The sequence below is a fragment of the Gigantopelta aegis genome, chromosome 6 (genome assembly GCF_016097555.1).
Source record: "Gigantopelta aegis isolate Gae_Host chromosome 6, Gae_host_genome, whole genome shotgun sequence".
Classification (NCBI taxonomy): domain Eukaryota; kingdom Metazoa; phylum Mollusca; class Gastropoda; order Neomphalida; family Peltospiridae; genus Gigantopelta; species Gigantopelta aegis.
The window spans coordinates 1,281,672-1,332,209 of NC_054704.1; the positions used below are offsets into that span (position 1 = coordinate 1,281,672).

General features: G+C 35.8%; 1 protein-coding gene across 1 annotated transcript; it reads left to right on the top strand.

Moving 5' to 3' along the window:
- The first annotated feature begins 5,417 nt into the window (after nucleotides 1-5,417).
- LOC121376436 lies at nucleotides 5,418-26,084 on the top strand. Its single transcript, XM_041504302.1, has 5 exons — nucleotides 5,418-5,525; nucleotides 16,215-16,692; nucleotides 22,779-22,879; nucleotides 23,460-23,626; nucleotides 25,865-26,084. The coding sequence occupies exons 1-5, from the start codon at nucleotides 5,451-5,453 to the stop codon at nucleotides 26,082-26,084; spliced, it is 1,041 nt and encodes a 346-aa protein (XP_041360236.1). The 5' UTR covers nucleotides 5,418-5,450.
- Nucleotides 26,085-50,538: the final 24,454 nt, after the last annotated feature.

Sequence of the window (50,538 nt, forward strand, 5' to 3'; positions counted from 1 at the left end):
AAAATAAACCTCGGGACACATGAACACAAAATCAGCGAGTTTGAGCTTCTAACCTTCGTACCCTTTAACACTCACCCATTTCTGTGTGAAGATACACGTTTACTATTGTATGAATACGAGTCGGTCAGTCCCAGTGTTTGATTGAATGCACACACACGTGTATGCAGCTGTGGTCACCCGGAGCGTGGTAAGTCCTGAAGTTGACCTCAGTTGTTGCTATCCATTGTCAAACGTGATGGATGTGCGCGTGTCTTGCTGGCCCGCGTAAACACGGCACACCTGCGTGGGGGTTTCAGTGAGGGACCTAACACACAAATCAAATGAGGCGTGTCGTGTGTTCCACTCATAGGCCAGAGCAGCCTTAACGTTTACCATTGTAAAATGAACATTTCTAAATTAAAAGTTTGATTAATGACACCACTAGAGCACATTGGTTTATTAACCATCAGCTATTGGATGTCAAACATTTGGTAATTTGGCATATTGTATTTGAGAGGAAACCCGCTACATGTTTTCATTAAACATTAAACGACAGTATAGAGCCCTTTGTGTACGTGCAAACATGTTGTTGCGGCGATTTGCAAAATGTTCAGAATCTGTTAAAACACAATTATTTGTGAGTTATTGTAGTAATTTGTACGCGGGTGCATTATGGGTGAAATTTACACAGGATACCATGAAGGATCTTAACATATGTTATAATAATGCATACCGATGGATGATCGGACAACGACGACCATACAGTGCGAGCAAGATGTTTGTCAGTCATCGAGTAAAAAGCTTTGGCGCTTTACTTCGCTCAACAGCATATTCGCTGAAGAGCAGAATCGAAACAACTTCAAACGACCTACTTGCCCACCTGCGGTGCACAGCTGTGTACGTCAAATCTGTATGTGTAAATCGCTGGCACAAGCTGCTGTATATTATGTAATCAGTTATGTATGTGATGTTTATATATGTTCTATGGATCTCTGATCTGAAATAACAAATCTATTATTATTAGTAGTAGTAGCAAGGGATCTTTTATATGCACCATCTCACAGACAGGATAGCACATACCACGGCCTTTGATGTACTAGTCGTGGTGCACTGGTTGGAACGAGAAATAGCCCCCTGGTCCACCGACGGGTATCGATCCTAGACCGACCGCGCACCAGACGAGCGCTTTATCAATTGGTTACGATTTCTAAATTAACTGGGTGTAGTGTAATGAAAACATATTATTGTAAAAAAGTATTATTATTAACAGGGTGTATTATTTAAATATTTTATGTGTACATCTGATTTTACTCATTCATCGGTCCTCGGTTAAGGGGCCCTCACATAGCCGGCGTCCGCGCGATTTTTCTAATCGCACGAGTCGCCGGGGGATTTAGTATGCGACGTGTGCCCTCACATATTAAACGGGGCCTGGGCGGTGCCCTTTGAACATTGGATCGCAGTGGAGACAGTACGGCCGCCAGGGCGTCGGCCTGACTCCGCTAGATAATCTGGCGGGCGCCGGCTGATCAAAGAACAGGTCGGTAGGCGTCCTGGCCGGGCGACTGGCGATTGATGTCGGGCTTCCCCTCGGTGTCCGCGCCTCGAGTATATATAGATGCGTTGTATAAAGTTGTGGGGGCCGTTTAGAAGCCGGGGGTGGGGGGGGGGGGGGGGGGGGCTTTCGGGACCAGCTGGGCGCCCGGCCGATGTTGTACAAATCGCCCGGGATCCGTGAGGGGGGCCGTGAGGCTATCGTAGGGTGGCTGTGAGGGGCCCGTGAAAATCCCACGGTGCCCGGCGGATTTTTTTGGCCAATAATTTTCGTCAAACTCTTCAGGCGGCCGCCAGATCACCGATCGGTTTCCGGCAGACCGCCGGGCGGGGCCCTGGCGATGTATCTACGGGATTACCACGACCTAAAATCGCGCTTGGAAAATCGCAGATTTGGGAGTCAGGTTTTCACGCCCGCGGGGTTCGGGCGACCCCTAAAAATCGCATCGGAGCCCGTAGAAATCGGACAGGGTCCGGCCGGACGCCTCGCAAAAATGCCCTTTTTGGCCTATTTTACGAGTCGCGCGGACGCCGCGGCCAATATGTGAGGGCCGCTTTAGGTTCTAATAGACCCAATCAATTCCTATTGCCGATAATGTTGACGTTTACTAATAAAACTGATATAAGCAGCGTTTCAACACACCCAGGAAGTACAGCAATAGAAAGTGTGGCACCTCACATCTAATCTACCTGCACGAAAATGGGGGCTCACGTATCATTTAAGAGATTTAATTAATGCTTTTAATAGCAACCGTCATTTTTGCTGAAAATTGCAGTTCCATTTTTGGGGATACCCCGCATTAGTTTTAACCTCTGGTATATACTGCATAACAATTGTATAACAAATAAAAATTTATTTATTTATTGTCAATGGATAATAGTATTTGCACAAATAATCAGTGTCACATATTACTACCAATCACACCCACAGCTGCTTTTACTCCGTAAATATCTGACGGTGCACGTCGAACTTTGACACGGAACTCTCTTCTATGGTACTATACCCAAAAAAATATATTATTCAAAAAGTGTCCAGTTGGGTGTTTTCATGACTATCAGGATCTTTTGTGTTCTGATATGATGTGACAACATAATTGAAAGTGTTGTTCCTATAGTGCAACCTGATTTAATGTACACCTCAGGAAGTATCAGTGTTATGCAAAGTTGTATACAAATGCAATGTATCATATTTAAAACAAATAATAAATAAAAATACTACTCTTGAAGATACATACTATGGGTTGGTTGTGTATGCTTAGTTGAATATGTAGTGTGTGCATGCATAATCAGAGTCTCTCATTTCCAATAAATAATTACCGTAAAACTCATTTATTGCAGTGACCCTGTGTTTTGAAAGACTTTAATGGGCATATGATAAGAACTTCATTAGAAAATAAGCATATTACATGTTGCATCTGAAATGAACACCACTGCATCCACAAATAGTAGTAAATTAATGTGGTACACATCATGGTGGGGAAAACACTCAAGGTATGGAATATGCTTGGATGTCAAGTCACTGAATGCAATATTTTCAAACCCATTAGCCTAGTTGGTTTTTATATATGCATTATTAAATCCACTGACAGCTACCAATATATCTTTTGATATTTTATTAATAATCTCCAGTGATTGGTGTTTACAGACATGTATCATATCTAGAGTTATCTTTAGGGTTTTACATTTTTATTTTTTATTTGTCACAAGAAAAACACATTCAATGCATCAAAAGTGTGCGAAAGTCATTTTCCTTTAATTATTTTCTGTTTTAACTGAATATAATATTTATATTGTATGCATTACTACAATCTGTAATGTAACAAATCATTTACATAGTAATATTGGAAAATATAGCTTTACAAGTGTGGTAATAATGGAAGATAATACTAACACACTCCTAGGTAGATTAGCAAATGTGTCAAAATTGCTCTTGTACTTGGTATATACTTCAAATACCCTTTACTATAGAAAAGAATAAAGAAGAGAATGCAAATGGTTATACAGAACCCACTTCTGTAGATTTTAATTTGTTTGCCAAACTCACAAAAACAATTGTAAAAACTCCCATATTTGCCTAAAACATAATTCACCAACCTAAAATGTTTGTTAAAATTACAGCAGAGATCAGGTTATTTAAATATAGTCATTCCAGAGCCAATTGCATTCAAATACACATTGTTAATGGAGATCTAAGAGATTATCCTAATATCAGCTAACATTATTTTTTTAACTAAAATGAATTATTACTAATAGCTTATTTCATCTTGCCTAGACTTATTATCTTAAATAGGATTAGTGTTATATGACATGCCCATCACCTTGGATAAGTAAGCTTTAAAATATTTTAAGTAAAAAATATGGGCCAAAATCTCCAATTCGTCAGCACAGACTTTTTCAAACTCTATTCTCAGCAGTGCACAGTAAATTAAGTTACATAGATGAGTTACAAGATGCTAAGACTAAGCCTGCCGAATCGAAACACTGCAATAGGCCGCCTCCAGTTAAGTGAATCGCAGTCAGCAGTCGCACGCCACATGAACGTCCATCAGAGCACCATTTCACGTCTCTGGGACAGGTACCAGCAGTTTCAATCAGCTGAAGACCGGCCCAGAAGTGGAAGACCTCGCATAACAACTGCAGCACAAGATCGCTACACTTGCGTCACCGAACTGCCATAGCAACGAACACTGCTGGACGCATACCTGGTTTGAGATACCTGGTCTGCACAAACCATTCGGAACCGACTTCGAGAAGCTGGTTTATGGGCTAGGAGACCATATGTTGGCCCCGTTCTGCGACGTCAACATCGACATTTACGTGTTGGCTGGTGCACGAATGTACAGGGGTGGAACTTGGGAAACTGGCGGCGAGTATGGTTCAGCGACGAGTCACGTTTCCTTCTATAGCGACGTGATGGACGACAACGTGTTTCCAGACGCCGCATTGAACGTTTTGCCAACAACTGCGTCGGCCAAGTTGACAGATTCGGTGGAGGGAGTGTCATGATGTGGGGAGCCATGTCATACACCGGTAGAAGTGAACTTGTGTTCGTACAAGGCAACCTGACAGCTGTACGCTACCGGGATGAAATTCTTCGCCGTCATATGCTTCCCATTTTGGATCGACAGAGAGTACTCTTTCAGCGGGACAATGCCAGGCAACATACGGCACGTGTAACAATGGATTCCCTACAGAATGAGAACATTAATGTGCTGCCATGGCCATCAAGATCGCCAGATCTCAACCCCATTGAACATCTATGGGACGAACTGGACAGACGTGTACGCCAGCGTGACCCGGAGCCTCAGACGCTTCCGCAACTGTCTCATGCACTTCAGGAAGAATGGGCTAGGATTCCACATTCCCGGATTCCGAGACTCATCCAGTCTATGCCAAGGAGATTGCTGCTGCTGGTGGCCACACAAGGTACTGATTCCAGCGCCCTCGTGCGACGCTGTTTGGTGACGAAAACGCCTCCACTGACGTCAGTCCATAGCAAGAACAATGTCACATATTCATGTCAAATTTGACTGTGATACGATCATAAATAACGAAATTATGCTACTTTGTAGTAAAGAGATAATTCCATGAATATTTCGCCTATGCGTTTCATTTTTTACAGAGTATATTTTACTGAATGATAAATTACGTTTTACGTACGCTTTTTTATCAGTAAAGTTTATCAAAGCGCTTTTCCTTCCGAGGTCGGTTTGTCTGTAAAACTAATTTACAATACGACTTTGACCATTTCATGACTTCATCGGGGAATTAGATTGAATTTTGTCAAATACAATGATAATTTGTAAAGTTACAACAGTGTACCAACTTATCGATCTTGACTTTCGAGGGCTGCTGTGTTATTAATTAGGTCGATTCCGTATTAGCTTGTAACGTTACATTTACAATGAATATAATACATGCATATAGTATGTGACCTATATTATTTGTGTCCGCATGCGTGTGTGCGTGCGTGCGCGCACGAGCCTGCGTGTGTAAGTATTTTAGATTTATTGTTAATAATATTGGTGTATTTATTTATTGATTTACTAGTTTGGTGGATTGAGGTCATATGGTTGAAAACGTGACTATTCAGCGTACTATAAATAGAGCATGAAATACGTGTATATGCTAACTGCAATATTTAACATCCATGGGATAAATAAATCCTTCGTTGTAGGTATTAAACTTGTTAGCTTAGTTCGATCCAGCCAGTGCACCACGACTGGTACATCAAAGGCCGTGGTATGCACTACAATGTCAGTGGGATGCTGCATATATATATATATATATATATATATATATATATATATATATATATATATATATATATATATATATATATATATATATATATATGTGTGGTCCTTAACCATGTCTGACGCCACATAACCGTAAATACAATTGTTTCTTTCTTTGTTAGGTTAGTAGGATGTTTTCCGTACATTTCGAACCTCCATATTTTTTAATTTTGATTCCGTAGGGTGGGTTTGAACCACAAAACCTTCCCAATGCACATGCGCCTCAAAACATGCACAGTCGTTGCTTAATACAGGTTAGTTAATACTATGCTAAATGATTTCAGATAATGGAATGGTGACCCCCTAAAGCACAGTGCAATAGTTTGTAACATGTTGTGCAGTATCACATTTTCAGCTCGTACTCCAGTGGACACATACCTCACAATCAGGGTAAAGCCATTTCAGTTAGTTTAACACTTGAAACGTTTCAATCAGCGTAAATCCATTTTAATTATTTTAACACTTGAAACGTTTCAATCAGGGTAAAGCCATTTCAATTACTTTAACACTTGAAACATTTCAGGTTTCCATCGACTGCTTTTTCTCAGTTTAGTTTGGGTGTTGACCAAGTCAAATCGATGGTATCTATAACGATGTTTCAATCTCAAATCGATGGTATCTATAACCTGTAACGATATTTCAATCTCAAATCGATGATATCTATAACGATATTTCAATCTCAAATCGATGATATCTATAACGATATTTCAATCTCAAATCGATGGTATCTATAACGATATTTCAATCTCAAATCGCTGATATCTATAACGATATTTCAATCTCAAATCGATGGTATCTATAACGATATTTCAATCTCAAATCGCTGATATCTATAACGATATTTCAATCTCAAATCGATGGTATCTATAACGATATTTCAATCTCAAATCGATGGTATCTATAACGATATATTAATCTCAAATCGATGATATCTGTAACGATATTTCAATCTCAAATCGATGGTATCTATAACAATATATCAATCTCAAATCAATGGTATCTATGACGATATTTCAATCTCAAATCGATGTATCTATGACAATTTTTCAATCTAAAATCGATGTATCTGTGACAATATTTCAATCTGAAATCGATGGTATCTATCACGATATATCAACCTAATCGATGTTATCTATAACGATATTTCAATCTCAAATCGATGGTATCTATAACGATATATTAATCTCAAATCGATGATATCTGTAACGATATTTCAATCTGAAATCGATGGTATCTATAACGATATATCAATCTCAAATCAATGGTATCTATGACGATATTTCAATCTCAAATCGATGTATCTATGACAATTTTTCAATCTCAAATCGATGTATCTGTGACAATATTTCAATCTGAAATCGATGGTATCTATCACGATATATCAACCTAATCGATGTTATCTATAACGATATTTCAATCTCAAATCGATGGTATCTATAACGATATATTAATCTCAAATCGATGATATCTGTAACGATATTTCAATCTGAAATCGATGGTATCTATAACGATATATCAATCTCAAATCAATGGTATCTATGACGATATTTCAATCTCAAATCGATGTATCTATGACAATATTTCAATCTCAAATCGATGTATCTGTGACAATATTTCAATCTGAAATCGATGGTATCTATAACGATATATCAATCTCAAATCGATGATATCTATAACGATATTTCAATCTCAAATCGATGATATCTATAACGATATTTCAATCTCAAATCGATGATATCTATAATGATATTTCAATCTGTAATCGATGTATCTATGACGATATTTCAATCTCAAATCGATGTATCTATGACAATATTTCAATCTCAAATCGATGTATCTGTGACAATATTTCAATCTGAAATCGATGGTATCTATAACGATATATCAATCTCAAATCGATGATATCTATAACGATATTTCAATCTCAAATAGATGATATCTATAACGATATTTCAATCTCAAATCGATGGTATCTATAACGATATTTCAATCTCAAATCGATGATATCTATAACGATATTTCAATCTCAAATCGATGATATCTATAATGATATTTCAATCTGTAATCGATGTATCTATGACAATATTTCAATCTCAAATCGATGTATCTATGACAATATTTCATTCTCAAATCGATGGTATCTATAACGATATATCAATCTCAAATCTATGATATCTATAACAATATTTCAATCTCAAATCGATGATATCTAAAACAATATTTCAACCTCAAATCGATGGTATCTATAACGATATTTCAATCTCAAATCGATGATATCTATAACGATATTTCAATCTCAAATCGATGGTATCTATAACGATATTTCAATCTCAAATCGATGATATCTATAACGATATTTCAATCTGAAATCGATGGTATCTATAACGATATATCAATCTGAAATCCATGGTATCTATGACGATATTTCAATCTCAAATCGATGTATCTATGACAATATTTCAATCTCAAATCGATGTATCTGTGACAATATTTCAATCTGAAATCGATGGTATCTATAACGATATATCAATCTCAAATCGATGATATCTATAACGATATATCAATCTCAAATCGATGATATCTATAACGATATTTCAATCTCAAATAGATGATATCTATAACGATATTTCAATCTCAAATCGATGGTATCTATAACGATATTTCAATCTCAAATCGATGATATCTATAACGATATTTCAATCTCAAATCGATGTATCTATGACAATATTTCAATCTCAAATCGATGGTATCTATAACGATATATCAATCTCAAATCTATGACATCTATAACAATATTTCAATCTCAAATTGATGATATCTAAAACAATATTTCAACCTCAAATCGATGGTATCTATAACGATATTTCAATCTCAAATCGATGATATCTATAACGATATTTCAATCTCAAATCGATGGTATCTATAACGATATATCAATCTGAAATCAATGGTATCTATGACGATATTTTAATCTCAAATCGATGTATCTATGACAATATTTCAATCTCAAATCGATGTATCTATGACAATATTTCAATCTCAAATCGATGATATCTATAACGATATATCAATCTCAAATCGATGGTATCTATAACGATATATCAATCTCAAATCTATGATATCTATAACAATATTTTAATCTCAAATCGATGATATCTATAACCATATTTCAACCTCAAATCGATGGTATCTATGACGATATTTCAATCTCAAATCGATGGTATCTATAACGATATTTCAATCTCAAATCGATGATATCTATAACGATATTTCAATCTCAAATCGATGATATGTATAACGATATATCAATCTGAAATCAATGGTATCTATGACGATATTTTAATCTCAAATCGATGTATCTATGGCAATATTTCAATCTCAAATCGATGTATCTATGACAATATTTCAATCTCAAATCGATGATATCTATAACGATATATTAATCTCAAATCGATGGTATCTATAACGATATTTCAATCTCAAATCGATGATATCTATAACGATATTTCAATCCCAAATCGATGGTATCTATAACGATATTTCAATCTCAAATCGATGGTATCTATAACGATATATTAATCTCAAATCCATAATATCTGTAACGATATTTCAATCTGAAATCGATGGTATCTATAACGATATATCAATCTCAAATCAATGGTATCTATGACGATATTTCAATCTCAAATCGATGTATCTATGACAATATTTCAATCTCAAATCGATGTATCTGTGACAATATTTCAATCTCAAATCGATGGTATCTATAACGATATATCAATCTCAAATCGATGATATCTATAACGATATTTCAATCTCAAATCGATGATATTTATAACGATATTTCAATCTCAAATCGATGGTATCTATAACGATATTTCAATCTGAAATCGATGATATCTATAACGATATTTCAATCTGTAATCGATCGTATCTATAACGATATATCCATCTCAAATCAATGGTATCTATGACGATATTTCAATCTCAAATCGATGTATCTATGACAATATTTCAATCTCAAATCGATGTATCTATGACAATATTTCAATCTCAAATCGATGGTATCTATAACGATATATCAATCTCAAATCGATGATATCTACAACGATATTTCAATCTCAAATCGATGATATCTATAACGATATTTCAATCTCAAATCGATGGTATCTATGACGATATTTCAATCTCAAATAGATGTTATGTATATCGATATTTCAATCTCAAATCGATGGTATCTATGACGATATTTCAATCTCAAATCGATGATATCTATAACGATATTTCAATCTCAAATCGATGGTATCTACGACGTCATTTCAGTCAGCCTTGTAAAGTGTCGTATAAATGTGAACGACAAAACCGTTATCCGTGACCAAGGCCGTATCTCTGCATAATGAGTGAAAGGGAAATTTGACAAAATAGTGCTTGATTCCATGTATCTATAGATAATGCCGCCTCGTCTACAGTGTGTATACTATCAAACCAAATCCCGTAGACGACAATAGTAACATATGTGGCTAAAACGGATATAAATACTACCACCCCTCAACCTTAAAATGAATCAGAAAAAAGGGGGGTCAAGCTGCTCATTTCCGAGATAACGGGTAGCGTCTATGACTACCCTAGTTCCGAACAAAATTCGAGTACTTTTTTCTACAGGTACCTCACACATGTTTCAAGCACAAGGCTACTTGACACAGTGGCACTAGATGAAATAAAATTGCATAAATGTTTCGCCCAGATGAATGGGTTTTTTTACAACCAACACACTCACATTTATCACCAATCACAGGACTTGTGATGTTCACTTCTCTATCAAAAGTTGGGTGCACCTCGAACTTTGACCCAGCCGGAAGTTATTTGGTTTAGTACTACCTACATGAGGACAGCCACTCTCGTGGAGATCCTTTTATCGCCTCAAATAGGACCATCACGACTAGACTCGTTTTCACAATGTTAAAATTAGCACACGGCAGATCGCTGACAGGAAGGATGGAAATTTTAGGGAACTACCCAGTCTTGCCTGATGCGATTTCAGTTCACCGTGACTGGTATATCAAAAGCTGCGGTTTGTGCTATCCTGTCAGTGGGATGGTGCATATAAAAGATCCCTTGCTACAAATGGAAAAATGTAGCGTGTTTTCTCTCTAAGACTGTATGTCAAAATCACAGATGTTTGACATCCAATTAGTGGAGCAGAGAAGCCTCAAATATAGAGGGTTTTGTGCATTTTTTGGTACAAGCATGACATTTGGCACAATGATTATGTATACCATGACGGTGATTGTAAGATCGGAACCAATCTTGAAGGTCACGTATCTTGACCTTTACGGCCATTTTCAATATTGTCATATGGGAAAACCATTTTGCTCTGTTGTAGGTGCTATATAGCCTCCTTTCAGATGAATCAATGCAGTTTAAGTTAGTAAACTTATTTTAATATGTTTTACAAATGTATACATGAACTGTCAACGTCAACAAACTTCAAGAAACTTGGAAACTTATGTCAATTTGATATAAGTTATATTCAATGTAAATATCATCATTAATAACGTCAAATATAGTAAAATCAATTCAAAATGACAAACTGAAGATTATAGAATGTATGGTGAACGCTATGCAGTCAGTTTGAAGAGCTGCTTAATCATGTGCCTACACCTAGCAATCTCCAGAACTGACAGAGTGGGGTGTCTTTTAACATCGCTTTTGAACATTTGCAGAGCTCACGACATCCATTCACAATAAATTAGTTTACATATAACTGGTGTTTTTGGGATGGTAGTTCAGAGAGGCTGCCTCACCCCCAGTCAAAAGGAATTGGCAACTGTTAATCTGGAGACAGTCACTTATTCCGGCAGCCGCAATGGTAACGGCCATGCCTTTTGTGATGTTCCAATGCAAACAGAGTTTGTAAAATGTTTTTCAGAATACGACACTTTTGGACAGTTGTTTTCTGGAATCATGGACTCTACCAAGTTCACTTGTTTTGCAATATGTCAGGACAACAAAGCACGTTTATTATTTCCATCGACTTGTCACTAATAGCATTTGTCATATGCATTAGCACTTCAAATGAATCCGTGACCACAGAGTATACATTCCGGGTTAAGCATGCAGTCTTCTTCCCTATAACTGCAAATAAAGACGCTATCACAGCGTGTAAGACGGGGAACATTGGAAGAGTCGCAGATTTCCTTGGGCCAAGTGCAGCAACTATTTGCTATGAACCTTAAATATTCTGAAGTACCAAACACAATCCACAATTTATAAAGCGTTATGTTGTTTGTTATTGTCACCACCACATCATTATCAACTGTATGTACAAATGTATGCCACAAGCAAAAACAGACAGGTGTTGACTCCCTCGCGCGAGCATGGCATCAGCCCTGCCAAGTTAGTTAGACCATATTTCGCAACCTGTGATCGGCGGTCACCTGTCTTCAGCGGCCACTTTTATCTACTCTCTTGTGTGACCGCTTAAGACAGGTTTGACTTATAAGATAGGTTGATACATTATTACTGTTAGGTTGTATGTCCATGAATAATATATAATATATATTATTTACTAATGCAATGGCAAGTGTTCATCTGAAGGCCACGTTTCCTTTTAGTGAGGGGGAGGGGGAGGGGATGAGGTCTTAATTTCGTGATGTTCGTTGCGACATATTGTACACACACGTGGCCAGAATATTGTATGCTCGCGATTGGTGGAGGCGTGGCCCTCTGCGCAACCCCACAGCCACCTCTGGCTTCGTATGTAGGTGTATTGTATATGGTTTTATATTGACTGTCCGTGTTTTGTAATACACGTTTATATTTGTTCAATTGATAGGTTGTTTGATAGTGACTGATGCCATGGGAATAAATTGTTTTCAGTGTTAAAGAGTTAATAAATGCATTGAACGTTATATGCTTGGTGGGTAGGGAGAAGCAAGTTAATCACTCGACGAACCCATTTCTTCATCACTGTCTTCGCTAAGGGAGACTATCACAGGTGGTATTTTATTTCTTATAAAACTATTTTGCTTTCTGAAATCTTGTTCAATCTTTATTTTAACGTCGTCAGAAACGTTTGTAGGTGTGACAGACTTCAAACCATGTGCCAGTTCTTTCCTTACCATGATCATTTTACCATCATTATGACCAGCTGTGTGCCCTTTTATTTGACTCCAAGTCAGTTCTATTGGATTCAGTTCCGAATGTCTTGGCAGCAGTCTTAGGCATACGTGTCCATGGCGTTCGGCAATATCATCAGTAACAAACAGCGGTGCACATTTGTTACTTTTCAAAAGATCATAAAGAACTGGTTTTGCCATGTTATTCTCAGAGGGTATCTTCTTGGTTCATAACCACGACTGTATGTCGTCCTCCTTGGCGTTAAGTGTAGGACATCGTGTTATCCCAGTTATTTTGTTGTGGTATCTAGCATTATCCATGACGATGACAGAAGACTCTGGTAAAGAAGGCATAAGTTGTTCTTTAAATCATTTAATAAAATTGTCATGATTCATCTCACCATGGTAGTCTCCGTCTGATTGTTTTTTAGCTTCAAATACTAAGTCGCAACCATCTATCAGTCCATATTTATCACAGCCAGCATGCCAGATAGTAAGTCGTTTTCCCTTCCCAGTCATCGAACAGAGTTTAGGAACTCGATGAGTAGCGTCTAATTTAGGCAGGTGATTGGCGGTGTCTGTATGGTTAACGTTCACCCACGTCTCTTCTTGATGTACTATTAAATATCCCTGTTCTCGTAAACTGGATACTTCATGGAGATAGGAGAGTCTCCTGTCTGATATATTGGTGTCCTTTTCTAGTTGTAGAAATATGTTGTTATTTAAAATCGAGGTCGTGACGTGTTCTACGTAATGTTGATATCGATATGTTGATTCTGCATTCCTCCCTCAAAGCCAAATTAATCTTATGTAATGTAGGTAATTCGCCCTCTTTATAAAATCGGTACACTCGTCGTCTAATAACATCTTTATCAAACAAATCGACGAGTTTTCGGTCAGGTTCTTTAGGGTGTATACTACCAAATCAAATCCCATAGACGACAATAGTAACATATGTGGCTAAAACTCCTACCTGCAACGTATCAACCGACATAAACGCCACGGATATAAATACTACCACCCCTTACACTTAAAGTGAATCAGAAAAAAATGGGGGTCAAGCTGCTCGTTTCTGAGATAACGGGTAGCGTCTATGACTACCCTAGTTTCGCACAAAATTCGAGTACTTTTTTTTACAGGTACCCCATACATGTTTCAAGCACAAGGCTACTTGACACATTGGTACTAGATGAAATAAAATTGCAATTTGTTTTTACCCAGATGAAACTATTATTTTTTACAACCAACACACTCACATTTATAACCAATCACAGGACTTGTGTTGTTCACTTCTCTATCAAAAGTTCGGTGCACCTCGCACTTTGACCCAGCCGGAAGTTATTTGGTTTAGTACTACCTATACTGATAACATACATTTTTCAAAAAGTGTCCAGCTATGTGTCTTTATGACAACCAGGATCTGGTGTATTCTGACATAAACTGACAACCTCACTGAAACTGTTGTTTCTACGGTGCAACCTAATATAATGTACACCTCAAAAAGCATATATATTGCATATAGTTTTGTACAAATGCAATATGTCATATTAAACAACAAAATGTTTTAAAATAAAACTCCTGAAGATATTTACTTTCAGTTGGGTGTGTGTACTCAGGTAAAAATCAACTTCTTTACAAATTTGAGTTTTCAGAATTTCATACATAAAAAATTAACAATGTTAATGGAAACTAAAGACATTAACCCACTATTGGCACATGCTATTTTTAATGTAAAAATAAATTGCTATTAAAATCTTAGTTCAGGTTGCTTATATATAATACCATATTTAAGAGCAGTTGTATATGGCAAGTCGTAATAAAATTGCACATTTATTTTACCCAGATGAAACTATTATTTTTTACAACCAACACACTCACATTTATAACCAATCACAGGACTTGTGGTGTTCACTTCTCTATCAAAAGTTGGGTGCACCTCGAACTTTGACCCAGCCGGAAGTTATTTGGTATAGTACTACCTCTACATCACATACACTCCCACACCAGACACCGTCTGTCTCCTACCTTATTTACATCAACTACACTCCCACACCCGACACCGTCTGACTTCTATCTCTGCGTACGGCTAAGACGTTTTTATCCATGGTATTTTAATGGACCTCTTTCCAAATCCCTAGCTCTTACAGCCGGCGCCAATGCATAGATGGCGCCACCCGTTCTTCACATTACAAGGAAAGAGTCACACGCACACACACACACACACACACACACACACACACACACACACACGTGACAGTTACTAAACTGTTTTCAAAATCTATTATTTGACTTCAAAAATGTTCAAAGAATTATGAAATACAGATATTTTCCAGTAAAATCTGTCAAAAATACTTAAACGTCCACATCGTAATTTACTCGTACTGAAAATCAATTTAATTTTATAGCAGCAACATTACACGGACACCGACGACGCTTACATTGACCGGAAATAGCTATACACTGGTGTCCATCCCTGTTACGTAACGTTAAACTGGTCCTAATCACCTGCTGTCATTACTTGACCGATCTGCGTGTGAGGTGATTTATGCTGGGTGCACTGCCACCTATATAAACGTTGCTCTTGTAAAACTCAACATCAATCTGTTACTGTAGAACAGGTAAGAACGGTGCTCGTCAGTCTTTTAATGCGTTTATTAACACTTAACAGTCAACTTGCCTTCTACATTTAATCAATTATAATAATTATAATAATTATAATAATAATTCAATACATTTTTTGACAGACAATGTTTGACGAATATAATGAGGACATATATAAATATATGTATTGTTAGTATAAGCAATTGTTATATTTTCGAAATGAAAGATTCATATTTCTCTACATTTTAAAGAATAATATCGATAAGCATAACTAGTTCAAATGTGATTTCACAGTCAGGAGTAGTGATAGACTGGAATCTTCGTGGGAATCCATTCAAATGCTCTGTGTTGAATGCTAGGTTCTTAAGAAAATTAAAATGTTTCATCTATAAAAGGCAACGTTTTATGTGTATTATGTTTGTCAGTTATGTTGAATATAATTCATCATAATGCATATAGAGTTTTCTTGTTTCCATTCGTGGAATTTTCATGAATGCCAAGTAATACGTTCAGCCAGTTGGATGTAATTGCGTTTAAGACTTCTGTGGACTGCGACCACTATTTTGAGGGTTTAGTTTAGGTATCAAACTAGTCGCTCGGCCACCCTTTCTAAGACAAGCACATACATTAATAACACGTGAAACTTTCTTCCTGTCTCTTCCAGTGGTCAGCTCATCTCATACTGATTTCTCAACAGAACACAATGCGTCTTCTTGTCAGTGTGACCTTCCTTTCCTGCGTGGCTGCCCAATCTGCCTGGGATCAGCAGGCTGCGTTCAATCAAGATCAGCAGGCAGCATGGGGTCAGATTCAGCAGGCTGGGTTTGGACAGCCTCAACAAGCCGTGTTTGATCAAGTTCAGCAAAATCAACCCACTACCTGGATGCAGGGGGGAGTAGCATCGAGGAGCCAGGGAAATGGAGGCTGGGGTCATAGCGGTGGAGGTCATGGAGGCAGAACTCATAGTATAGGCCATAGTGGTGGAGGTCATGGAGGCAGAAGTCATGGAGGCAGAAGTCACGGCGGGCGTCACGGAGGTCATAGCGGCGGAAGTCGTGGAAGACATGGAGGATGGAACAAAGGCACAAGCAATAACTGGGGCCCAGCATGGAATGACCTTAAAAGCATGAACGATATGGGCGGTAAGTGTCATTCACAAAACCGCAATACTCTACAGCTGGTCGATATATACAATCAGTATTATATAGTAATTCAATATATACAATAAGTATTATATAGCTATTCAATATATACAATCAGTATGACACAGCTAGTTTGTATATACAATCAGTATTATATAGCTATTCAATATATACAATAAGTATTATACAGCTATTTAATATATACAATCAGTATTACACAACTAGTTTGTATATACAATCAGTATTGTCAATAATATACAGCTAATCAATATATACAATCAGCGTAAGCTACAGCTAGCCAATATATAGGCTGTATATCTATAGTCAGTAATATACATATAGTAAATATATTGTCAGTATACTGCAGCACATCAATATATACAGTCAGTAATCCACAGTAAGTCCATATTAACAGTCAGTATACTGCAGCACATCAATATATACAGTCTGTAATCTACAGTAAGTCCATATCAACAGTCAGTATACTCCACATCAATATATACAGTTAGTAATCCACAGTAAGTCCATATTAACAGTCAGTATACTCCATCACATCAATATATACAGTCAATAATCCATAGTAAGTCTATATTAACAGTCAGTATACTCCATCACATCAATATATACAGTCAGTAATCCACAGTAAGTCCATATTAACAGTCAGTATACTGCAGCACATCAATATATAGTCTGTAATCTACAGTAAGGCCATATCAACAGTCAGTATACTCCACATCAATATATACAGTCAATAATCCACAGTAAGTCCATATTAACAGTCAGTATACTGCAGCACATCAATGTATGCAGTCAATAATCCACAGTAAGTCCATATTAACAGTCAGTATACTGCAGCACATCAATATATACAGTCAGTAATCCACAGTAAGTCCATATTAACAGTCAGTATACTCCATCACATCAATATATACAGTCAGTAATCCACAGTAAGTCCATATTAACAGTCAGTATACTGTAGCACATCAATATATACAGTCTGTAATCTACAGTAAGTCCATATCAACAGTCAGTGTACTCCACATCAATATATACAGTTAGTAATCCACAGTAAATCCATATTAACAGTCAGTATACTGCAGCTCATCAATATATACAGTCAATAATCCACAGTAAGTCCATATTAACAGTCAGTATACTCCATCACATCAATATATACAGTCAGTAATCCACAGTAAGTCCATATTAACAGTCAGTATACTGCAGCACATCAATATATACAGTCAGTAATCCACAGTAAGTCCATATTAACAGTCAGTATACTCCATCACATCAATATATACAGTCAGTAATCCACAGTAAGTCCATATTAACAGTCAGTATACTGCAGCACATCAATATATACAGTCGATACTCTACAGTAAGTCCATATTAACAGCAGTATACTGCATCACATCAATATATACAGTCAGTAATCTACAGTAAGTCCATATTAAGTCAGTATACTGCATCACAACAATATATAGTCAGTAATCTACAGCCAGTCCATATAAGTAGAATATAGCTAGTCGGCATATACAATATGTATAATATAGCTAGTCAGTATATACAATATGTATAATATAGCCAGTCAGTATATACAATATGTATAATATAGCTAGTCAGTATATACAATATGTATAATATAGCTAGTCAGTATATACAATATGTATAATATAGCTAGTCAGTATATACAATATGTATAATATAGCTAGTCAGTATATACAATCAGTATAATATAGCTAGTCAGTATATACAATAAGTATAATATAGCTAGTCAGTATATACAATCAGTATAATATAGCTAGTCAGTATATACAATAAGTATAATATAGCTAGTCAGTATATACAATAAGTATAATATAGCTAGTCAGTATATACAATAAGTATAATATAGCTAGTCAGTATATACAATAAGTATAATATAGCTAGTCAGTATATACAATAAGTATAATATAGCTAGTCAGTATATACAATATGTATAATATAGCTAGTCAGTATATACAATAAGTATAATATAGCTAGTCAGTATATACAATAAGTATAATATAGCTAGTCAGTATATACAATATGTATAATATAGCTAGTCAGTATATACAATAAGTATAATATAGCTAGTCAGTATATACAATATTTAGAATATAGCTAGTCAGTATATACAATATGTAGAATATAGCCAGTCAGTATATGTAATATGCAATCTAATTAAAATTAGTTCCACTATTACGTGGATCTAACAGCAGCCCGTTGGAGCTAATGTCCAGCTGACCTTTCATTCGACCAATCAAAACCTTACTTTCAAAATCATGCCAGTGATTTGAAAAGAATTTGAAAAGATTTGGGATTATGCCGAGGATATACGAAATGATTCGGGTGAATTACGAAGTATGCCGGAAACTAATTGCAATATAAAATTCGTTTCAAGACGGAAAAAAAACCGTGATGGTATAGCCATAAAGTCTGTTTATACTAGTATACAATCCAGAGTTTATTACTGCACTTTTCCCCCTGTTTTTACAATGTTGAAATAGACCAACAAGTTCGCCTATTGCATAAATAGTCTCGCCCGATATTTTTAGAATTTGCATGCTCGATATTGGTCGATATTTAAATTGTTATTTATAGATGAAATGTCACCTGGACATGGGAGTCCACGCAACGCTGTTAGATCTACTGATAGAGCCAGTAGAGATAATTTTAATCAGATTGTGCAGTATGTATAATATAGCTAGTCAGTATATATAATAAGTATAATATAGCTAGTCAGTATATACAATAAGTATAATATAGCTAGTCAGTATATACAATATGTATAATATAGCTAGTCAGTATATACAATATGTATAATATAGCTAGTCAGTATATACAATAAGTATAATATAGCTAGTCAGTATATACAATATGTATAATAAAGCTAGTCAGTATATACAATCAGTATAATATAGCTAGTCAGTATATACAATATGTAGAATATAGCTAGTCAGTATATACAATAAGTATAATATAGCTAGTCAGTATATACAATATGTAGAATATAGCTAGTCAGTATATACAATCAGTATAATATAGCTAGTCAGTATATACAATAAGTATAATATAGCTAGTCAGTATATACAATAAGTATAATATAGCTAGTCAGTATATACAATAAGTATAATATAGCTAGTCAGTATATACAATAAGTATAATATAGCTAGTCAGTATATACAATAAGTATAATATAGCTAGTCATCATAATACTATCAGTATAATATAGCTAGTCAGTATATATAATAAGTATAATATAGCTAGTCAGTATATACAATAAGTATAATATAGCTAGTCAGTATATACAATAAGTATAATATAGCTAGTCAGTATATACAATATGTATAATATAGCTAGTCAGTATATACAATAAGTATAATATAGCTAGTCAGTATATACAATCAGTATAATAAAGCTAGTCAGTATATACAATCAGTATAATATAGCTAGTCAGTATATACAATATGTATAATATAGCTAGTCAGTATATACAATAAGTATAATATAGCTAGTCAGTATATACAATATGTAGAATATAGCTAGTCAGTATATACAATATGTATAATATAGCTAGTCAGTATATACAATATGTATAATATAGCTAGTCAGTATATACAATAAGTATAATATAGCTAGTCAGTATATACAATATGTATAATATAGCTAGTCAGTATATACAATAAGTATAATATAGCTAGTCAGTATATACAATAAGTATACAGCTAGTCATCATAATAATATCAGTATTATATAGCTAGTCAGTATATACTGTCAGTATTATACGGTTAGTCAGCGTATAATGTGATTATGTTATAGCTGTTTGCATATACTGTCTGTATAATACATCTAGTCAGTATATTCAATCAGTATAATACAACCAGGCAATATATACTGTCAGTATAATACAGCAAGTCAGCATATAGTATCAGTATTATATAGATAGTCAGCATATACTGTTAGTATAATACAACTAGTCAGCATATACTGCCATTATGTTACAGCTGTTAGCATATACAGCTAGTCATCATAATAATATCAGTATTATATAGCTAGTCAGCATATACTGTTAGTATAATACAACTAGTCAGCATATACTGCATTAGTATAATACAGCTAGTCATCATAATGATATCAGTATTATATAGCTAGTCCACATAGATTGTCGGTAGTTTCCAACTAGTGAGTATATAGCATCTGTATCATACAGCTAGTCATCATAATGATATCAGTATTATATAGCTAGTCCACATATTATACTGTCAGTATTTCCAACTAGTCAACATATACTGCCAGTATCATACAGCTAGTCATCATAATAATATCAGTATAATACATTCAATAACCCACACAGATCAATCAGTAGTTTCCAACTAGTGAGTATATAGCATCTGTATCATACAGCTAGTCATCATAATGATATCAGTATTATATAGCTAGTCCACATAGATTGTCGGTAGTTTGCAACTAGTGAGTATATAGCATCTGTATCATACAGCTAGTCATCATAATGATATCAGTATTATATAGCTAGTCAACATATACTGTTAGTATAATACAACTAGTCAGCATATACTGCCATTATGTTACAGCTGTCAGCATATACAGCTAGTCATCATAATAATATCAGTATTATATAGCTAGTCAGCATATACGGTTAGTATAATACAGCTAGTCAGCATATACTGCCATTATGTTACAGCTGTCAGCATATACAGCTAGTCATCATAATAATATCAGTATTATATAGCTAGTCCGCATAGATTGTCGGTAGTTTCCAACTAGTGAGTATATAGCATCTGTATCATACAGCTAGTCATCATAATGATATCAGTATTATATAGCTAGTCCGCATAGATTGTCAGTAGTTTCCAACTAGTGAGTATATAGCATCTGTATCATACAGCTAGTCATCATAATGATATCAGTATTATACAGCTAGTCATCATGTCGGTAATATCCAATATGAGTATATAGCATCTGTATCATACAGCTAGTCATCATAATGATATCAGTATTATATAGCTAGTCCGCATAGATTGTCGGTAGTTTCCAACTAGTGAGTATATAGCATCTGTATCATACAGCTAGTCATCATAATGATATCAGTATTATATAGCTAGTCCACATAGATTGTCGGTAGTTTCCAACTAGTGAGTATATAGCATCTGTATCATACAGCTAGTAAAGATATGCAGCCAGTCTAATACAGCTGTTCATTCTGCTGTACGGTTAATGTTCTATAGCTAGCCAATATATCAGTCATCTGTATCAGACAGTTTATACAACTCAAGTATGTACGGTATCGCTATATTGCACATATTATGTCATAACTTATTTCTCAATTACCTACTTGTAACAGGTTTTATTACATAATGAAAACTTATCTGTCTTCTTATTCGACGAAAACAGGTTACATAACCTTCCATAAATAGTGTGTTGTTCTTTGTCGGTTACTCTGATGCGTTCAAAAGTGATAGCGCCCTCAGAGATTTGACCAATTAAAACAAAGAGACAAAATGCCATCCAATAAATTAGTAGGTAACATAATGCAACGGTAATTTTAGCTGTTTAATTCTGCATTCCTGGGCTTGAAATGTCACGTGTTATGATTGGGTGTCGTCGTTCAAATTTAAATAGTCCATGTTTTCCTCAATAGTGACTGATTAACAGTTAATTCAATAAATATTCTCTTTGCGCATTCCTCTTTTGTTTTCGACCTTGCTTTCCTCCATACTCTATAGTTTAGTGCCTTACCTAATGAAGGTTGCAAGGGGGCAATCCTTGAACACGTACCCCTAAAAAACAAATAATAATTTTTAAAAGTGTTTTTATTCCAAAATAGCCCTTTTTGTCAAGCTGAAAGAAACCCTCTACTGCTGTTCCTGATTCTTGTTCACTCCCCCACCCCTGATTCTTGTTCACTCCCCCACCCCCTGATTCTTGTTCACTCCCCCACTCCCTAATTATTTTAAGCCAGGTACTTCTTTGTGTTTCGACTTCGATCCGTTTTTATTGTATTTCAAGTCAACAAAAAGTGTTGTCATGATTGTTTTGTTTCCTAGTTACCGACCATATGGTTACGTGCACGGCCCTCAATGGAGATGTGGGGGGCCCGGGCAGTTCTTTTGCCATCACATTCACCGAGGAACAATCCAACAACTGGGTATGTTTGAGTTTTTAAACCCTTATAACCCGTTTTTCATGGTGGTCGTTTTGACTCTCTTGGGTAGAATAAAATTCTAAAAATGTGGACTCTGCTTCCAGACAAAAAATATAAGGTATTTTGAAAAAGAATATTTCTATAAATGATAAATTAACGGTAGATTTATCTTCCTGTATGTTGCTGGTGGATAATTAATTCTGATTAATTCGAAAAATTACAAAGTTTTAGGGTATAGTTTTTATTGCAGTGGTCCGGGGCTGGGAAATTAAGGATATAATTATACTAATCAGTAATATTTAACTGTTATTTCATATTTTACTGTACTATTTAACTGTTATTTCATATTGCAGTGTTCTTAAGAATATAATTGTATTAATGTTTTGGAATGGGGTAATCGAAAATACTTATATATTCATAACCTGAAATTTACAATAGGCTATTGTTGTTCCTTAGCGTTCTGGTGTTATAAAAATCAAGGCTGTCTTGATAAATGTATTTAAGGTTTTACTGCATAACTAGAACTGTCTCGTACAATATCACACTGTTTACATGTTACTGGTATTTCTATGTTTTTTTACAGTGGGGTTGGAGCTGGTCCAAAGACCAGACCACAGTATCGGCTAAGTTCTCAGTGCAAACAAATGATATGTTTGTTCCGATCACAGTCAGTTTGGTGTTGACGGAACTCTCCGATATAGCGGACCCAACAATGTGTATGGCCAGCGAACTCGGTGATATCATACCTATGTACGGGTAACTTCTCACAGCACCTCACCTGCAACAACACTTCACTTTTCATAGCACTTCACTTTGTGGCTGTCCCTTTGTAAAATATAACGCCTAAAGCAAATTCCCGAACTTTAGATAGTTTGTTACTATCATTGGGTTCGCAAGGCTTTGGTTAAGATGTTTGTTTAACTTTTTATTTTTAATTTAAATATAACCCGGCTTTTGCCATGATCGTGTTTTCTAAATGTAAATATTGTGAGATTGTGCTTTTCGACAGAACATAATGATTTTTTTTTTTTTTTTTAATCTCATTTTCATGCCTTGACCTTACTTTTGTTTAACAATATCACATTTTGATGATACTAAGCAATGTCGGATCGAAGGGTGTGTAACCTGACGTATCCCACCCACCCCATAAGCGTACGGGCTCCCATTTGTGTAAGGGGGAAGGCTGGCTTTTGCCCGAATTAAAAAAAAAAGTCCAAATATGGATAACAACATTTATTCATATTAACATTACTACCAAACAGCTATATAATGTTACAAACGCATCACTACGCATTTTTACATGGATTACAACTAATGTTGAGGGTAGAATGATGAAAATACATCGTTAAAAGGTCTCAGGTTAGCACATTTTGCCCGAATATCTGTAATTTTTTTGCCCGAATTTAAGGTTTTACTGCATAACTAGAACTGTCTCGTACGCTGATGCCCCCCCCCCCCCCCCCAACCTCCCCCTTTATTATGCTTAAAAGCTGAAAATCCCGTATTCAATTATTTTCAGGGGAGCAGGTTTGGGTCCGCAAATACATGTATTTCCATCACCAGTTTGGACAAAAGTGGCTCTTGTCTTCTCTTGGAATTTTGGAGTTTTTGTATCTTCCAGTAATAACGTTTATGAGCTTATTCTTAGTTTTGTTATTAAAGGACGTTTTTTTAGGTAGCAAATCTAAATAAGAAGCTGTATAAAATTATTATTATTATTATTATTATTATTATGCTCAAGCTTTTTCGACTGGGAACTTATTGTTTTTGCTGGGATTATTATTTATTATTATTATTATTATTATTATTATTATTTGGGGGTTTTGTCGCCTCTGTTGTAAGAAAAGTTCTGAAATTTGGTAGGTAGTTGGGGACTTCGGGGAATTGATTGTATAGAACAGTGTCTATAGGTGATGTGTATTGTCCTGTATGGCGAATTATGTATAATTTCTGTTTATACGGCAGTTTCTGTGAATCTGACATTGAAATATCTTGAAAATGTAGATTTAATTTAATCAAAATATTGAACTTATCCGATGCCTACATTCGGAGGAACAGGTATTTCTAATGTTGACGACGGCCTTTTCCGGGCAATTTTTTCATTTTTGAAACACGAGACGTTTTCAACTTACAAAAATATTGTTTTCACGGTTATAATCTACTCGTTAGAGCGCAATAAACTGTCGATTTACATTTTTTATTTTTTGAACTTTTTTAGATAGATTATTCAAATGACAGCTATACATTTTTAAATGTTTGTATCATTAAATCGATGACGTTGACAGAAATTTACATGTTAGGATTAATCATTGACTGCTTGATTAACGTGTAAAACACGAAACACGTGCAGCGTTATTTGTTAATATGGCAAGACATTTAATGAAATAGCTTAACCAAAATACATTCTGCAGTTTGTGGAAAATGGTCGAGATGCAGTGGACAATGGTTAACTCTGTGTGTAAGAGGTCAGCCATCGATAGCTGGACCTGTTCTTAAAGGGCCCGTATAGAGTTTTATGTATGGGTGTTTTTTTTAAGTATTATTGTTGTTTGTAAATTAAATTCTGGGACGATTTGGCTAAAATTTGGTAATTTGTTAGGTGGCAGTGTGTATGTGTGTTGGGGGGGGGGCTAATGATATGATTAGATAACACAAGTAAGTCTGAGTAATATGTGACAGTATGTGTGTTGGGGGGGGGGTAATTATTGCTGTAAATAAATAATATATAAATATGTCTGAGTAATGTACCGCTATTATAGCTTGGGAATCCGTCATTAACGCGTGTGGTTATATTTAGTAGTAGTAGTAGTAGTAGTAGTTGTAGTAGTAGTATATAGGTTGCTACATATTGCTAATTTGTACCTAAGATAATCGTCCTTTTCACATTAACAACTTTTAACATTTTCATAGCAACCTAGCAAATGTATGACAACAGTGTTTCATTGAATATAATCATTTCATGGATATAATCTTCATTACGTTTTTCAGCCGGGAGCAAACCTCGAAGTGGGGCTGGGGAAAACAGATGTGGGGCGGCCCCTGGGGACAAAAAAGCGACCCAATCTTTGAACTGGAAAGAATAATGCTGACGGCATCCGCGATGAGAATGTTCAATATCGACAAACTACCATTTAAAAAAATCAAACACTTTGCTGGCCATGGATTAGCTGTGAGTAGTTACATCAGGGTGAAATCATTCAAAGACTAACTGTAACACTAGGGTTGAATCATGGAAACACTAACTGTATCATCAGAATTAAATCACGGAAACACTAACTGTAACATCAGATTTCAATCATTGAAACACTAACTGTAACATCAGAGTTGAATCATTTAATGACACCAGAGTTGAATCAGAAACACTAACTGTAACATCAATATCATCGGCTATAACATGGGTGTGAAACACTAACTGTAACACCAGAGTTGAATCATGAAAACTTGCTGCAGAGTTGAAAATAACTGTAACACCAGAGTTGAATCATGGAAACACTAACTGTAACACCAGAGTTGAATCATTGAAACACTAACTGTAAAACCAGGGTTGAATCATTGAAACACTAACTGTAACATCAGAGTTGAATCATTGAAACACTAACTGTAACACAGAATCAGACTACTGACTTTGAATCATGGAAACACTAACTGTAACATTTGTGCTGTATTGGCCATTTTCAAACACTAACTGTAACACCAGAGTTGCAAACGGTGAAGTTACAGCACGCGTAGGGGTCAATCATGGAAACATCATGGAAACACTAACTGTAACACCAGAGTTGAATCATTGAAACACTAACTGTAACACCAGAGTTGAATCATTGAAACACTAACTGTAACACCAGAGTTGAATCATTGAAACACTAACTGTAACACCAGAGTTGAATCATTGAAACACTAACTGTAACACCAGAGTTGACACTAACTGTAACACCAGAGTTGAATCATTGAAACACTAACTGTAACATCAGAGTTGAATCATTGAAACACTAACTGTAACATCAGAGTTGAATCATTGAAACACTAACTGTAACATCAGAGTTGAATCATTCAAACACTAACTGTAACATCAGGATTGAATCATTCAAACACTAACTGTAACATCAGAATTGAATCATTCAAACACTAACTGTAACATCAGAGTTGAATCATTCAAATACTAACTGTAACATCAGAGTTGAATCATTCAAACACTAACTGTAACATCAGGATCGAATCATTCAAACACTAACTGTAACATCAGGATCGAATCATTCAAACACTAACTGTAACATCAGGATTAAATCATTCAAACACTAACTGTAACATCAGAGTTGAATCATTCAAACACTAACTGTAACATCAGGATTGAATCATTCAAACACTAACTGTAACATCAGGATCGAATCATTCAAACACTAACTGTAACATCAGAGTTGAATCATTCAAACACTAACTGTAACATCAGGATCGAATCATTCAAACACTAACTGTAACATCAGAGTTGAATCATTCAAACACTAACTGTAACATCAGGATCGAATCATTCAAACACTAACTGTAACATCAGGATTGAATCATTCAAACACTAACTGTAACATCAGGATCGAATCATTCAAACACTAACTGTAACATCAGAGTTGAATCATTCAAACACTAACTGTAACATTGAAACTAACTAACTGTAACATCAGGATAACGAATCAGGATTGAATCAAACACTAACTGTAACATCAGGATTGAATCATTCAAACATTAACTGTAACATCAGGATTGAATCATTCAAACACTAACTGTAACATCAATGATTGAATCATTCAAACACTAACTGTAACTAGTCCACTAAAGAATCACGCGCCATTTTTTTTGTCTTAACTGAAGGTTGGATTTTCTTGATCAGTCATCTTAGTGGATTAGTAAGGTATTGTTTTAACATTATAAATCACTCAGTTGTTGCAGACACTTTATTTTAATTCTAGTGTCTGCTTGTTAGCGAGAACTATGTTATACTTTTGGACAGGATTACATTACTTCGATATAGTTACACCGCTTTAACCTAGCTGAACAGAGAAATATATTCAATATATTAATAGCAAAATTCCCAAATATTATATCTATACAAGGTAGAGTCTAAAGGTGGTTTTCACAAAGTTCCATGAATCAGTCAAGTCCATGTTTTCTTTTTGTTATTTCTTCTAAGTAATTATGGCAAATCAAAGTAAGCTAAACACAAATTACAAAGTATCTTCTAACAAAATAATTATTTTACTTTCTAGAGTAATTAAGAACACATTTACACCATAGTGTACACCTTATAACAATCGCAGCGGTTTTTTTTTAAATGTTCACTAATATTTTGTTTTAATTTTAAACTAAAGTATATATATATATATATATATATATATATATATATATATATATATATATATATATATAAACGAATTATCATACGGTTTTGAAAGTAGTTTATTTTGTTTTCGACCACAACGTGTGATATAAATCTACATCTTAAACTCGCAAATCAAAATCGTATTGTCACAAGCGAATTGTCACATAATACCAGATTATCGTTTCCATTTACTAAATCATTTAAACGCAAGTAAAGTATTACATGGATATACATATATACTGCATTACATGGATATACATATATATTGCATTATATGGATATACATATATACACACTATTACATGGATATACATATATACTGCATTATATGGATATACATATATGCACACTATTACATGGATATACATATATACCGTATTACATGGATATACATATATACACAGTATTACATGGATATACATATATACACAGTATTACATGGATATACATATATACACAGTATTATATGGATATACATATATACACACTATTACATGGATATACATATATACCGTATTACATGGATATATATATATATATATATATATATATATATATATAGTATTACATGGATATACATATATACACAGTAGTACATGGATATACATATATACCGTATTACATGAATACTGCGTAAATTCTAATAATTGAGATTGGTTTTCGAAAAACCGAAATTCAGATTTCTGTATCCCAAAGTATGGAAATACGAAACGTTTCCCAATATCCATCACTATATAGCGACACCGTAGCGTAAGTCCTTGAGTCTCCTCTCATTATAAAGGTTTTACTCGGATCGTTACAACGGAAAGGTCACCACTCAAAAACCCACATCACGGAATTGTACACGATATTTACTATTACATCTTGTTTACATTGAATTGCAGGATTCATTTAGCAAACCAACATGATATGTATAATTTGTGCTTCTCTCTTTGCCTCAGTCTCTATTATTTTGATGTGAATTTATATCACTCGCAATATTACATCAAGTCTGTTTATGATATTGAACATAGTGATGAATTTGTCCCAAGTAAAGAAAATGATAAAACAAGTATCAAATAAATGTATGAATACTTCTTAGCTTTTTGTGTATTTTGTTGTTGCTGTTGTTGTTGATAATCGTTGTGAAGGTTGTAAATAAAGTTTGTTCATTTCCTATGATCGTTCGGTTTTTTGTGTACGAGTTTGCGCACTATAAACCAACCAACCATTACACACATGCTTACATCCGCTGAAGGTTCAAGCACGTCTGTCCCGACAATGTGACCAAGACACGTCATGTATTGCGCTCCATCGTCCAATTGCGAGTTAAGGCACTGGCTTCTAAGAACAAGTACATAAAAACAAACATGTGAAGCTCTTTGCTGTACCGATATTGTAGCTAAGTAGAACAGGTTCTTCCAAGTAATTTCTGTGTGCAGTGGCTTTTGTTTTTAATGTGATACGCACATATTATAAGCCTAGCCCGTTATTTTTATTACAGTAAATTTATAAAGTATCCTTAAATAACACATTAAAATAAGTTACCACAACCATTTATTCATATCCAAAAGATAATATTTAAAGACTTCCAAAAGCAACAATGACGAAGGCCCAGAAATTATCTCCCCTTAGGGGTCGCGTCGTTATCATACACACATATCCTCGTTTTAAAAAGCTGTTCAGTCGTGTGATTTGAAGGTTCTAATAGACCAAATCAATTCCTATTGCCGATAATGTTAACGTTTACCAATAAAACTGATATAAGCAGCGTATCAACACACCCAGGAAGTACAGCAATAAAAAGTGTGGCACCTCGCTTCTAATCTACCTGCAAGAAAATGGGGGTCACATACCATTTCAGAGATTTAATTAATGTTTTTAATAACAACCGTCATTTTTGCTGAAAATTGCAGTTCCATTTTGGGGGGTACCCCGCATTAGTTTCAACCTCTGGTATATACTGCATGGCAACTGTATAACAAATAAAAGTGTATTTATTTATTATAATGGATAATAGTATTTGCACAAATAATCAGTGTCACATATTACTACCAATCACATCCACAGCTGCTTTTTTCTCCGTAAATATTTGACGGTGCACCACGAACATTAACACGGAACTCTCTTCTTTGGTACTATGCAACCTGAAGTGACTGATCGCATAACATTACTTTGTCCGCCACTGTACGAACAGAAAAAGTGGTCATATTTTTGCAGACAATGGGGAATTGCACAACGAATGGCTAAAAACTGCATAACGGATCTATTATATGACAATACAAACTGTGAATCGCTGGAGAACGAGACGTTTGTATGCCATTGCCAAAAACATATCCATTATCGGTGTGTATGTAAATGTTGGTCGATTTGGATACTTTTTGCATCGATTTATAGCAGTTCAAGGATGGCCAATTCAATGAAATAATTTTCAATATCCAAGATGGCTATGAAAATGAAGGACCATCAACTTTGTAACGAGGGATAATCTACGACAATGTGACGGCATTGGCGGAACACCTAGTAAATGCCTACCAGCTTTCCAGGTGACAACTGGTGGCGAATATACCCATTATTTATTTGGGCTTTCCTAGTTTCAGATTGTCATGATACATAAGAGTCATGACGTAACATTCTTACTGACAACAGGCCCAAAATGAAAAAAAGAAGAAATGCTATTCCCTGACAAAGGAGAAAGATGCGATTCACACTTACGAAGCACCTGCCTAGAATACGAAGATGGTCAACACCACTGACCATGAAATACTAAATGAGCTAAGATTGTAATGATTACAGTTTGATACCGATGATGACAGCTCGAAATCGGAAGACAATATTCAGTCCAGTGATGAAAGTAGATGATATATATGTTTACAACACTGTTCCTTATCATCACATTATTACTGGTATTCACAACTGAGATACGTTTTGAATCATGATATCAATTTTGTCGTTGAGATTTAGATAACATTTTATTATATATTATCCATATTATTAATCTATAGTCCTTACCACAGGGAACGCCATTTTCTTACTCTGGTATTTACTACAAGTTATTTATTTCTAAGCCGATTGTTTTCTAAATTGACACAAAAATAGAGGGGGGGGGGGGGTAATTTCCAAAACACTTTTACTTTTCTTGTTATGTCATATCAAACTAAAATTACTGACAAAAAATAATATTCATTGAGTCTGTGATGGACTATAGGTGGTCATTTCATTTTTGTAGTACCCATTTTAAGTAATGTTTTTATGTGTTTTGAGTTAACTGCAACAATACTGTGTTAATATTAGATAATGATATAAACGAGATTTGAACTAGATTTGGTGAAACCGTTAGAAAATTTCACCATGTCCGAGGCCATTTTGAATGTTGAGCATAATGGCGGCCATCTTAGATTTTGAAAATTATTTGATTGAATTGGCCATCCTTGAATCCTTGATATAAATCGATGCAAAAATTATTCAAATCGACCAACATTTACATATATAAGTAACTTTTCATGTTGACCTCCAGCAAACAAGAAATTGGGGGGTCGGAGGGGTCATTTTGGACACACTTCATCAAAATAGGTTAGCACCATCGGATTCTTTGGAAAAAATTCATTTGGAATCAACTTCAAACATAAAGTAAACACTTTCCAAAAGGACAACAAATCAGAGACTGACTACTGACAAAATGGAAAACACTGCTCAAATTTCACAGAGGGGCGTCATATTTAACAGCGAATAGCAAATTTCCAGTAGCTTGTTGGCAAGGTTGTCCACCTAGGTTGTGATCCTAAATATATGTAGATATGATTTTAGGCTGCAAACCTTTTCACAAGACGCCGGGTCCATTTGTCCATTTCCCTGGGTACACTGCTTTTGGTGAGGTTTTGGTGGGTTCGCAGGAAACTCGTCCTACCCCCAATGGCATTGATCATGTTATCGATTTAAAAAATATTATTTATTTATTTTTAATCAGTAATTTTATAAAACTAAACAGTAAAACAACAATCTTTTTTATTATGTACAGGGCCAGTGGAGTGTATTTCAAAGGGGAGATGGGGGGAGGGGGTACTAGTAGTGAGCCCTCAGTTCGAAGCGAGCGTGCGTGCGTGTGTGTGTGTGTGTGTGTGTGTGTGTGTGCGCGCGCGCGCGTGCGTGCGTGCGTGTGTGTGTGAAAACATGTATTTGAGGGGTTGGGAGACCGGCTCACCCGGGATAACGTTAAATTTCGGATGTTAAAATAGGGCCTATGGCATCTTCAGCCTTTTGGGCGCAGTAACGGGGAAAATGGGGAGAGCATGGCCCTATCGGCCCTCAACTGTTCCCAGCCCCTAATATACAATTTGAAGACATACAAATAACATACAAAATAGACATACAGTAGTGAAGAATGTGGTGTTCCCCATTAAGGCGTAAAAACAAATGTGTTTCTTAAAACCAACCCTACCTAAAAAGGGCTTACCCTAATTATTTGTTCCCTATTTTATTATTATTTTTAGTTTTTTGGATTAAAAATAGTACAAATGTAGCAAATCAAATTAGACGGGCCCTACCTAATATTTTTTGTCATGTACGAAACACTTTTTTGTAGGCACAAGGCAGAATGAAAATGTATTTTCTTCATTTGTTAAACCCTATATTTGATTATTAATTTGTTAATCTGTCTACACTTGTTGGGTATCTGTTTTGTAAGATGTAATATGTATGTAGGATGCATTTTCTTTTTGTAATAAGCATATCTGAAATTACTGATAAAAACATTACCAAAGGATGCTGTGATGGTGGTGTAAATAAATAATACAAATGAAAGTCAAAATGCTGAAATTAAAGTAAAGGGTAGGAGTAGCCCGTGTGGTGGCCATGGGTTTACCTTCTCAGTGAGTCAGTATCTAGGCCAAGTGTCAAAATAACCATGGGCGAAACATATTGAGGACACAAAAAATTACTATCAAAATCTGTATTCTTCCGAAGAAAATACTATAGATAATATCAATTTAAATAAACTACTTAAAAAACTTAATTCAGAACAGGCTGATGCGTTAGAAGGTTTATTAACATATGAAGAGTTATCACGTGTACTAAAGAATACACAAAATACACAGACGCCTTTACAACTGAATTCTTGATTTTTTTTCTGGCAAGAAATAGGTTATTTTGTTCTTAGATCTGTTAACTATGCCTTTATAAATGGTGAATTATCCGTTACCCAGAAACTTGGTGCAATAGTCTTCTTACCGAAAGGTAATAAACCAAAACGTTTTTTAAACTAACTTGCGACCAATTACGCTCCTAAATGTCATTTATACATTAGCATGAGCTTGTATATCAAAAAGAATTAAAAATGTACTCCATTTTCTTATCAGTGAAGACCAGACTGGATTTATGTCAAATAGATATATTGTTGATAACATACGAATCTTGTACAATATTTTCTATTACACAGAATCTCACAATATTCCCGGAATGTTATTACGAGTGGACTTTGAAAAAGCGTTCGGTTTTATCTCATGGTCATTTAAACACAAGACTCTTTTTTTTCTTTTTTTTGGATTTGATGCAGATATCAAACGATGGATCTCCGTCTTTTATAACAATATCAAATCGAGCGTTATAGGTAATGGTAATAATAATATGTCATCTTCTTTTTCTATGTATAGGGGCTGCGGGCAAGGCGATCACTTATCTCCGTATATCTTCCTTCTCGGGGTAGAAATTCTTGCAGGACTTATTCCGAAAAATGAAAAAATCTAAGGTATTTCAGTGTCTTATAAAGAACATCTTATTTCTCAGTATGCTGATGATACAGACTGACGGCAGCAGAAAATCATTTGAAGAGACAATAAATACATTGAACGTATTTGCTAAATTATCAGGGTTAAATATTAATTACGAGTCAGAAGTAATTTGGATTGGCTCTTGTAGGAATAGCTCTATAAGATATTTTCAAAATGTCAAATTAAAGTGGAATCTGCCTTCTTTTAAATCAATCGGGATTATATTTAGCACAGACCTGTCTGGACTGATAAAACTGAATTATGATTTTAAATTGTTCGAGATAAAACAGATCATAAATACATGGATGAAAAGGATTTTAACACCACTTGGTAAGATAGCAATAATAAAGGCATTATTAATATCCAGGCTTAACTATTATTATATGTTTAACTATACAAAACCCGACCGAATCTTTTCAAAGAGAATTACAGAAAATATTGTTCCATTTCCTATGGAATAATAAAGCAGACAAGATAAAACGAATAACAATATGTAAACCTGAAAATAAAGATTCAAGATGGAAACCTCTTTTATATGCAAGCTTTCCCAAAGTTCGTAAAATTGCTCTATTTGGTAATAATTACCTCAAAATATGCTTCAGAAATATAAATAATATTTTTTGGAAGGATTTTATCCTAGCTTTCTATTTTTCAACATCAATTAAAGTATTATCTTCAAACGTTCTCAGAAGTGCTGAACTCCGATATGCCAAAATGGCAAAATCGTTTCGCTTACGACCTTAATTGGTCAGCCATTTTTCTGTAGACTTTTATTGTTACACAAGAAATAAAACTAAGATGGTTTCAGTATAGAATATCACACATGGTACTGACTACCAATGTTTTCGCTTATACACTAAAACTCTCTGACAGTGAAGCATGTACGTTTTGTAAAAACAATCTACAGAACATCTCTTTTTGGTGATGATGATGATAACTAGTTTAACGTGCCCATATACCACTAGGGTTTCGAACACGCCCATCCCGAGTCCGACCTCCGATAAGATCGGTGGCCTGACTCGGGATGTGAGCGGGGGGGGGGGGGGGGGGAGGGAGGTAGAGAGAGAGACGGGGTAGTGTTGAAAATGGGCAGAATTAAAAATAGCAATTAGTAAAAAGGTTAATAGAATAAATAAAAAAATATATATATATTACAAGCCAAAAATAAAAAGAATTGACTGATCGGCCGAATATTTATATAATTTGGAGCATTTTAGAAGGACAGTCCAAAAATAAATAAGAGAAAGAAGAGTGGATCGGGCTATTTAATAATATTTTTAAAATAAGTAATTTCGACATAAAATTTTGAACGAAGGTCTAAATGTTTAAAGTCCGATCTATATGTCCACGTGAGTGGCCTCGTTAAGGCCGTTAGGGTGTGGAGGTTGGCCTACGACGAACTGATGAGCGAGAACTGGCAAAGGCGGGGATGAAGTGCTTCCATCTCTGGTCGGCGAGGATGGTTATGACACTCCGGTAGTCGTTGCCAAAAAGGGCCTTGACGATGCTGTGGATGGTGTGGCTATCCATCTTTCTAACCAGGACCGCTTGTCGGTAGACTCCTTTTCGGAGCTGAGTTAGTACCAACCCTGTCTTGCCGGCTGTAGACTTGATGGTGTGTAGCTCGTAAGCGCTTCCATCAGGCAGTTGTTTTAGCTCTGGTTCCACTAGTCCGCCCATCAGTGATGCCGGATCCGAGGTGTCCCCCTGCACGAACTTCAGGAAGCCGGACCTGATTTTCCAAATCTGAACTTTCCAGACGGCTTCCGAGTCGGAGGGGGACGGTGGTTGTGAAGGTGGAGACCTTGCCTTGTCAGGCTGGTCGCTCGGCTGAGCGACGGCCTTCCTCTTCGCAACGGTGTACGCGGTGTAGGCGGTGGCGTAGAGGGAGATGGAGGTCCGTCTGCGGGCGTCTCGCACATCGCCGTGTTGAGAGCATCCCTCGGTGTTGACGGCGGGTCCGGATGAGCTGGTCCTTTCGTCTTGGGCCGAGCCCCTGGCGCACGTTTCTTCTTCCCCCGTCATCTTCCCTTCCTCTTCTGCGAATCCGAGTCGCCGTACACCAAAGTCACGGTTGCCCGTGACCCGGTGTATGTGACGCGAAACTCCAGCAGCGATCCAAAGCTTGCAATCAAGGCCCCCCCCCCCCCCCCCCCCCCCCAAGTCGAGAGCACTGGCGACAGCGTCCAGCTTCATCGAGAGTTAGCTTGGAAGTGTCTCTTTTTGGAATGCAGTAATGTTCAGAACTTTTGGAATAATTTGTTAAACTGGCTGTCCAAAACATTGTAATCATATATAGTTAACTTACAGCTGTCTTTTGATCTTGTCATATTCGGATGTAATAAAAACACCAAAATAGATAGCACGTTTGTTCTGATATTACTTTTAGCTAAATACTTTTTTATATATATATATGCAAAGTGCAAAAAGTGGATTTAAATATTACTAATTTTAAACACGAACTGAAAAAGTGAGGGAGAGAGGAGTAAGAGAGAAAGAAAGAGACAACGATTGAAAGTGGGTTTGTTGTTTTTATTATTATTATTAATATTGTTGTTGTTTTTGTTGTTGTTGTTATTTTTATTGTGGGGTTTTTAATTATTATTATTTATTCATTCATTTTATTTAGTTATGACGTCCATTTGTACACTAGTTAATTATTTTATTGTCAAAATGGCCCAGTAACTGTTTTTTTATAAATGGTACATTATAAGTTGTAGAAGCATCACGAGGGGTATATGGATTTTTATACTTTCTGTATGCTCTTGTACTGCATTTATTTATTAAGGGATTTTGATTTAGCTTTCTCTCTGTTTGTATTTATGATACTGTATTGAACAACTCATGTATACCCATCTACATGGGCTGTGTGTTTGTATGTGAGAGACTGAAAAAATAAAATAAAGTTTAAAAATAATAATAAATAAAAGATATGAAGGCTGGCGTTTTTCTGAAACAGATTTTAACACCAAGTTTAAAATGTGATGAGGTGTTGTAATACAATTAGTCATTTTCTTTTCACTGGTGGTTATTCTAAAGAGACTGCAGAACTTGTTTTGCAGTGTGAGATTTAATTAAATCCTTGAGAAATAACAAACTGTTAAGTTTTTGCTACTCACCCAAAAATAGTTGACCATAGCAATAAAATACCTTCCAAATTATAATGCAGAATTTATTTACATAAATATCCTGAAACTGGAAATTTTAATATTTCTTCAGTTTATTTCTTAATTTTTTAAATAAATATTGTTTTCCTTTTTGTTTGCCTACCTAGACTTTTTGGGGGAAATGTAGCAAAACCCCAACATTTTATGCTGCAGTGAATGTTGAGCCGTATGACAGTCATAATACTCTTACTTTTTGAGAGGAGTATCTTGACTACATTAGAATAATGTCTAACATGGCAATGAAAAATCCCACATTTATGGACTGAAAATGTAAATACCAGACAGTTATTGTTTATGTACTTATCAAATACATGTACATGCTAAGCAAGTAACTATGATCATATATTGAAGATGAAACAAGCCACGTTTGAATACTGCATGTAATGCATCTCTTGCAATTGATGTAATTGTTAAGTGCAATTGGTGGTGTACGTATATTCACTTTAAACTTTATACATAGCGTACACTTGTACAAGTATGTGAAAAAGAAAACCCAATGTTAAGTGAGTCACAATTATTTCTTGCTGCATCTGGTTTTAGAAATCCACATTTTTAAAATACCAGTATTTTGTTTATTTAATTTACTCTTGCAGCTTTTGGAGAAAAAAGTAATGTCTAAAGCAGTTTTCAATTGCTGTTAATTTCATTATCAGTGGAAATCATGCAAAGTCATGAATCTGCTTGGTAAATAAGTGTGTCAAGATCCAGCATTTATGGTAGTTGATTTACAGTATGTAATGATTACTTTATTTGTATTGTATCGTATACCAGTGATAATACGGTACATTAATATTAATTTGTTGAAAGCTTTGAATGCGTGTTTTGTCAGTTGTACGGTATGCTAGTGTTTGTTTCGGTGTGGCTAGGTTGCCATAACGATAGCCTTGGGGTGTTTTGGGTCGCCTGGTGTATGTCTGTGAATGCACGTGCAGTTAGTGAGGCTGTGATAATAAAATAGTTTGTGTGTGCAAGAATTTAGGCAGTCAATCATAGTCTCCATTGTGTATGGGTGTGGTTACACCTAGGAAAGGAATTGTCTGTGGCAATTCTTAGATTGGCTGTCCCGGAGTCGATCAATTGGACCTAGGGACAAGTCTTACCAATCCGGTGAAGGGTGATATATGTGTATGCGGTCTGGTGTGGTTAGTCGACATGGACAACCCAGTGTGATGTTCGTCAGTGGCTGGAGATGGCGACGTCCGTAGTGAACTCCAGTGTGTAGTGGTGTGGTTAGTCGACATGGACAACCCATTGTGATGTTCGTCAGTGGCTGGAGATGGCGACGTCCGTAGTGAACTCCAGGGTGTAGTGGTGTGGTTAGTCGACATGGACAACCCAGTGTGATGTTCGTCAGTGGCTGGAGATGGCGACGTCCGTAGTGAACTCCAGTGTGTAGTGGTGTGGTTAGTCGACATGGACAACCCAGTGTGATGTTCGTCAGTGGCTGGAGATGGCGACGTCCGTAGTGAACTCCAGTCTGTAGTGGTGTGGTTAGTCGACATTGACAACCCAGTGTGATGTTCGTCAGTGGCTAGAGATGGCGACGTCCGTAGTGAACTCCAGTGTATAGTGGTGTGACTGTCGTATTCTGTGACAGTTAAATGTAACTTTGGTGTAACGTATGTCAAAGACTAAGCTACAAATATATATATATATATATATATATATATAGTACTATAGTGCTCAAGAGCTGAACATTCGTTAAGGGACTCTGGTTAAACCATTAAGTGATCACTAAAGTATATAGAATATATATAGATATGTGTATTTATTTTGGGGTGGGTTTAGTTTTGACTGGTAGTTGTGTATGTGAGTAGTGTGTTGGTGTGTTGTATGAGGATTGAGTGTGAACCTTGTGGTATATATATTTGTTGGTTATTCTTTGTATATAGTCGTTTGCAACGTTATTAAATGTTTAGAATTGCTTCGTAGTCCTGTTGTTACTTCAGTTTGTGACATTTTGGTGGCAGCGGTGGGATAAATTAGCTGTGGCAAACTGGAGTAACGGATAGCTAGAAAATAGCATTATCTGCGTTATAAAGTAATACTACCTCCACTGGTGGAGTACCCTTGTGGCTAGAGGCTAGAGGCTGAGGTCGGTACTATTGCCTCTGCATTTCTGATTTCTGTGGATGAGAAATCTGTAGAGCAGTAGTAGGATGTTATTTGTCAAATAAGTATTCTGGGAGATCCTGTAGGATAGTTGGGAGTGTGGTTTATCCTTCGTTTATTGGGTTGGAGTAACCATAATTGAGTTTTACAAAATCATTGAGGAACTAAGAATAAGAGGATTTTAGTGATTACATGTAATGCTGTTTGTATATACTCGTGTTCTTCTACTTAATATTGTTAACACCTTCCAGTTAACCATGGATTTAGAAAAGACGATCGAACTTGGAAAGAGTTTGGGATATGGTGGATCAGATTTGCAGGTATTTATAAAAGAGCAACTTGAGCGTGTTGACAGATTGAGAAAGGAAAATGAAGAACGTGAAGAAAGGGTAAGTTTTCGTGAAGCTAAGAGATTAGAACAGGAAGCTAAGCGATTAGATCAGGAAACAAAAGTAGAATTAGCTAAGATAGAGGTTAATCAAGAGCTTGAATTGAAAAGGTTAGAAATAGAGCATGCCAAAGTCAAGCAGACTGAAGCAGATTCTATTGAAGATAAACAGTTTAAGATGAGGTTGATTGATATAGAGTTGGAATTAGAAAGAGTTAGACGAGATAATGTATCTTGGGGAGAACTAAGTCAGGTAAGGTCTTCTCGTGAATCTAGTATTCCTAAGATGCCAAATATGCCTCCTTTTGAAGATCATAAAGATAACATTGATGTATATTTACAGCGCTTTGAGAGGGTAGCTATTGTCCAAAAATGGAATCATGCACAATGGGCTACATATCTTAGTACACTACTAAAGGGGGATGCTTTAGATGTTTACACAAGGATGAGTTCTGAGGATGCAGAGGATTATGATTGTTTGAAGACTGCTTTTTTAAAAAGGTATGAAATGACAGAGGATGGATTTCATAATAAATTCAGGACTGCATTTACCGATTCAGGCGAGATATTTACTCAGTTCGTTGCAAGAATAGACAATTATTTCACTAGGTGGATAGAGTTGAGTGAAACGAGTAAGACCTATGAAGGAGTGAAAGACTTGTTGCTTCGTGAACAGATACTCAACATAACGGGAAAGGATTTGAGTATATTTTTGAAGGAAAGGAGACCCAAGTGTGTGATGGACATGGCTGTGTTAGCTGAGCAATATATGGAAGCTCGAGGTGCAAGTTTTCATAGGAATTCCAAGAATATCACCTCAAGTTCGACTCAAGTTAAGGATAACAGGGAGATATATGTAAATAAGACTTCCAAGGAATCGAAGCCAGGAGACTGGAAACTATTTGTTGCAATAAAGGATAGGAAATGTTATATATGTGGCAAGGTAGGACACATAGCTAGGTATTGTTAAAAAGCCAATGTAATGGTTGCATGTGTTCATTTAACTGATGGTAGTGTTACTTCACTGTCAGGAAGGAAAAGCCAGAAACACATTTTGGATAAAGGTTCTTCGTTGTTGGTCGACGGGAAAAGGGACATACGAGGAGTTGTAGATCCAGGATCACCTTCAGATGAGAGTAATTTACACAACGAAGAAGATAGGAGGAGGTCTGTACTGACTTTGGGAACTATGCGTGCAATAAGTCGAGTAATGCCAGTACATAATGGTAAGGTATGTGTCAAATCGGATAATGTCTTGAGACATCGTGGATGTAGTGGCATTGTAGCCAAGAGATCAGTAGTAGATCCTGATTGCATGACTAGTGAAACTCAGACATGTACTTTAGTAGATGGAACAGTTAGGATTGTTCCTGAGGCATGGATCAGTATAGATACCCCATTCTGTACAGGAAAAGTGAAAGCTGCTTGCATGGAAACACCATTATATGATTTAATAGTGGGAAATATTCCTGGGGCAAGAGGACCTGACGACCCTGATTGTAGTTGGACAGGTCAAAACGTAGAGGTGGTTAGTGCAGTGGAGACGAGAGGCCAGCGTAACGTTACAGAGATTGCTATGAAACCTTTAAAAGTCATGTCAGATTTTGGGATGAAGATTACTAGAGGCGAATTCATAGATCAACAGAGAGCTGATCAGAGTTTGAATATGTTGAGGCAATTCGCTGAAGCAGGTAATGAGAAGAAAACGCCTAACAGTACTTCATCTTACTATTTTACTATTTTGAGAGGAATATATTGTATTGTAAGTACACGTCGACCACAGTAGAAGATCGTAAATTGTTTTTCCAAGCAGTTGTGCCAGTTAAGCTTCGCCTTAATGTGATGAAATTTGCTCATGAATCACTGATGAGTGGACATTTAGGAATCAAGAAGACCGTGAATAGAATTTTATCACAATTATATTGGCCAGGCTTGTCGGGTGATGTTCGACGCCATTGTATGTCATGTGATATTTGTCAATGTACAATTTCAAAAGGTAAGGTAAGAAAGATACCTTTAGACCAAACGCCTTTAATTGAGACACCTTTTGAGAAAGTGGCGGTCGACCTTGTTGGAACATTATACCTTGTGACAGATCGGGGAAACGGTGGTAGACTATGCCACAAGATACCCAGAAGCTGTACCACTTCCAAGGATTGAGACGGAGTACGTAGCAGAAGCTTTGTTTGAAATATTTTCTAGAGTTGGTGTGCCTAAGGAAATTCTCACAGATATGGGTACCCAGTTTATTTCGGCAGTGATGAAGGAGGTGAGTAGGCTACTTTCAATTAAGCAACTGACCACCACTTCATACCATCTTATATGTAATGGTTTAGTTGAACGTTTTAATGGAACCATGAAAACTATGTTGAGGAGATTGAGTTCAGAACGGCCGAAAGATTGGGACAGGTATTTGCCAGCTTTACTGTTTGAATACAGAGAAGTACCCCAAGAGAGTTTAGGTTTTGCTCCTTTTAAACTCCTTTATGGACGGTCTGTTCAAATACTACGGGAGTTTTGAACTGAGGAAACAGATAATGCTGAGGTGCGTACCACATATGAATATGTGATAGATCTGCAGAATCGATTAGAGGATACACTTTACCTAGCTCAACAGGAATTGAGGAAATCTTCAGGTAGATTCCGAAAGTATTACAATGCCAAGTCTCAAGATTGGAAGATGGAAGTGGGAGAGAAAGTGTTGATTTTGTTGCCCACTGATAATAACAAGTTGTTGATGCAGTGGAAGGGACCATTTGTGATTGAGGGTAAGTTTGGAATAGGGAACTACAAGATCAGAGTGGGAGATAAAGTAAAGACGTACCATGCTAATCTTCTTAAGAAGTATGTGGATAGACAGGTAGTGTCATGCATCACTGTGTGCGATGTCGGACAGCATGTGGGTGCAGGAATAGTTGATGCCTCTGAAGCAGATGAAGGTAGTATGACAATGGTGTACCGGAGATTGCATCACCTCCTTTGATGTTACAGGAAACGTTCAAAGACGTGGATATATCCACAGAGTTGTCAACAGAACAACACAGACAGGTGAGTGAATTAATGTCTGAATATCAGGATATGTTGAGTGATTTACCAGGTAGGACAGATTGCATAGAGTACAAAATTAAGTTGACCTGCATGGATTCAGTTCGTTCCAAATCTTATCCATTACCACATCATATGAGCGATGTAGCTGCAGTGGAAGTTGAGGCAATGCTTAATATGGGTGTGATTGAGCCTTCTGAATTATCGTTTGCTTCACTGACTGTCCTTGTGAAGAAAAAAGATGGTAAGTATCGGTTCTGTATAGATTACAGAAAGTTGAACCAGGTTACCATATTTGACTCTGAGACAATACCGTTTGCTGAAGTATTGTACACTAAGTTGGTTAAGTGTAAATATTTTATTAAATTGGATCTAAGTAAGGGATATTGGAAAATGTCCATGGACGAAGAGAGTAAACAGATGACAGCTTCCATAACTCCAGATGGACTATATCAATGGAAGGTAATGCCATTTGGTGTTGTAAATGCTCCGGCGGTTTTCTACATATTTTGTGGTATATATGTTGTATATAGTCGTTTGCAACGTTATTAAATGTTTAAAATTGCTTTGTAGTCCCGTTGTTACTTCAGTTTGTGACAAAGTGTATGAACCATGATTAAGATAAGTTACAGTGGACTTTTCCTGATATAAGTACTGAAAAGTGGAATATTTAAATATGTCAAATACATTTATGTTAATACAGGCTCAGTGAAATCAGAATTCCTATTAGATTATGCTATTTTGTACACTCAAATTAAATTATTTACAATAAAAGATTATAAATATTGCAAAACAATAACATTATCATTTCTAATTTCATGTAAATTTGCATGAAAAAGCATTGCTATATTTCTACTTACATATCAAAAAGAAGAAAAAGTAGAAAAAAGAAAATTAATAACAAAACACAGTATATTTAATATTTTACATTTCCTATTTATTTTTAACCATTTGAAAATTTAATATTTATTTCTGTAATTTTACGTATGTTACTGTTTTTTGTTATTACGTGTATACATATAACATTTTTAATTTTACATTTTATATACCGGTATATAATATTTATTTGTGTTAACCTTATATTTTTGTTTGGTTTTGTGCGTGTGTTTGGGGGGGGGGGGGGGGCGGGGGGGGGTCAGTCAAATAATTTGGACGGTTATGACGCTCTTATTACAACGTATAATCTTCCAAATGTCCATCTAGCTATCTTACAGTACTCGGGCTAGATTTGACCGTGAATGCATGAATTTTATTTTCTTCTCTTTTTTTCTTCCATTATTATTTTTTTTTTTTCATTTTTACTATTTCGTAAATTGTTATTTATTTAAATTTTTAGTCCTTCTACGATTCAGTTACGTACATGCTAATAATTAGGCCAGGAATAATAGAGTGGATATACCGATCGGTATATTACGACAATACAAAATTAGAAGCCGGAATTGTGTATAGTGCACGAAGGCCATCTGTTAGAAAGTTGGTGATAGAAAGCCATTAAAACATGTAGTTAATCCTGTATTCTGTATGTACCCCAGTGGTAAAGCGCATGCTTGATGCGCGGGTGGTATGGGATCGATTCCTGTCAGTGGGCCCATTGGGCTATATCTCGTTCCAGCCAGTGCAAAACCACTGGTATATCAAAGGTCGTGGTATGCCCTATCCTGTCTGTGGGATGTTGCATATAACAGATCCCTTGCTACTAACGGAAAAATGTAGCTGGTTTCCTCTCTAAGACTATAGCCTATGATTAATTAATCAATGTACTCTAGTGGTATCGTTAAACAAAGCAAACAAACATTATTATTTCCGACACAGATGACCAAGATACAGACCGCTATCAACCAATCCAGAAGCTGTTTCACTGTATGACATTAAAACTGCAGTGTCTGTTTATACATGTAAGTAGTTGTCAATTAATTATCTGTTACACCCTCTCTGTACAGTTACGTTGTCAGTCAACTGTTTCTATCCTGTTTCCCTCATGAAAACACACTGAAAATATCGATTTATGTCAGTCTGCGCACTCGACATCAAAGGAAACTGTCTTTGGAGAGTACAGGAAAGTGATACAAATTCTGCTATTATGTCCCATACCACTCCTGGTCCATTTGTCTGTTTCATATATACAAGAAGAGTTATATTTTATTTGAGCAATGCAAAGATTTATTTTATTTTTACCGTCAATTTTCAGCCTGAAAACCACTTAGTTAGTGCCTAAGATAGTATGTAACGTCTTCAAACGGCCATTTTGTCTGCTGTGCCCATTCACTGTCGTCTGATATTTTGTCATGAGTTGTAAATTTAATTTCTCATAACTGATTAATTTTACTTACCTGTCATTTGTTTATTCAGAAATTCCTATAAAAAAATATTAGAAACTTTTATTTTGTTAGAGCTATGACCGCTTATAAAAACAACGGACGTTGTAGTGGTTAGCATTAGAAGTATCTATATTGGGTGCCAAATAATATACTGTTTAAAATAGGTAGGGGATATTCCATTTCAAATATCAATAATTATAGAATGAAATGAAATATAAAACTCAAGATCAGTGCACAATGTCTGTTAATGTTCCCACTTCAAGAGCATGAAAAAACGCACTGATTGTTTTGATCGCAAAGCACGTGCGAATGATGTGCGAAAGGTGTGATTTGAAATTGAACAATGTGGCAGTATTCTTTCGTTCAGGACGACCAAGGGCCACAACTCCGGTTCAGGATCGCTTCATTAGGACTTACATATTAAGGAATCAAGGTCAGTCAGCCAATCAAATCGCAAGAGAACTCCGTGTTAAAACTGGCGTTACAGTGTCTGGTCAGACTATTCGTAACAGACTGCATAGAAGTGACACCCACGCACGTCGACCTTACGTTACCCCACATTTGACTGCGACACACATTGCTGCCAGACATCAAATTGTACACATCATAGACATTGAGTTAACAGTGTTTGGGATCGCGTAATATTTAAAACGTCCCAATGAACGCTACCCCAACAAAAACGTTCGTCCTCATGACCGATTTGGAGGAGGGTCCGTTATAGTGTCGCGTGGCATTACCTTGACTGCCAGAAACCAGATGCATGTTGTTCATGGGAGGGTCACTGGGCAATACTATCGTGAAGACATCCTTGCACCGATCGTTGTGTCCTTCGCACGTTAGGATGGACGTCATTGTCGTTTTCAGGACGACAACGCCCGTGCTCACCGGAATCTACTGGTCACTGTGTATCTGCAGCCCTGAGCACAGACCGTTTACCCATTGAGCATATGTGGGACATCATCGGACCGTCCGAGTCAGCTACAAGTGCAAAGCCTGTAAATAACCTTTAAGTCGAGAAAGATGTTAAGATTGGCTTAAAACCTGGTTTCTGAGGGTGTGTAAGAAATAGAATAATACATTCGTCTTCGTTAGATACCATTTATCTCACAACTCGTGTTTTTTTTAAAACGTATCAAACTAGCTTTCGCTCGTTAGATACATTGTGAGATAAACTGTATCTAACGGCCACTCATGTATTATTCTCTCTAGCAGCAACTTTACACGGACACCGACGACGCTTACATTGACCGGAAATCGCTATACGCTGGTGTCCATCCCATGTTACGTAACGTTAAACTGGTCCTAATCACCTGTTGTCATCACTTGACCGATCTGCGTGTGAGGTGATTTATGCTGGGTGCACTGCCACCAATCTAAATATTGCTCTTGTAAAACTCAACATCAATCTGTTACTGTAGAACAGGTAAGAACGGTGCTCATCCGTCTTTTAATACATTTATTAACACTTAATAGTCAACTTACCTTCTATATTTAATCAATTATAATAATTATTATTATTTAATTTTTTTATTATTATTATTAATTATTATTAATTATTATTATTATTATTATTATTAATTTATTATTATTATTATTATTATTATTATTATTATTATTATTATTATTATAACAATAGTAATAATAATAGTAATAACAATAATAATAATAATTCAATAATTATTTTTGACAGACAACATTTGACAAATGAATTGAGGAAGTGTATAAATATATGTATTGCTGTGTGTTTTTGTAGATTTCCAAAACGTTTTTGATCTAATTTCTAGAAATTGTCTCTGGCTGAAATTGTTAGAATATAATAAAAATGGAAAATTCTTCAAAATAATTTATCAAATGTATCAAGGAATAAAGTCATGTATTTGTACAAAAAAACGAAACCTCAGACCTATTCCCATGCAACATCGGTGTCCGACAAAGAGAAAATGTGTCGCCTGTCCTTTATTTAAATGATCTAGATAATTACTTAAAAAGCCAAAATTGTACTGGGGTATCCCTGGATACAGATAAAACGTTCTATGAAATAGCTCTATACTTTTCATGTTTATTATATGCTGACGATACTGCGCTTCTCGCATCAAACACCTTGACTTACAACAATCACTAAATGTCTTTTCACAATATTGCAATAAATGGAAACTCAACGTAAATGCAAGTAAAACTAAAATAATAATTTTCAATGGCACCAGTAATGACTACAAGAACGTTTTTACACTTGGAAATGATGTGCTTGAAAACGTAACAGAATATAAATACCTAGGTCTTACTTTTACCAAACTAAATAAATTTAATACAAGCAAAAAAACATCTAACTCAAATGGCAAAAAAAGCAATGTACTTTGTTCTGTCTAAATCTAAAGACAATAAAGTTTCAGTAGAATGCAAATTAAAACTATTTGACTCCATTGTACTCCCGATTCTCTTATACAGATGGGAAATATGGGGTTACGAAAACTTCGATATTATTGAAAATAGTCCTGTACAATTTTTAAGACACATCCTACCAGTAAGAAAAATGCACCCCGCTATTCATGTTATATGGAGAACTAGGAAGAAGACCCCTTAAATTAATTATTCAACAAATAATTATAAGTTTCTGGGCCCGTATTGTATCTGGTAAACAAACAAAATAATGGTTTTTACTGCATGAATTAATGTTACACGACTCTTCTGTTAATGGATATAGTTATCAATGGATAAAAATGGTCGAAGATATATTTAACCAGCTAGGCATAACAAATGTTTGGATGTCACGGAAATTTTCATCCAAAAAAATACTTCTTAAGCAAGTAAAATTAAGACAAAACGACCAGTATTTACAACAATGGAATAGTAACATAACTTTATCATCAAGAGGTAAAACGTACACTATATTTAAAGAAATCTTTAGATTTGAAAAATATCTTATTATATTACCACAAACGTACTGGGCTATATTATTCAAATTTAGAACATCTAACCACTACTTACCAATCGAAATGGGACGCTGGAACAACACCCCAGTAGAAGATCGAACGTGCAAATTATGTAACAATAATGAAATTGGAGACGAATTTCACTATTTATTCACATGTACTTATTTCACTAACTCCCGTAAACATTTGCTTAAGCCATATTATTATAATAAACCAAGTACGCTGAAATTTAAACAACTAATGAAGATAAGCAAAATAAGTGTTCTCAAGAAATTATGTAAATTAATAAAAGAAATTATTAATAAATGCAGTAAACCCTAAAAGAACACTGGAGCTTATATATATATATATATATATATATATATATGAATTATTTACATATGTCTATTACTAGTCCCAAGTATACACATATATATATATATATATATATATATATATATATATATATATATATATATATATATATATATATATATATACACATGTGTGTGTATAAATGTGTGTGTGTGTGTGTGTGTGTGTGTGTGCGCGCGCGCGCGCGCGTCTGTTTAGCACATTTGGTAGTAATTACAATACTGTGACATTACATTACTCTATTATAATTGTATTATATTATTATCTTTATTATTCTATTGTATTTGTATTATACTATTGTCTCTATTATTTTATTGTATTTGTATTATACTATTGTCTCTATTACTTTATTGTATTTGTATTAATACCATTGTTCTACTGTCTCCTGTAAACCCTATCTTGTCACTACAGTTTATACATCACGTTCCTCATATGTCGTTGTGTAACGGACTGAGCGTAATAAAGTTCTGTTCTGTTCTGCTAATATTAGGTTCTTATATTTTCGAAATGAAAGATTCATATTTGTCTACATTTTAAAGAATAATATCGATAAGCATAACTAGCTCAAATGTGATTCCACAGTCAGGAGTTGTGATAGACTGCAATGGTCGTGGCAATCCATTCAAATGTGATTACAGTCAGGAGTAGTGATAGACTGGAATCTTTGTGGCAATCCATTCAAATGTGATTACAGTCAGGAGTAGTGATAGACTGGAATGTCCGTGGCAATCCATTCAAATGTGATTCCACAGTCAGGAGTAGTGATTGACTGGAATGGTCGTGGCAATCCATTCAAATGTGATTCCACAGTCAGGAGTAGTGATAGACTGGAATGTCCGTGGCAATCGATTCAAATGTGATTCCACAGTCAGGAGTAGTGATAGACTGGAATGGTCGTGGCAATCCATTCAAATGTGATTCCACAGTCAGGAGTAGTGATAGACTGGAATGGTCGTGGCAATCCATTCAAATGTGATTCCACAGTCAGCAGTAGTGATAGACTGGAATCTTTGTGGCAATCCATTCAAATGTGATTCCACAGTCAGGAGTAGTGATAGACTGGAATCTTCGTGGGAATCCATTCAAATGTTCTGTGTTAAATGCTAGGTTCTTAAGAAAATTAAAATGTTTCATCTATAAAAGGCAACGTTTTATGTTTATTATACCTTTCAGTTATGTTGAATATAATTCATCATAATGCGAACAGAGTTTTCATGTTTTCATTTGTAGAATTTTCATGAATGCCAAGTAATACGTTCAGCCAGTTGGATATAAATGGGTTTAAGACTTCTGTGGACTGCGACCACTATTTCGAGGGTTTAGTTTAGGTATCAAACTAGTCGCTCGGCCACCCTTTCTAAGACAAGCACATACATTAATAACACGTGAAACTTTCTACCTGTCTCTTCCAGTGGTCAGCTCATCTCATACTGATTTCTCAACAGAACACAATGCGTCTTCTTGTCAGTGTGACCTTCCTTTCCTGCGTGGCTGCCCAATCTGCCTGGGATCAGCAGGCTGCGTTCAGTCAAGATCAGCAGGCAGCATGGGGTCAGATTCAGCAGGCTGGGTTTGGACAGCCACAACAAGCCGTGTTTGATCAGGTTCAGAAAAATCAACCCACTACCTGGATGCAAGGGGGAGTAGCATCGTGGAGCCAGGGAAATGGAGGCTGGGGACATAGCGGTGGAGGTCATGGAGGCAGAAGTCATAGTAGAGGCCATATCGGTGGAGGTCATGGAGGCAGAAGTCACGGCGGGGGTCACGGAGGTCATAGCGGCGGAAGTCGTGGAAGACATGGAGGATGGAACAAAGGCACAAGCAATCACTGGGGTCCAGCATGGAATGACGTCAAAAGAATGAAAGATATGGGCGGTAAGTACCAGTCACAAAGCCGCAATACTCTACAGCTGGTCGATATATACAATCTGTTTTATACAGCTAGTCTGTATATACAGTCAGTAGTGTACAGCTAGTCAACATATACAATCAGTATTATACAACTAGTCAACATATACAATCAGTATTATACAGCTAGTTTGCATATACAATGAGTATTGTCAATAATATACAGCTAATCAATATATACAATCAGCGTAAGCTACAGCTAGCCAATATATAGGCTGTATAATATATCAATAGTCAGTAATATACATATGGTAAATATATTGTTAGTATACTGCAGCACATCAATATATACAGTCAGTAATCTACAGCCAGTCCATATAAGTATAATATA

Coding starts and splice junctions, on each gene's coding strand:
- LOC121376436 (XM_041504302.1), top strand. CDS start 5,451: ATGCATATAGTATGTGACCTATATTATTTGTGTCCGCATGCGTGTGTG. Junction 5,526..16,214: donor GCGCGCACGAGCCTGCGTGT/GTAAGTATTTTA, acceptor TGTCTCTTCCAG/TGGTCAGCTCATCTCATACT. Junction 16,693..22,778: donor AAGCATGAACGATATGGGCG/GTAAGTGTCATT, acceptor TTTGTTTCCTAG/TTACCGACCATATGGTTACG.